We start from the raw sequence: 72,089 nt of genomic DNA on the forward strand, positions 1-72,089 counted from the left end.
TCCAGCAGCGTGGTTTGCTTCCTCCTCAGAGGTTTTCTGCAGCTCTCCAGTCTGTGAGGTGCACCTGAATCCCTCCTTGCCCACACTTGGAGCTGCTCTGGTGTAGTTTGAGCCCTCCTACTTTCTTGCAGATTTTTTAACAGGAACATTTCACATTGATTACCTCCCCTGTCAAAGTTGTCTGTTGAAATCTGCACTGGTTTTCTTTTCCATTTCCTGCCCATTGCCATGGTGTCTGTCCAAGTGACAGTCACCAACCCTCAGCACAACACTTTCCAGTTGGCAGGTCAGCAGTGGTGTCCAAGTCACTGGCCCCTCTCCTCCGGGCTTTCAGCTGATGTCCTTTCTCTTATGCCAGAGCCAACTCTTTCCGGCGCATCCCCAGATTTGGACTAGTTGTTGGTACTTGCTCTCCATTTTTTTCCTGCCTTGAAGAGTAAACATAAAGGAGCGTAATTCTAGAGGAATTTTATGCGATGAAGGAATTCATCAGATGCAAGAAACAGGCTGGAGACTCAGGGACGGTTTACTGGACATCCATGACAGGTTGCTGTGAGATGAGGTTGAGTCCCCCCCCCCCCCCCCGAACATCTGAGTCCCCCCCTCATAAACACTCATGCCAGTAATATCAGACACAATGTGACCTTCACACAGTCTAAACACAGCTGTGCATCAGGATAACACTGGCGTCGTAAGCGTCAGCTTCTTTATCAGGAAGTATTCTAATGACTTGCCAGTCCACAGGTGTAAGAAAGGAAGGTGTCACTCCTTAAAAACATGAGAAACATGAGACTTTTTTGGCACTATGACTCATGACTAACGAAGATGGTGGCCCACCGTATGATAGATAGGCAGGAAAAACTCTTGAAACTAGTTTCCCGTAATTCAACTTGAAATCAATCAACTACATTTGCAAGTTTATAATGATTTCATTTCCCCTTCTAAATGTGCCATCTCACATTATCCCGATGGACAACGAATGCTTGGTTGATGACATCACGGTGGAATTATCAGCATTCATTTCTCAGGCTTCGCCACGCAGCTGCTACATTTACGATTGTTTTCACAGGTGCAGCCAAAGTCCGTCACTTCCAAACCGACCGACTGTATGGGAAAACCACTGAAGTGTCACTTAAAAGATGTAACAAGGCTGCAGGTTATAAATACAAGACTTTCAGTAGAAGTCCTGTATTTTTCTGCTTACTCACAAGTGGGAAATAAACTCGAGACAGCAAAACAGTGGAACGTGTTTATCTGTTATTTTGCCTAATACTTTATCTCAATGGTAAACTTCAAAACGTCTCCAAAGAAACACTCGGTTGTGCCGATCCTGAATTTATTTGTCCATGATCACCGCTGCTGCCTCCATGAAAACATTTTCCCAGATTCAACAACAGTTTATCACCAAGCAGAACCAAAGCTACTGCACAAGTTGTCTTTCTTTTACTTGTCTTGTTTCACTGCTTTACCGTACGTGACTTTGGTTGGTGTTCTTTCATCCGTATTTGGGGGTCAGTGTTGTAGAGTAAACAAGTTTTCATCTAAGACGATGTAGAGGGGAAAAAAAAAGAAAAGACAAAAACCGTTTTAGTAGAATTAAGTGTACTTGCAGCTGTCAGCAACAGTGAGTACAGTGTATTTCTCTGTCGTGATGTCATCCAGAGATGATGAAAGAGGACACTTAGTCCGTGACCTTCTCTACTCCTCAGTCATCGCCGGTGACACAAGCCTCCACCTCAGGGTCACACCAAAGCTCCTTCTCGCTCCGTTCTCCCGCTGTGATAGGAGGAAGGCTGGAGCGCCAGCCAACACTTAACAGTGTGCGTGATGTTGCTTGGATGACACCTCTTAATCGCCAAAACTCCGAAATTCCGTTAAATATCCCGCAAGCGGTGACGTGTTGATAGGGAAGGTGAAGGTTTTCTCTCAGTATCTGCTCTCCACAAGCAAATCAGTTCGAGTTTTAGTGGCTGTAAGGGACATGGTTTCCTCTGCTGAGTCTCTGTACTCTGTGACTGCCCTCTGTCTTCATCACCTCCCTTTATGCCCCAAGTAGCAAATCCCACACGTGGCACTTGAAGTCAGAGGCAAAGTTTTCTGGTCGATAAATGAGACCCCCCCCCCCCCCCCCAAAAAAAAACCCTGCTGAAATACTGCAACTAACAACTTGCCCAACACTTGGAACTGGTGCACAGGTGTCATCCGAATTATGAGAACATGTTGGGAACAGGTAACATCTTGTGGCCACAAATTTATCAAATTTTGGGAATTAACATCTCAGGGCTGGTGATAAGTTCATTGCGGCCCCAGGCTTCCTTAAGGCCATAATGAAAGGCATCTCAGGTCCTCTGGGTTGAACTTGAAGTTGGGTTTTTGTCCTTCAGCTGAATCCATCCGTGAAGGGAATCTTTGGACGTCATGACTAAAATGGTCATTATTCAGTCTTATCACCAAAGTAAAACAATTCAGCTTCACCACATGATTTGTATTTAGGTGAAGGGTTCTTTTTTCCATTAATGATGCATTTCAGGCTGCAACAGATCTTTCTGGAGCGCTCTGCAGAAGGGTGTCTGAGCCTGCCCCAGCAGGGAGTCCTGAGTCCCCCGGGAGAAGGAGGAGTTGGGGTGTGGCAGTGATTGGATGATCGGGATGTAAAGAGGGAGGAGAGGGAGCGGCTGGACCAGAGGGGAAAGGAGAGAATGAGCCTGGCTCACTCTCACCGTGGAACCCCAGTTCATCTTCTATTAAAAGTATGTGAACGTCACTCGAGTCATCGCGGTGCCTTCGGAACCGGAACTTGGTTCTCCCCGAGTAGTGCATCTCCTTCCACCACAGCTGTAGTGAAAAAATACGGTTTCATTCAACGCGGTTTCATTATCAGCTGCTACTGCATTCACATCTTCACAATAACACAAAGAGCGCTTTAATTTCATGCAAAGTACAAAATCAAAGTTTCACACTGGCATTTGCAGTCGTTTAGGACTGTTGTGACTGATGCAGCTGCACATCAAACCAAGACCGTGTGACCTTTTTTGGCTGTAGTTGTCATGGAGACTCACGTATCAAGTCACGAACGGTAGACCTATTTTACAACATCCTCAGCAGCCCTGCTGTAACTTGTAACTGAATGACTTCTCGCCCCTCTCACCCTGAGCCGTTTCCTGCACTCTGACAACATCCTGCATGTTTCATGTCGACAGACTGAGGGAACGTCTTGAACTGGAAGTCCCACTGATAACCAGCCTCCTGTTTTTCTACGTATTGGGTCTGCGGGAACGATAACAGTCAGACGCTGCCACTTCCTTGTGCTCCTCTCGCTGACTGTGTCAATTACATGAAGAGCTGCAAAATCCTGAAATGAATTCATCTTCAGAACTGACAAAGTTTTTGCATCGCTGCCGTCTGTGTTGGGGTGGAGCGAGTCGTAATGATAGGATTCAGAAGATGTAAACATGTAATCAGCGTTAACTGTGGATGGTGTAGTTTGAGTTTAACCCTCGTGTATTTAAACTCTTAATGACTGATGGTACGATGATACGGAGGCCAGACCCAGGGACTGGAGGATTAGCAACAGGCTGACTCACTGCGTCGGCTCTGCTGCAAGCTAGATCGTTTTAAGACTGCAAAATCTGCGGATTATCACAGGGATTAATCCTGACAGCTCATCATCGGATCTCAAAAGTCAATTCCTGTTGAATTAAGTAAAACAAGGTTATTTTAACAATATCTTTAAAAGTATTTTAGTTGCCGGTGACAAGGAACATTCAGGCACAGAGCTCACCGGACAGCAGCGGGACATGTGTGCTGTCCTGTGTTCATGCAAGAACGACGCCTCGTCGTTTTCTGTCAACAGCAAAAGCCAAGAAGCTGTTTTCATTCAGTGTCTGTGTCTGCAGCACGAATCAGGCGGTGGGGATGTGGGATGCACCTCCCTCCCATGAACGCAGCTTTGGCGAATTCTGCCACCTTGACAAATGTCAGCAGCAGAAAGCCCCCTCCCCTCCCCCGGCTCTGGCTGTTGTTTGGTTGAAGTGAGAGTGGATGAAGTTCAGACTGACGTAGTTGAAGACCCACACGAGCAACAACTGAATTACGTGCAAAATAGAAAATAGAATTCAAATGAATCTGAAAAAGGAGGTGGCGACTGTGCTCAATTATTGCTAAACAACTCTGATTACCAATCATAAGGAAGTCAAGTCACATCACTTTTATTTATAAAGACAATTTATCTCGTGACATTTTGCAAATGGAGTATGAACTGCACTCTCAAAATTAATTTGTTTTACTTACATTTTAAAGAGACCCAACAATTCCTGTGACAGCAAATGAAGCAAAGAAAATCAACGAAGACAGTGGCATGTTTTTTTGTCCGAATTCTCATTCTCATTCAGGTTCGTCGTCGCGCTCGAATGCTGGCGCTCGTGGAGAAACACGCCAGGAGCAGCAGCGCTATGGGCGGTGGTGATGGCATCTTCTGTCCTCGGCACCTGGCACACAACCACAACATCCGAGGTCCCTCACATCCACCTCCCTGTTGGAAGCTGATTTTGCTAGCTCGTGCAACTGCTGTTGCTCGTTAGCTGCGAATCAGCTTAACTTTCCAGCCGAAAAGTGGCAACCTCAAAATGGCTCTGACGCCCCTTAGGGTCCTCTAGTTTAGACCAGCGTAGAAAAGCTGAACCCTTGTTGACCCTGCCACTGGCTCAGAGATCCTCGTCGTTTCTTAGTCCAACTCGCTAGTATGTAAATATTATAAACCTTTTTTTTTTTTAACAATTATGTCTCCACTATCAAAAGTTTTCAGGTAAATTTAGACTTATATCCCACCGGTTTTCAATTTTTATTTTCAACTGCTTGTTTTTTCAAAATAATTGTCTCTTTCAACTTCGATCAATTTTACACTTATTAAACACAGGCTATTGGAAAGAGTGACAATGATTTCAGTCCAAACTGACAAATTTGGTTTGGTCTGGTATGTAACCGGTCAGACATCCCTTCTAATTCCCCAGCCCTCATTTTACTTGATTAATTTTCCTGTCGTCTCCGACTAAAGAACGTCTCCTGTGGATCGTATTAATTCGGTGTCACAGGGAGAACCCCCTGCAACGTCTCCACTTAAATTGTGAAGGCTTCCTCATCAACTTCCTACCCCTGTCCCCTTTAATTTGGCTGAGGGCTCCAGAAGATGGAATTCAACAGTAAATGAAGATTTTTTTTTAATTTTGGGGGGGCGGGGGTGGGGGGGTGTAACATCAGCAGTCAAAGAACTGTGGCAGCTCCTCAGACTAGGTGACTTTCGACCACATGGCAAAGGAGAGACCTTTTCAAAAATCATCATGAAAACCATGTTGGCTGTGAGCAGGGGTGGCGGGGGACAGTCTGTATTATGTATGAACTCCCACATATTCCCATAATAGAGACCACACAATGGCACACTGGCCAATTCTCTTCCCCGCTGTTAAAATGAAGCCCTATTCAGTTTTATGTAGGCCATCTGTAAGTCTACTCAAACCTAAAAATAAAGACTGAGTGGAATAGACCGTGTTCATTTATTGCGCTGTAGATGGCGCCAGGCTGAATAGGATCTCTGAAAAGAGAGCAGAGCCAGAAGAAACACAGAGACCAGCACTGCAACTGACTCAGATCCTTTATTCAGACACACTCGGGTCTGTAAGGCTGAAGTCCACACCTTCAAAAAAAAAAAAAATTTAAAAAAGGGCCCTGTACAGCACATTATGATCGCCCATTTGAAGCCCAAAATATGTCACTGATCTGATTATTTTGCTTGATGTCACTGAGACAAGCCGTCACTGCAGCCTGGAGGGTGTCGTCCTGTAGCACCGCTGTACGTGAGCTCCTTCCAATTGGCTCCACTTATGTTACAAGCCTGTGTCGACCCTGTCGCTCCGCGACGGTGAGAGCCAAGTTAGCGATTCCAGTGTTAGCCAATGGGAAAAGCTGTGTTCCACTGGCAACAGCGTTCCTGGCAGGTTACCACTGAACACCAGGGCGTTCCTGTACACGACCTCCCAGCATGACTCCACTTGAAGGCTGCACTTGATGCCTTTCATGATGTAACTGAAAAGGAGCCCAATCAGCTGAGATGTAGGGCGTAGCCTCTCAGCTAAACTGCTGACGTTTTTATTTCCTTAAGTTTTTACATGCAAATGATGTGAAACAGCTGTCTAAATTTCTAAGATCAATTAACCCATCAAAATATTCGAGATCATTTTTACCTCAAATTTCCTCGAGCAGGACTTGGCCTGATGCAAACCTCCAAACGTGGGCCCCATCTTCGTGGTTTATGTGGCCTGAAATACTGAAACATACAAATCCTTCAGACACGCCCTTAAAACAAGCTTAAGGGACGAACAGGCGAGTGACCCCAATCACGGGCCCTCTCCCACACTGTGGCCTGCCTGCTGACATGCTGCCTCACAGCTTCATTCATCTACTAAATACTCGTCTTTTCTGAATCACTGCCCCCTCAAGGTTATGAACAATAACAATGAATAAAAGATACACAACAGAAAGTTCAACAATCCACCAGCTCTGTTCAGAACATGGAGGACTGTCTGCAGATGTGCTGTAGTTCTCACACGTGCAGCACACGGTATTTGATTTGCAGCCCACCTTTGGGGAGCAGGGTTGTCATTTTCTCGGCTGCAGCCTCGGGTGAGTCAGGACACCATTCAGCCCCCTGAACGGCTAATGACTCCCCATTAACAGAGACAAGGCCTTGTAGAAATATTTTGCTTTTCCTGAAATTGGTTTTACTTTGTCTGTGAACTCGAATCTGGATTTGTATTTGTGTGTGTGTGTGTGCGTGTGTGTGTGCGTGCGTGCGTGCGTGTGTGTGTGTGTGTGCGTGTGTGCCTTTGTACAAAAACAAACAAAGGCCGTATTTCACTTTGTCAGATAATGGGGTCACTTTAGGAAAAGTCCTAAAATATCAAGTTTGAAAAAGATAATTACTGTTTTTTTTCCCTTCTTCCTGCCATTAAACATGGCGGTGGTGATTTTTTACCCTTAACACAGCAGCAGGGATGTGTTTGTGTTTTGTGTTGTCTCGCTAATGTGTTTTATCTGGCTGCTAACACCTTGCCAAGGGACTCCAGGTGCAAATCAGCTACAACTGGAACATTTACAGAAATGTTGATTGATGTGCATCGTCCCTGTTCAACTCAACTCAACTCAACTCCATTTGGTATCAAGGGCACCTGTGTGAGCACATAGGAGACGCCATCCGATTCAAAATGCATATTCATGATGTCATTTTAATTTACAGCCCATGGATGTGGAATTTGGGTCAAAATTCAAATTTAAATGCAATAAGTCAGTTTGCCTGATCAAAAGAACAGCTTGAATGGGTGATCTTGGACTGTATTCATATGAAAAGCTGTCTGAAGTTTATTTTTCCAAGAATTAAGCTTCACTAAAGTGGACAATATTCAATTAAAAGAGAAAAAGCACAAAACGGCCAGAAAAAGATATTTCACTGACATTTACATTCCTTCACTCTCGTTTTGAGACAATGTTGAAAGAAAATGTCGTATGATAATTTGCTCACGAAAATGGTCATGGGTTAAGACATTGAATTTTCAGGGTTTAAATGCTTCAAAATGCACAGTATTTGTACTGGATAAGCATTATTTTAGTCCGAATTAAAATGAAAACGTTATTTTGCACCAATTAATTAAATGTCGATGCAGACAGCATCTTAACATTCTCAAACCACTGACCTGCATCAAATTAGACATTGTTAGATCGGCATTGGTAAAACTGCCTACCTAGTTCATTGCATTGAGCTTTTTTGTTCCATTATACTCTGAGGCACTGAATTTAAATGAAAAGCCCAAACAGCGCCCCCAAGCGTTTACATTTGCATTTTCATTTTGAACATGGAATGGGATTGGCTGCTGCGAGAAATAATTCCTCAAATGAGCTTGACAACAACTAGAGCTGGCTGACAGACGCTTGTGACAGAGTCAAGAATTAATTTCGAAGCGTTTTCGCTATTTCTTAACCAGACATGAACAAAAAAACAAGAAAATCCTAATTCCAAGCTTCCAGTCGTTTTGGAAAAAAAAGTGTCTTTTTCATCTCATAACACCCAGGTTCAGTGTGAGAGAGCTGATCACCAAAATTTACCAAAAAAAAAAAAACCTTTAAAACTTTACTGACATGCCAGTTATCCACATGGAAAAAAAATGCATCTGGTGTGAAAAGACCTTTTCGCACAGCTGAGATACTGCATCAACCAATCGCGTCCCATCACGGCAACAGAAAGGAACCCGTAGTTGCTCCGCCTCCTCTGACAGGAATGCAGCACGAAGCTGCTGCCTCGTGAAAAAAACACCCAAATTTGCTTTTAACTGAAGGGTACACATAATAATATTTGATCCTTCTATGAATATATTTTGATTATATTATATATATATATATATATATATATATATATATATATATATATATATATATATATATATATATATATACATATATAAATCATATCTAGATAATAACACTTTCCAACAGCCTCCAACTCCAGGACTGGCCTCCAAATAAAGACATGCAGTTGGAGGAGATTCTCCATAATCAACAACGCAACTCCACACAGTCTGCAGGGCAAGAGAACCCTGCATGGACTGTTGCTGTGTTTGGTTCCTTCTGAAGCTCCTTTTCAAAGTAAATCAGTGAAAAGTTCATCAAGTATGTTTAAAAGAATTTTAAACCTGACACGACGTGACTGTGTTCTCTGTTGGCCACAAGGACCTCATGATGTATTGCTGCCGGTTTTAAAGACACGTGCGCATGATTTAATTAATGTTTCATGTGTGCATTTCACAAACCACTTTTATTAAAAAAGCTAAACATTCACGTCACCTCCTGGGCTCTGTAGCCTGTGGGCATATCAACTGAACAACAACCTGATCCAAGTGGATCAGAATACTTGGCTTTTTCTGACGTGGATGTGGACAAACAACGCTGAAAAGTTTCTCAAATCTGGGTTTCAAAGAATATTTGCCACTGAACAAGACCTTCCTGCACGTGGGACCAGTAGGTGCTGCGGTTTTTGAAGGAGGCCGTATTCAAAGTGGCATGAACGCATTTCTCTTAACTTTCCGCTTGAATGAAACCACAGTTGTGTTTCTCTTCTTTGATACACATCCCATCGCGGGCTTCCATCAGGGGAAACACGTCTCAATGGGGGAACAGTATCTGACACGACGGCGGATCAGACGGGGGATTGGAAACCATCGCCAGTGTTGTTTGTTCTCATCTGTGTCACAAAATGCAGATTATTCTGCCGTGCTTTCAATTCACTGCTTGATTTTGCCACAAGCGCCCGTGAGCCAGATCAGGTCGATGTCAGGCCGTGCAGCCGTGCTTCCTCAGGTCAGCTGAGCAGCCGTGACCGGATGCTGCGGCCCTGCCTGTCCTGTCAGATGTTGAGGCAGGCGCTTGGATCTCGCTCACCTGGTAAGGTCCCACCTTGATGAGCCGGGTTTGATGGTCTGCAATTCAATTTACAAATTGTCTCAAACTGAGCGACTTGAAAGTGGAAACAAAATTTCAAGTCTTTGTAGACTTTTCATGCAAGTTAGTCCCTTCGAGAGCAAAACAATAAACTGGATAGTTCTGCTCGTTTAATGTTAATGTTTTCGATTTTCATACAGGTCAAGAGTTTGTAAATGATGAGGCAAATGTCGTTTCATTAAAATGTACAAAATCTAAATCGATTACATTTTAATTTATATTTTGATTTCAATGATGCTGTACAAAGCTAGATAACATTTTGATTTTAAAATTTGAATTCACGGAGGCCCCGAGGCCGACCCAGGACACGCTGGAGGGATTATATCTCTCAGCTGGCCTGGGAATGCCTGGGGATCCCCCCAGAAGAGCTGGTGGACGTGACTGGGGAGAGGACAGACTGGGCTTCCTTGCTGAGGCTGCTGCCCCCACGACCCGGACCAACCAGATAAGAGGAGGAGGAGGACGACGACTACGACAATGAATTTGAATTTACATTGCAGGTGGCACGGTGGTGCAGTGGTCAGCACTGTGGCCTCACAGCAAGAAGGTTCCAGGTTCCAGTCCCGGCTCCATCACAGGATCTTTCTGTGTGGAGTCTCCATGTTCTCCCTGTTCCTGTGTGGGTTCTCTCTGGTACTCCAGCTTCCTCCACAGTCCAAAGACATCAAGAGGGGACGAGGCTGATTGATACTCTAAATTGACTGTAGGTGTGACTGTGAGTGTGAATGGTTGTCTATCGCTACTAGAGGTGGGTTAAAAAGGTCTATATATCGATATACATTTGTAGGAAAGATTATTGATACATGAATCCCAGCGTCAATCTTTTAAAATGCATTCGATTTTACCCGTTTATTTTTTTGTTTTTGTTTGCCCCTTTAGTCTGGCGTGATTTAGTGCTAAGTGCAACGTTACTGCAGTCAGATTATCAGATCTCGCGAGATCCAGGCCATGTGCCCCCGATCAGAGAAAACAAGATGGCGGAAGGGCAACTTTAAACTCCGGCAAATTTAAGTGCCGATGTCTGGCAGCACTTCGGCTTTAAGAAGCAAGAAAACTGCGCCCAACTTGACAAAACTAATGCTGTGCGCAAAATGTGCAAAGTAGAAGTAAAGTACGATGGAAATACTACTAATCTCTGGAGCCATGTGACGAGGCGTCACCAGAGGACACTCAACAACCAGGAAACTACAAGTAACTGCAACAACCCTCGCTGGAGAAAGCATTTGGGACGAAGTTTCCATCCACGCCTCCACGTGCAGAGAACATCACTTCGGCTCTGGCAATTTTTATCTGCAAGGATCTCAGACCATCCTGTGTGGTAGAAAATGTAGGCTTCAGACCCCTCGTCCAGACACTGGAACCACGCTATGTGCTGCTGACACGGAAACAACTGAGTCAAGTCACAATCTCAAGATGTACAGAGATGTTAAAAACAACGTCGCAACTGCAATGAAATCAGCAGAGAGAGTTGCCATCGCTGGTGACAGCTGGACAAGCGGAGCTATGGACTCCTACTTGACCATCACCTCTCAGTCCACTGACCGTCACTGGTCCCTCATGTCCCACGTTTTACAAACGCGGGCGATTGAAGCTCGCCACACCGCGAGTCATCCTGCTGAGCTGCTGACAGTTTGTGGAAGTCTAAGTTGCCCTTTTTTTTTGAATGACGGTCATTTATTTAAATAAAAAGTGCATGATGTTGTATAACTATTGTTTAATGATCAGTTCTCAATGTAAATATTAATATTTAATTGTGCAGCAGGTTAGAGGGTTACTTTTAAAATTGAATTTACAGCATTAGTCCTTTGAGAATCTCTTCCATTACCAAAGCAAAATTGGTACTGTAACTAAAATATCGTATCGTATATTGGATCAAATCATATCGAAATCGTATCGTATTGGGAGGTCAGTGGTGATACCCAGCTCTAGTCTCTATGTGTTGGCCCTGTGATGGACTGGTGACCTGTCCAGGGTGAACCCCGCCTCTCACCTGAAGGCTGCTGGGATAGGCCCCACCCCCTTAACAGGATAAGAGGTAGAAAATGGATGGATGGATGGAATTTACATTGCAATATTGTCAACTTTGGAGCGCTTGAACTTAAAATTCTGTGTCTTTTTCCATCAATATTTTTATTTTCAAATCATTTTTCAATTTATTTTAACATTGCCCAAAAAAAAGGGTGGGTGGCCATTGTGCTTTTCATTCTAATAAAGTCCACTTCAGTGCAGGTTAACCTTTAGAAAATTTAATTTCAAACAGTGTTTTCATTTTCCTATTAATATTGTCGGAGGCCATCCATACAAGATGTTAAAATGATAATGCAAACTGAATGTTTCCATTTTAATTTTAATTTTGACCCCAACAACATATGCATGGGTTGAAAATAAAAATGACATTATGGATTCACATTTAATTTTATTTTAATGAAGTCCCCTGTGGGCTGAAACAGGTAGCTACATATGGAAAGGTTCCAGGCTTTGGTTCCAACAATGCAGAGAAAAATGCAAGCTTCTACCAGAGACATGCAGTCAGGGGAGGCCTCACCTGACATCATGGAAAGAAAAAAATTAAATGGTTAAATTTTTCAAGTGGTTTAAGTTATTTTACATTTATCTCTACCAGTTTTAGATTATTTTTGACTCAAAATTGCCGAATTTGCCCATGTAGCCTTGAAATACTGAGCGTTGCGGACTCCAGACGTGTGGTGAGGCAGCAGCCTCACCATGTATTGGGCACTTCCTGGCTGTCTCCCTGTACAAAGTTATTAAAATGTTCAAACATTTTAAGTCTATGAATTAAAGTTCCATAGTTTTTAGCTGATATGTGCCTTTCATGTGCCAAGAAGTCATAAAACGGCTGGGGAGAGGCGCTCCGTGAGGCACGCAGTTCTCCAGCCTCACTGTAGGGGGCACTCGTGATCCCAGGGATGCTGACGCAAACGCAATCACACGAGAGTACACGTGATAGTAAGCTAGCTCATGAGCAAGTGCGCTACATCAGTTTGTGTGTTTTTCCCAGTGTGCCCATGGAGGAGGATTACATCTCCAAACTCAGACAATTTTCTAAATTGGACTTTCAATTGAAGCAGGATGTAATAATTAAAGGCAGACCACCGCCGGAGCTACGTAGCTTGACTCAGACGACGGGACAGACCCGCTCTTTTCGAACGGAGTCGTACACACAAAAGGAACGGCTGTGTGGACGTCCGGCAAGAAACCGCCTTTTCTGCTTTTCTTGCCTGCTTTTCTCAACTTCTGAGAATGTCTGGACTCGGATAGTGAGAGCATATCTCAGGTTAACTTAGTCTGTGTTAGTCGTGTATGTCTCAAACTCAAGTTTTCAGTGGGTCTCAAATTGCTAATCAGACCATAAAATGTAGCTGATAAACAGAAGAGGATGGAAGACCCCGATGGAAGCCCCCTACACCTGAAGCCCCCTAACTTTGACTGTTGCCCTCTGAACAGGTTGTCTAGTAAGAAATCACTCGGCTCCCTAAAGCCTCACAGACGAATTCTGAAGAAAATAAAAACACAAGAAGAAACAGGACCTCTGGGAGGACAGGACATGTTGATGCTGTTTACAATGATTGGTAAAAGTATTCCATTTCCATTTTCTTCCGCTTATTCCTGTTAAGGGTCGCCGGGAGGGTGGAGCCTATCCCAGCTGCTTTCGGACAAGAGGCGGGGTTCACCCTGGACAGGTCACCAGTCCATCACAGGGCCAACACATAGAGACAGACAACCATTCACACTCACAGTCACACCTACGGTCAATTTAGAGCATCAATCAGCCTCGTCCTCTCTTGATGTCTTTGGACTGTGGAGGAAGCTGGAGTACCAGAGAGAACCCACACAGGAACAGGGAGAACATGGAGACTCCACACAGAAAGATCCTGTGATGGAGCCGGGACTGGAACCTGGAACCTTCTTGCTGTGAGGCCACAGTGCTGACCACTGCACCGCCGATGGTAAAAGTATAACTTTGATTTTTTTTTTTAAATAAACCAAAACATTGTTGAGAGCGATGCATTACCTGAAATGCAGAGAATTCACAAATCTCAAGATGTCAACGTGAAAGAAACAGAAGTCTTGTCTGCATAACCCTGTAGGGTTAGAGAGAGAGGTAGAACATGAAATGGTTTGGGTTGATTTGACGGATCCGTTAACAGAGTCTTATTATTGAATGTGTCAGTCGTTCCGGGGGGTCATTAAGGATTCAGTTGTTGTGCTTTTGTCTGTGTGATGTCCCCATTCAGTCTTCAGCATCATGTTACAGCGACTGTAATGTAACAACATGAATCCCAAACACATGGGATGTGAGTGAGCTGCCGCCAGAGCAGAGGCAGATGTTCTCCCTGCCCGGCCTCGGGAGGCCAAGCGGCTCTCGTGTGTACACATATATTGTTACTGTACACAGACACACTCCTCCCCCAACAATATAACTGCACAAGCTCCCAGGAGCCGGTTCACAGATGGGGGAGATTTACAACACACAGTCGCTTAACAGACCTCTGCCCCAGTAGAATTACTACCAAGGTACTGCAAAGTAGTAGAAGCACTGCTGTGGCTCTGTTCTGTAGCGCAGGCAACCTCAGACAACGAATCTCAAAAGGGAAAAGGTAGCTATGGTAAAGACTTCGTCACCCAGGTCCTCTGCTTGGTGTTGGAGTTCCCCGTCAGAGGCTGCTGGAAGGAGTGAGGTGCCTGTCAGTGGCCTAAGAAGGGACCTGCTAACAGAGCACTTTGTTAGTAAGGAGAAGAATTCGAGGGTAAGTTCTCACTGGGTGTCTGTCAGTGACGGCTGGGATCAATGGGCTTGCGGAGCTAAGCCCTCCCTACTTTATGCAATAAAGATGAGAGAGTTACTGTCTAAATAACATACAAAAGATTGTTTTAGGTTTAAAGTTTAGTTATAGTGAATTCTAAAGAGTCTTCCATTCAGTCCGCAGGCCCATCGGTTCTGACCAGTCAGCACAAGCTGATGTTGGGTCAGTGACTGACAGGTGTTGTTTCACGCCCCCGTGATTTACTTGTCATTTGGGCTGATTTCATTCAGCCCAACATCGCTGATTTGAGACCAATGACAAGATGGGACAGAAGAAGAAGAAGAAGAAGAAGAACGGTGGGTGCTAACATGAATGAGGTGGATCATCTTCTTAATACGTTTTCTTCCATGTCCTATGAGGGAAAATTGGGAGTTAAGAGACTGGGGCCAGGGCGGCACGGCGGTGCAGTGGTCCGCACTGTCTCCTCACAGCAAGAAGGTTCTGGGTTCCAGTCCCGGCTCCATCACAGGATCTTTCTGGGTGAGTCTCCATGTTCTCCCTGTTCCTGTGTGGGTTCTCTCTGGTACTCCAGCTTCCTCCCACAGTCCAAAGACATCAAGAGGGGACGAGGCTGATTGATACTTTAAATTGACCGTAGGTGTGACTGTGAGTGTGAATGGTTGTTCGTCTCTATGTTGGTCCTGTGATGGACTGGTGACCTGTCCAGGGTGAACCCCGCCTCTCACCTGAAGGCTGCTGGGATACGCCCCCCCCCCCCCCCCCCGTAACAGGAATAAGTGGAAATGGATGGATGGATGGATGGAGACTGGGGCCACATCGTTTTAATGTTATTCAAATTACTCAAACGAATAAACGACAAAGTCGTAAGTTCTGTGTGAGCTTCTGTTCAAATAAGGTAGGTCTCAGCTTATAAACTGTCTAAAGGACAGAAGCCATCCTGTCTGGCCTCTGTCGTGCCAGTTGTGCTGTTCACTGTTTTATTCAGGGTCCTGTGTGTGCGTGCGCGTGTACGCAAGAGAGAGAGTGAATGAGGACGTTACTTTTACTTTATTCTATGGCTATAATTTATTTGTTAGCCCACGTAGTCAATTTCACCACTTGCCGTCACTGAGTTTATGTGCAGTAACGTTCTCTCATAGGCAGGCTGTCATAAATATTGCATGTAGATGTGTATTGTTTTGTTCTATATTAAAATAAATTAACCTAGTTGATGGATATAAAGTATCCCATCATTAAAACATCAGAAGGTTGCATACAGAGCCGGTAATCATTTCTCTGGAAAAAAATACTAGCAATGTAATCAGCAGAACACAGAGTCTGCTGAGATGTGTTGAAATGCGGTCCCTCCACCTAGACTCCACCTTGGTCTGACCAATCAGCCTCCCCCGAACGGACATGTCTGGAGCGAGGCACCCAGGTGGCATCCTGTCCAGACACCAGAACCACCTCAAGTGGCTCCTTTCAATGCAAAGGAACAGCGAATCTCATTTCCCATCACATAGCTGCAGGCTCAGAGAAGCTATTCCTGTTGGAATAAACAACATCATGAAACAACACCATTTTACTTGAAAGAGCTTGCAACAAGTACCTGCCTGCTACAACACACAACACTGGATAACAGCATTGACACTCTGCAGCCAGTTATCTGAAGCTCATGCTAACATCAACTAGCAGTAGCATTATTTCACAAAAAGCAGCTGTGCTCCGTCAAGCATAGATCAAAACACAGGCTGGATGGCGCCGAAGCACTTCAGAACAACTCAGAAGCAAATGACAGGGAGATCACATGTTTCTGAAGTGCTGTATTGTAGACAACTGCACATGGTTTCCAACCCAGGAAACAGTACAGAAGGCCAGGAGACGCCTACTACACGACAGGACTCCATCCAGCAGAAGCAATTTGACCCCAGATCACCTTTGTGCCCTACTGGACCTCTGCCAGAGAACAACCTTCTTCCAGTACCAGTCCAGGCAGAAACACTGTTGTGCCATGGCAACACCTGTGTCTCCGTAAGCGGCCAAACTGTACATGGAAGAAGTTGAGAGAAGGGCAATGAGCACTTCCCATCCCAGGTTCAGATATGTAGGTGACACCTGGAGTCAAACTATAACCCAGGATGTTGTAGCTTTCACAGAACACGTCAACACCGTGGACCACAGCATCAAGTCCTCAAAGGAGGACGTCAGAAGAGATAGCTTGCCCTATTTGGACTGTGCTGTTCGCACTGAAGAGGACAGGAGCCTCAGAAGAGATTCCCGGCAGACCAAGAAGAACAGAAACAAAGGACCAAAACTGTTATTCCTTATGTAGCAGGAGCGCCAGGGACACTTAGCAGGATCTTCAACAAACACCACACCCTAGTTCACATAAAACCAAGCAACACCCTGAGGCAGAGCCTCGTCTGCCCTAAGGACGAAACACCCAGACGCAAACAAAGCAATGTAGTTTCTGCATCTGCAGGATGAAGTACATTCCTTTGAGGACAGAGAGGTTCACATCTTGGCCAGAGAAGACAGATGGTTTGAAAGAAGAGTTTAAGCAGCCGTGTATGTCAAACTGGAGTGACCTTCTCTCCCCCTCCTCCCACCAACCATATGGAAGCGGGGGTTATTTTAAAAAAGCCTCAAATTAAGTTTTAGACCAATGTTTTTGATCAGAACACTGTGTTAACTATTTACAGAACAGTCCCAGATTGAGCTGCTACTGCCTCTGACTTGACGCTGACCTCCTCCTAATGTACACCAGCTGACTGCTGGTTCAGTTCTTTCGCCGATTAAACTCCAAATGACTTATTGTCTTGAGTACATAAGAGTTTAAGATTAAATAAAAATAAAGTAGAATGAAAAGAGTGTGTGTGTGTGTGTGTGTGTGTGTGTGTGTGTGTGTGTGTGTGTGTGTGTGTGTGCGTGCACATCTCACCTGTTGTGTGTTGGAGAGCCTATTAGAACTTGTGTTTGTTTTCAGTTCATCTAATCTTACTGGTGCAGCGGTAGCACTGTAGCCTCACTGCACAAAGTTCTGGGTCTGAACCTGACACCGCGCTGGGGACTTAGTGGAGTTTGCCTGATCTTCACATGCAGGTTTCCTCTGGGTGATCAGGCTTCCTTCCACGGAGCAAAAACCTCTTGCTGGGATGTCAGCTGGTGTACTTTCCAGCCTTGCTGTTACACTCCCAAAGGGTCTACCTAATGGATGGATGGAAAAGACAAAATACTAAGAACACTGAGAACTCCAAAGCTGGCGAGGAAGATGCAAGCACTGGGCAAAAATAATAGCTGGCTTCAGAAGTACTATTTAAAATTGCTATAAAAAGGCTATAAACAGATTTGAAACAAGGCAAACATCCCCTATTTTAAGAGCAGAGCAGTTTCTGTCTCTTGCTTTGCAGTACTCTGACACGGACCTTCAGTTCAACATGGAGGTGGGTTTCATTCCTCGACCCCTCTCTCATAGAATTGTTTTACATGTGCAGCACACAGATGTGCTGGAATCCTGCAGAGGAGTTTTTCCTGTTTTACAATCCATTTTACTGCTCCATATGGTTGCAGCTTCGCTCTGTCTCTGTTTTTGGTTGCTTGAAGCTTCCTCAACAAAAACATGCCTACACCAAACATAATAGTTCTGCTCGTTTGGTACGTAATAACCTGGTGAACCAAAGCTGTTCTAGTGGACCTTCTGTTGGCGCAGGTCCATTTTGTCCATTTAGCACCAAATCGTAGCAGGAGTCATCTCACTCTTCATGTAGGGCACGTTTACGAGTCTTTTGAGGATCATTTACACAGACCAAGCATAGACCAGACAGAGAAGTATGAGAGCAGTTACAATTCGGGAAAAATGTTCTCTCTCCAGGTTTGAACTCAATAAATGGCAGTCACATTCAGCTGATGTGCTAGCTTCTTCTGTCTTGCTTACCTGTTAGCTATCACTCTGACGAGTGTTAGGGAAATACAGTACAACTAGCATGAGACTTACATGTTTGTACATGATGTCTTCACAAATAAACATCACTTTTGTGATTTTTTTTTCAAGTGCAAAGGCAATTGTTATGAATGCAAAGCTTGCATTACCTATAAAGAAACTACACAGCGGACACACGACTTCAGCGTCACACAGCTGCATTGTACTTAGCACCATGTTTGTAGTCTTGTTTAGCCAATTGTAAGCAGCTACACATCCTGGAAACGCTTAACATTCCTCTTCTCTGGTATTTACTGACACATTAACCATAGGACAAAACACATTACCACTCACTTTTCATGTGTTAATGCAAAAACCCAGTGACTTGGAGATGAAGGAGCCAAACATTTATAACTAATTACCCCCAGGTTTTAGCACTCTGCACCCCTCAGTTCCACGTGTGATCAGACAACACTCCCCGCCTTTATACACTGCTGATGATAGGGCATTGATTACAGCGTCATCAGGAATGCACCAGAACATAGACCTGAATGGACCACACACACATACAACACATTTAATAGTCAGGATGGAAATTAGCGACTTCGGAGGTGTGAAGCAGACAATCGAGTGGAAGTGTGTGACGAAAAAAACACACACCATTAACTAATAGATCTCCATGTCAACTCCATTCACCTGTCAACCTACATAACCTGCCTCATCCCATCCTGAACCAAACTTTCAATAAATCTCTTTATACGGTCTCAGCTTTGGTCTGCATCTACATTCGGGTCCTTAAAATTAAACTTTAGTCGTGTGACTTTGTGGATTTGGGCATTCCTGTCTCAATCTCTGAGGTAACAAGTCCAGAAAAGACCAAGGCTTAATGGCACTAAAGTTCATAACAAGACAAGGATAAGGCAGGGTCTGATAGTAACACCCACCTACTAATAGAAGCCTGACCCTAACCTAACCTTGACCAAACCTCAATTCAGATTTTAAACTCTAACTTTCACCAGGAACTCAGAAATTACATTGTGCCACATTACTTTAACTGGTCTTTGGCTCCCATGAGGACGAGGGTTCCTGAAAGGGTTAGTGTTTATACCAGACAAGGTCTCCAATTGGTAAGAAAACCATGTACACACAGATACACAAAAGTCAAAGAGCATGTACTTGGGTTGTGTTTCATCTCATACATTCCTTCCTTTGTGAGCTGTAGTTTGAGGTTCCCTCCTGCAAGTTTGACATTCCTTCCTTTTTTATGTGTCTTTCCTTTGTTAATTAGCCTGAGTGTTTTTATTGCTTGGCTAATTAGCACAGCTTTACAGTGAGGCTGTTTCCCATGCCACAGTGCAATGCTAGTAACTAGCCTGGGGGTCAGTTGTTCTGTATGTCACATGGTCTGATAGATGAGTCTGTGCTCCATTTGTCAAGTAATTCCATTATCAGGCTTGACTCCCACAGCTGGAAAGATCAGGTAGAGATGGTCAAGTGTTGCCAAAGAAAAGAGAGGGCAATTGTTCTGAATCCAATTGTTCTGTCTGACCAAACTCATAGGAGGCTTGAAAGAGAAGCAATATTTTTCCATATCAAACAGACTTGTAACTCATTTTTTTCTTTCGTACATTGACATTTCTGTATTAATGGACTCCTCTCAGACACCCCTCCAGCCTTCTATCTTTAACTGCTTTGGTCACGGGTGTTGCAGCTCCAGCAGGGAACCCAAAATGTCCCTTCCTATGGCCGCATCAACCAGCTCTGACTGGGGGATCCTTAAGTGAAATAGAGTTCCTCCTCCTGGTGGTCATTCAGCCCTGTGGCCTCCTTGCAGCCGGACATGGATAGAGCACCTCCCTGGTAAGGCGCCCAGGTGACATCCTAACCACATACCGGAACCACCTCAACTGGCTCCTTTCGGCGTAAAAGAGTAGCAAAACTCATATTCCAACACTTAACACAGAGCTTGTCTGAGCTGCTGTCTTTTTAATGAAATAAACAAAACAACTGTTTTTTACGCAAGACATTTTACTTGGAGGAATTTGCAACAAAAGCCTGACTGCCAGAACCTCCTAACAATGGATAAGAGTGTTAACACGCTGCAGCAAATTATCTGAGGCTCGCGTAATGTCAACTAGCAGTAATTCCTGATGAGCAGCTGTGCTCCGTCCAGCATAGATCAAGTCCCTCATGAATGACTGAACATCTTACCTTCCCAAGTGAGATGCCAGTAGCCCTTCTGAGGAAACCCTTTTCTGCAGCTTTGTATTCGTGACCTTGTTCTTTAGATCACGTCATGATCACAAGTGAGAGTAGGAGCGAAGACTGACCAACAGATTCAGGGCTTTGCCTTCGGGCTCAGCTCTCTTCATCAGAACGGTGCAGTAGAGCAAATACAAACTATTCCCACAGTCTCCAGACCATCTCACATCAATTAGGTTCCATATCTCCTCACTGGAGAACAGGACCCAAGGATACTTCACATGGGGAAAGAAAACATTCCCAACTTAAAGTGGACACTGAAACTGTTTTCCTGTGGAGAACCATGGCCTCAGATTTCAAGGTATTGATCTTCATCTCAGCTGCGTCACACTCAGTCTCAAATGGATCTAGTCTTCTCTGATATGGAGACCAAAAATGAAGAATATTGCAGTATTTATGTTTTGAGAGAGCCCAGCACTGTGGGTCACGTGTTATAAGCCCATATATGTATGATAAAGTGGCATTGTTGAGCATCATGTTCCTTTGTTCCAATGTCAATGGGTTTTCACTGAAATGCCTGCCATAAAAGCAGCACGGTGGTGCAGTGGTTTGCATTGTGGCCTCACAACAAGAAGGTTCCGGGTTCCAGATCTTTCTGTGTGGAGTCTCCATGTTCTCCCTGGGTTCTCTCCGGTACTCCGGCTTCCTCCCACAGTCCAAAGACATCAAGAGGGGACGAGGCTGATTGATACTCTAAATTGACTTTAGGTGTGGCTGTGAGTGTGAATGGTTGTCTGTCTATATATGATGGACTTGCAACCCATCCAGAGGGAACCCTGCCTCTCAAAAGGGTGAAAGCCACTGGAATAGGCTTCTGCACCCCCCCCCCCCAACCCTTAACAGGATAAGCGGAAGAAAATGGATGGATGGAATGACCTGCCATAAGTCTCATGGTTTTGTTCTTCTGCAACTGTGTCACTGAGGAGCAACCAGAGGTGGTAGCTAACACTGCCAGGTAAATTGGACTAGCATCTGGCATCTGGCATCTGGCACTTTCAATCTTGGACATGCACGCATGCAATGAACGGTCTATATTATCAACAGTATACGTGGAGGAATGAAAGCTTGTCACCTCCGCCAGTGACTTCCAAGACTTTTGTCATCTCTGGTGCTGTTTTGAGAACGGCTTTTGTTTCTTCTCAGTGCAGGGACCATGTGCATGATATAGAAAATGATGTATCAAGAAAAAAAGCACAAAGGCATCTCATCAACTTACACAGGGGATCGATCAGCTTTTATAAACTGAGTGTGTGCTGTAGGAAAGGGGTATTAGATAGCAGATTATCTAAATATGTGACTATCTGTGAGACTGTTTTTCCAGATGCAGAATATACAGCCTCTCCTTTGTTCTCTCTCACACATTTGAGGAGGAGTAGAGATAACAGGGGATTCTTAGGGAAAGTTCAGTGAGTTAGGGTTATGATTTATATGACATTAGTCCAGGTTACCTTCATTGCTCAATAATAATAGCATATTTCAGTGCAGTTTTAAAAGCAATAAGTAATTCCAGCACACACTCTTCAAATAAACCACAAATAAATTTGGCTTCATCTGCTGTTCAAAAGCTGAATGAGGAGGGATGTGGAGCGCACAGCTGTTTCTACACCTTGATTCTCACAATACTGAAATGTTCTGCAAATGTTTCTAGTCATGCAGTATTTACATTGAATCGGTTTGCAGACATTGACACACTCATGTCTCCCATGTCAAGTTAAAGTGCACTTAATGTCCAAAAGAATGATTTTTTTTCCCAGTTGAGTCTCATCAGTCCTCCACAGTGTTACAAAATTCCAGTCTGCTCTTCCCATAAGGTTCTGTAAATCCTCCGACTGCAAATCCAAACTCATACAAGAGAGTGAGAGTTAATGTTTGGCTTGGCATTTTATGTGTCAAGGAGAACATTAGCCATGAGCTAGAATAACAGTGTGTATCATAGTTTTTTAGTAAAATACAGGCCGGCTCCTCTTTAGGGGAGGAGGAGACAGAGAGAGACTCTGGCAGAGAGACAGAGGAAGTTGGAAACACATCCTGAGCTGTCAGCCTACTGGCTGCAAGGCAGTGTGGAGTCAGGGTCAAAAGTATACCTCTGCCATGAATGAATATTTCCCCCTGGTGAAAGAAACCCCCACTCTCCACATCAGCCTCAAGTTTACATGAGAAATGATTGCATCTGGGTGATGTTAAATGATCAGTAGACTTTGAAAATAGTCAGATGAGGTCCTGTAACGTCTGAGAGAGAGCAGCAGGTTGTGTCCAGGCTGTGAACAGTCTACGACACAGAGCAGAAACAGAGATGGATTATTAGAAGGGTTATTTCACTTGCCTTCCAAGGGCTCACCCTTGTCTTCCCACACATGTTTCCAGCACCACCCCTCCACTGCGTCCCTCCTGCACATGTAGGTAGTAACTGCAATATAAGACGACGAGGAGAACTGTACAAATGTTGCAAGCAGAGACAACAAGGTCAATAATACCTGATCCCTTATTAATGCTGGATTAACCAATGATAGCCAAGAGTGATGCTTATTTTTTCAAGAGTTTTCAATCTGAAATGAGTTCAGCAGCGTTTTTAAAGGTCTTTGTTTCAGTTCCAGCTATAACTTTATACATCGCATTAAAAGAAATCATAAAAAAATGCACGCAAGTGAAATAACTATGTAACATAAAATTGAATGAGTTACTTTCCTGTCAAATAGCAGGGAATCAGAGAAGTGTGCCTCCCAAATATAACCGCTAATGGGAACTTGTTGCACATGGATGTCATTCAGAGGACATACTGCACTGAGACCTCCAGTTGTTGGTCTGGATTACGAGCCTTTTTGCAGCCAGATCGTTTATATTTTCAGGAAGCTGGGTAGCAGCTTTGGTGTCAGTCTCAGGTTGCATTTATCTGACCACATAGAACAGAGGCAACGTCTGTGAAAGCAGGTCTCCTCAACGGTATCATAGATGCTGCTGGCTCTTTGTCAAGACAAAGATGTAATGAGATCTTTTCTGTCGTGAGTCAGCCCCTGAGAGTTTCCCCTGTGTGGGGGCAGCCACAGGTCAGCCCTTTCCCTGTGATTTATGTTCTTCTTTATCAGGCATAATGAGTGCTCTCACAATTAGGTGAAGACAAGCTATCAGAGGCCAGCACCATGTCAGCGTTGACCCTCGAAGACACAGCTGCCTCTTAACGACAACCACAGTGTTTCTGATTTTAATGGCCGGAAATCGTAGCTTTGCCTGCCGCAGTCGTGGCTCATTAAACCACCTCACGAGAGCAGCTCGCACCTTGACACCGCGCAGAGCATTGGCTCGCTTTTCTACCACATCTTGGTGTGAACTTTGAGGTTTTTTTAGTAGGACAGTAAATTTTTGACTGTCTTACTACCTGCAGAGTGCTTGGAGGTTTCAGTGATGGTGTTTGAAAGACTGGGGGAGATGAATTACACAGTGGAAAGTCCATCCATCCATCCATTTTCTTCCGCTTATCCTGTTAAGGGTCACAGGGGGCTGGAGCCTAGGGCCAACACATATAGACAGACAACCATTCACACTCACAGTCACACCTACGGTCAATTTAGAGTATCAATCAGCCTCGTCCCCTCTTGATGTCTTTGGACTGTGGGAGGAAGCCGGAGTACCAGAGAGAACCCACGCAGGAACAGGGAGAACATGCAGACTCCACACAGAAAGATCCCGTGCCCGAGCCGGGACTCGAACCCGGAACCTTCTTGCTGTGAGGTGCCCATTTTACAATTTCAGATTTTGAAAAAAGGCAGTCCCCTCTCCCGCCAAGCTGCAGCCACCTTTGAAGGCCACTCCTATTCCAGCATCGGGGGTCCTGGTTGGCACAACCCCTGCTCCGGCGTCAGGTGATGCAGCATCCAGCTCTGCAGTGGAGGTCAGGGCACCGAGGAGACGATGGAGGTGAGGAAGCTGATCCTTGGTACCCCAAGTTGGGGTGTCAAGAGTTTGTGGTTCCCGGTCTCCAACCTGGGGAGAGCAGTCTCCTGTCCTGGCATTGAGGTTCTATCTGGGCACCACCCCTGTTCCAGCGCCAAGGGTCCTGGTGGGTGCCACTCCTTTCCCAGCATCGAGGGTCCCGGCGGGCACCACTCCTGTTCCCTTTGTCCAGCTGGAGGCTGGCCAGGCTCCTGATCCTTGTGTCCAGCCGGCCAAGTGCCCGGCTCCTTATTCCACCGTCCAGCCAGCAGTCCAGCCCACCTCTGTCCTGGGACTCCAGTCGGCAAACAGCTGCCCTCTTGGTCTTCATGGGGCTGCCGCCTCCCTCTGGGTCATCAGTGGGCGGTCAGCCCCCCTCCAGTCCCGCAAACGGCATTGACTCCCTGCCCAGCTTCCGGAGAGGACCCACAAGCGCAGCTACCCCCCCAGCCCTTCCTCAAGAGAAGACCCAAAAATGGTGTCGCTCTCCTGCCCAGGCTCCGGGCCGACCACAAGAATCCCTATGCCGCTCTGCCCAGCCCTGGGCCACCCCCTGAGCCTCCATGCCCCTCCGCCCTGCCCCTGAGCTGCCCTACTGAGTCTTGTCTCCCTGCACTGGGTGGGCTCACACTCGCTATTGTAGAACAGCTCAAAGCAGATGCATGATGTGGAGCTGTGCTTCTAACTCAGAGAGAACAACTAAACACGAGACACTGAGCCAGAGGAACTCATCACTAGCTGCTAAGTTAACTAGCAGCTGAGCTACATAACTAAATTTCATTTCGACAAAATAGACAAATGTTGTTGTTTTTTTGATGAAGTGATTTATCCAATTTAATTTTTTAAAATAATCTGTGACAAAGTAACATAAAAACACCCAATGCATAAGTGTAGCCCTGTCTTAATTACTTCATTTAGATCAATAAATACATATGCAAATAAATATAATTCTCATTAATGGTAAAAACTTTTCATAGTGAGGAAAGATGCTGGCCAGATTAAAAAAAAACAAAAAACTTTGCCAGTGTGTATAATATTCAGTGGCATTGAACGTTTTATGTTCATAAGGCCGGTGGATGCAGAGTTTACCGAAGTGTAAGGAGTTTATTACAGACTGCCGAAGGTAAATACCTCTGGGTTCATGTTTTCTGACTCTTCATCATGAAGTAGCATGTACAAATCTGATGCTAATCGTGATTAGCGGATTAGTACGTTAGCTCTGTTAGCACATGTTCACTGTAGTAGAAGCTCATGTTACTTTGACCTACGTCTATGTTTATTAGTTGACGCTTGACATGAATTTGACATGACATGAGTTTCATGGTATGTGACAGAAAAATCTGTCATATTCGCTAGACAGAGGCCCAGGAAAAACTCCTGGAACTCTTGAGATGATTAGCCATCTCCCGCTCGAGTATCACTTCATTCGGACTGTCGTCTGTAGCTAGTCATGGTTCCCTCATCACCTCTCCCTTCCTTAAACCGCGCCAAGTGTTGACCTTTGTTTCCATGTTCCAACTGAAGGATTTTGTGAGTAACAAACAGTGCAGGTGCATTTTATTTGTAGCTTGCAGCAGTAAGTGAAGCGACCTCTTGTTTTAGGTCTCACTGCTCCCAAGCAACGACTCAGGCCTGTAACACGTTTGTTTACTTGAAGGACACTTTTATTTTGGTTGCAGTGTGAGTGTGTGTGAGTGTGTGGGCCCAGTAGGATACATTTAAGGACAGAAAGAAAAACGGTGATTGTGGTGTAATGCTCTTATACCTTGTTATTTTTTTACAGTTTTAAATGTTTGTTTCAATAACTAAATTCATGGCGTGGATTTAAAGTATTGTGTGAGTGTGACGTTTACATTTCATTCAGGTACGAATTGAGGAAAAAAACCTGGTTTAGTGGTTAAATCATTGTGAGATTAAGAAAGTAGTGACTTATACGCTATTCTTGCTAAGTGGAGGCCCTGCCGTATATTGGTAATTCATAATAAATTCTAAAAGAGGGTTTGAGACTGGTAATGTAAGTTAGTTACACAGGTAAACGGTAAGTCACAGGTAAAAGTACCTAGGGCCCCGCCCATAGGACTACAAGCCCAGGAACACCAGGGTCAGAAATTAACTTTTGTCTACCAGCCACTCATTTGTTTTAGCGGGAACTTTATCCTGGCAGTGTACTATAACTTCATGCGAAAAATTAGAAGCTAGATCTACATTTTAAGGACAATAGTGACACTCTTTCTGTCACACACACACACACACACACTGCAAAATGAACTTATTTGTCTACCTTTAAATGACTAGTAATTGGTGAGGTTTTACCAGATTTGGAACTGGCATGTTCAATTTGATGTCCAAAACAATAAATCAATTTTCATGTAAAAAAAAAAAAAACACCACATAGAAAAGCCTTTGATTTTTTTTAAAAATCTTTTTAAGAGGAAAAAGCATTGAATCATGAACAAAAGAAACCTGAAAATCAAAAAGTCTGTTCATGGTTCCTCTGCTTGTTGCTGCATGTTCTGGAGTGTGAGACAGTTGGAGGAATAGTATGATGTGGGTCACAGTTACTGGGTCGATTGCGAGTGAGGATTTGCGGTGTGGATTTCTTCGTGATCTGGTGACAGATTGTTTGATGGTTATGTCAGCGCAGTTCATCATCCACAGAGAATGAGGGATCCCTTGAAACACCTTTGTCTCCAGTGAATAATCCTTGTAATTACACTGTTGAGCATCCAATGGGGAAATTACAAAGAATACTAAATTAAGTCATCAGGTGTGGGACAGCTCAAGTTGTCTCCTGACCTGAGGTAGTTCAAGACATTAGAGCTCCAGCTACTCCAGTCCCAGGACCAATGGTGTTTCAGGATTCCCCTTCAGTGGTTCCACCTTTGCCCGCAGCCTCCAGGCCACCCTAACCTCGCCCCGACCCAGTGCACTCTGCCCTCCAAGCTTTTTGCATGATTGCGTTGGCTTCTGTTCCTCTCTTCTCTGGTCATCAACGCGTACCTTTTAAGCTTCATTTGAATCTGTTGGAGATGATTCTTCCCACCGAACTGAAGAAACTCATGATCCCACTTCGCTTCTTAGCCTGGGGCAGTAGACGTTCTTCCAGAGAAGCAGCGATCAATTGGTCAACCGCTAACTCCTCCAAGGTCATGTAGGCCCATATATTGTCGGCACGACCAAACCTGCTGCACAGCATTTTGAATATGGCCTTGTCGATATTTCTGAAATTATCTGGTGTTACTTGGAACTCGAGGCCCTCAACTTTGGCCCATACGCTCTCGTACAGACGTTGAGTAAGGTCTTTGAACACTTGCAAATCAGTGCTCACCTTTGCCCTTTTAAAAGCCAGAGTAACAAGTTTTTGAATGAAGACTCTGATGGCTGCCTTCCTCACTCCTGCCGTCTTCCTCGCATCCCCCTGTGGTTTTTCCTTCAAAACATGTTGGGTTCGAGTATCTGGCTGGGCTTGTATCTGGAAATGCAAGAAATCACTGTCTGTCTTTCTATTTGTGATATTATATCTCATCACATGGCTCAAACTCAGTATGTGCATTGCTAAAGGCAGAAGGAGATGTGCTGAGCTCTCACACATGATCCCACTGTTCAAACAACAGGCATTATGGATAAATGCTGAATTGAATATCCCGCAATGACACTTTGTCCTTAGCAGGGTGTTAACACAGTAACGATGGAACAAGGCACATTTTTCATCACAGAATAAGGTCATACTCACCTGACAGAGCGGCTTGATTTTGTGTCTTCGAGGGCAGAAATGCTTGAATAGTGGCTTGACCTTTACCCATCTGGAAGGAACCTCAACAGCACCAGCTATGAATGGATGCTTCAGGAGGTCGGAGAACGTCAACTGCCTCTTTGGGTCGTTGGTCAGGAGACCTAGCAAGAAACTCTGTCAGGGAGACATCACATATTCACTTTGAATCAGACAGAATGGTTTACTTGTCCTGAAGTACTTCGTTGTACATATTTGCTGGCTTAAGGCAACTTGTTTTTTTGTAATGCACGCTAGCACGTTGCAGCACAGAAAGCAGCTGAGGACAAAGTATGAGAACATGGTAGTTGTGTACCTTGCAGATGTCGCTCATGGTATCTGGAATCTTGGCTGGATCCTTAACTTTGCCATCATCAACACGAGATGCATGGGGGGCTCTGTCAAAGTGGTCCAGCCTGGAAATTAATTCCTCGAATGTAGGATATTCCCCAGTGATGAGGAAATTAAGGAGGAAGCCCAGGTTTACTAAGTCATCGCGTGGGTCCAATGACTGCCTCTTCTTTACCTTAGGGGATTTGGGAAAAAATCCCCACATCGGTTGGGCAAATTTAACTACCCTCGCACACCTAAGACAGAATCACATTTGATTAATACTGGTATATAACAATTCGCACAGCCATATACTCCTTGTACTTACCCAAAGTCACACAGTGTGACCAGTCCACTGTCCCCCAACATTACGTTTCGTGAAAACAGGTCTTGATGAATTATATGTCTTTTATGTAGATAATACAATGCTGACACAAGCTGGGAGGCGATACCGGCAACCTTAGTAAAAGAAGAAGAAACAAAGTGATGATGGTGTAAAATCCCATTGTCCGGCATGGCTGTGAGCTATCAATGAGTACCTGTTTTTCTGGGAGGGTCTTAGCCTTGTGGATGACCTTATGTAGATCTCGGCCCTCGACAAACTCCATCACAATAACAGTCTGTTGAAATATGTAACAGTTAAGAGAGGTAATCAGATGATTCATCAAAGGAGGTTTCAAAAAGGCTTCATGTAATCTTACCTGATGTTTGGTCTCAAAACTTTCAATAAATTTCACAATGTTGGGATGCTCAAGAGATTTTGTGATTTTGATTTCCCTCTTTTGACGTATAAGCTCGTAGGGATCGCATAACTTATCCATGAACTTGAGAGCCACAACCTGATGGAAATACAAGAGGGGACACATTGAAGTTAAGTATATACTAAGTATATACAGTAAGTCTGTTCAACCATATTGTAACCAGAATTACTTACTCTGCCAGTGGCTTTTTCTATTCCCTTGTGGACTTCACCAAAAAAGCCCATTCCCAACCGTTCACAAACTTCGTAGCGGTCCATATTAACGACAGGTACCAGCTGACAAGAACTAGAAGTCCACTTTATGTGTAACAAAGTGTGCTATTGTTCCTTTTGTAACAAAGCCTCGGCAAAATATTGACACGAAGAAGGGATGTTGATATTGATTATACTGATGTCATCTTTTGGGTGTAAGCAAGTAACCGCTGACGTCACTTATTTGGGCAGTATCAGACTGGTGTCTGTCATCATCACTGACACGAGAGTCCTGACTGTGGTCTGTCATCATCACTGACACGAGAGTCCTGACTGTGGTCTGTCATCATCACTGACATCGCAATCCTGACAGATGACCGTCATCCATGACATCGCAATCCTGACAGATGACCGTCATCCATGACATCGCAATCCTGACAGATGACCGTCATCCATGACATCACAATCCTGACAGATGACCATCCTCCATGACATGACAATCCTGAAATGAAGAAAGTGTCAATCATTAAGTCTTCATGATGTGTTCAAATATAAATTCTAGAAAAATGAAATGCAGGCACACAAAAACAATGCAGGCCAGCTGTGTATGTCCCAATTCATCCATCCATTCTGAATGCCACTTATCTGTTGAGGGTCGGGGGGGGGGGGCAGGATCCTATAGCTGATATCAGGCGAGAAATGTTAAAATAATTGAAATAAATGTTGGCGCTACCTGTAAAGTGCGAACCAAACTACCACCAGGAGATCTGCTCTCGCCCCAGTGCACCTTTCTTGTTGTTTTTATGATGTGCAACATTAATAATTCTTTTGTCTTCTCTCTTTCACTTTGTTCCTCGTAGGCCAGAAATGTATCGCTGCAAGCAGCGAGCCCATGAGAGTAAAACTATAATAGGTTTGAGTTATCGTATGAAACTCCACAGTAACGCAGCAAACTGCCCCTTCACCTGTGCTGTACCTAATTGTACCTGTGCGTTTAGAAAATTTGCAGCTTTCAAGTCTCATCTGTACAGAGATCATAAAGGGTACATAAATTACTACAAATTAACATACTGGTACAACGGTGACTTGTCACGTTGAATTTTGTCAGGGTACATTTACAAATCTGAAGGAGCTGCTTAATGATCTGAAAGGCCATAAAACAGAGGGCAGGAAAGTAACGTGTACATTCTGGGCTTGTGAGAAAACATTTGGTATAAAATCCACATTTGCAGCTCACATCCTTAGAACACACACACACGCACGCACACACACACACGCACGCACACACACAAGTTTTGCAGGAGAAATACATGAGGTGGCGTTTCAACACCCAGGCCAAGAAACAGTTGGAAACCCTGTCCCAACTTGGTAGTCAGCCTGCACCTCTCTCACCGAGTACAATGAACAGCCAGACACACAACTTGATGATGTTGTGGATGAAGACCATCCATCCATCCATCGTCTTCCGCTTATTCCTGTTAAGGGTTTCAGGGGTGGAGCCTATCCCAGCATCTACGGGTGGGAGACGGGGTTCCCTCTGGACAGGTCACCAGTCCATCACAGGACCAACACATAGAGACAGACAACCATTCACACTCACAGTCACACCTACAGTCAATTTAGAGTATCAATCAGCCTCGTCCCCTCTTGGTGTCTTTGGACTGTGGGAGGAAGCTGGAGTACCAGAGAGAACCCACACAGGAACAGGGAGAACATGGAGACTCCACACAGAAAGATCCTGTGATGGAGCCGGGACTGGAACCCAGAACCTTCTTGCTGTGAGGCCACAGTGCTGACCACTGCACCACCGTGCCGCCTTGGATGAAGACCTCTTTTTAATTAACTTGTCTTTGTTTTACTTGAAGTTGCAGGCTGAATTGTTTTCCCAGCATCAGTAATTCAGACTACTATGGAGGAAGTCCAGGATATCTGTGATTCTGCATGGCTGCATATCTTTGCCACACTCATAGAGAAATGGCCTGCACTTGGGGTGCCTGACACAGATTTCACAAATGTAACTGAAGAGCTCACAAAACATGACATATTGGAAAAAAAAAAGGCAACAACATTTTGCGTGCAGATCAGTGTTGCAAGTCAGTGTTCAAAAACCACTTCCACTATGGTGAACCTCTGCCTTTATATTTAGGTACAAATGAGTCAGGGAAAGAATGCTTTGCACAGTATGAGCCAATAAAAGAAACTATTACTTGTCATGGTCTCACTCTTGTGTCCAGTTTTTTTGATCTCTCTGCCTAGTCGGAGTGCTCGGAGGCGGGGTGATCCCCTCAACAGCAGGGCTCACCCACACTCACCTATTGCCGATTTGTCTGATTAGTTCGGCAACTTAAGCCTCCTCCAAAGCCTCCTCCCTGCCAGAGTGTTACGTTTGCTGCATGAACGCATCCTGCTCTTTAGCCGATTCCCTGTCTTCCTACATTTGTATGCTAAGTATTCCTCTCCTGTTTTCCGTTGATACTTTGTTGGCCAGTTTGAGTTCCCTCCTGGTCCCTCGTGTTAGCTTCCTCTCAAGTGTTTTCTGTTGTGACGTTGTTACCAGTCAGACTGCACTCCTGGACACTTTCAGTTTCTCTCTCTTTTTGTCTCATTTGTGATTTCGTTTTTGATTTGTCCCTTTGTTCCCTTTACGTGAACTTTTGTGGTCTCCTGCCTCAGACATTGTCACCCTTTTTACCTCTGCATCTGAGGCCAGACCTCTCCTTGCTCGAATCGTGACAGAATACTCCGGCCAAAATGGACCCGGCAGAGTTGAAGAACCTGAAGAGCCGTCAGCAGCAATGGTGAATCAACACGAGTCCTCACTGTTTCAAGTCGTGGAACATCTACAACAGCTAACTACCAGTGTGGCCCAGCTAAATGGAAAACTGGCATCCATCAAAGACCGTCTGGTTCCCATCACCAGTTCTCCTGCACAACATCAAGCAGCCCATAGCTCTCCAGCCATACTCTGTCCCAAACAAGGAGAGGTCTGGACCCAGATGGCAGGGGGGAAGGTTTGGAGGAGGCTTAAGTAGCCGGACTAATCAGACAAATCGGCAACAGGTGAGTGTGGTTGAGCCCTGCTGTTGAGGGGGTCGCCCCGCCTCCGAGCACTCTGACGAGGCAGAGGGAGAGAGGGGATCAAAAAACTGGTCACAAGAGTGAGACCATGACACTACTTCTCTCTTCCGATCTGAGGATTTCAGAAAACGCAATGAAAAGTGCGTTCCACGCCTCTCATCCCGTGATGTGTTGGACGATTAGTGAGATGGACAGAAGCCTTAACATGTATCGTACAAATGCATTGGGTTTTAACTTCTGTATTTTAGCAGAATACAAGAAAATGTTGTAAACTAGATTACACGCTGTTTTCTAAAAAACAAAACAGCAAGTTACTGTAATTTATATTCAGCAAAATCTTATAAAATAGTAACAGTAATATGTTGTAATAGGATTTGGTTATAAACTGACATTTTAATGTAAATAAGTGGCAACTATTTCGCCAGCTATTTACTGTAAATTCTACAGCCAATTCTTTCCAGTGTAGGTGTCCGATATAAGCCTGAATTGGACAACAAGTGAACAGGAAAATGTGTGAAATTTTAGCATGATGGCGCCAGCAGTCTCATTGTTGGCTTTCAGTTGATGAGCTAATATGCTCCAAGAAAAAAATAGCAAGAATTTCACAGGTACAACGACAAAATATCTACAAGTACCTTAGAAATATGCATCCCAACACGGTAGATGCAGTAGTAATGAAATCAAACCATAAAAGTAAATTATCAGCAAGGCCAAACAGGATATGATGTCATTGAGCTAATATCAAGCAGCTGTAACGTTAGCTCGCTACTACCTTAAATTACGCCTGTAATCCAAGGTTTGTCCCTCGAAAAGAAAAGCAATGTACAAAAAGTTTTCTATCCATGATTATTCCATCAACATACACATTTAAATTGATGTTCTGGAGTTTTATTTCAATAACCTGGAATATGCTGTGGAGTGTGTAAAATGGTATTTAAATGGCAGGCTAATGGGATCCTATCCACTTGCGCTAGCATTAGCATTGCAGATAGCGTCGACAGAAGGACAAGGGTCGAAAACTGTCGCCAGTCACAGCTAGCACCCGGAGTGAGCCAGGGTGAGGCCAAATGTCCAAAAAAGTGAGCCTCAACTTTAAATTGCTCTCAAGGAATGAAGAGAACATTCTGCTTCTTTTTTCTTCTCCACGTACAACAGCCATTTTTTTCAATAACTAACACAAATTATAATCCCTGAACAAACATTTGTTTCTGCCACAAGAACCAGCTATCTGCTTTAATCACCATTGTTTCTTTTCTCATTGTGAAATAGAATTTATTCAGAATCTGTTTCCCCTTGAAATGATTAAGTAATGTTTCCATTTCAAATTGAATCCTCGACAGTAGAAGTTAAATATTAATCTCGCAAAATAAAGACGAGAGAGACAATCTAAATACTGCGGGGCGGCTAAAAGGCATGATGATTTGTTTGAAATCTGCACAAAGAATTTCAATGACTATAAACTGCACCACCTAATCCTACCTAATGTTGGCCAAAACTTCAAGTAAAATTAAATTTAAGAACCTATTAGTGACTGCAAAGACTTGAACTCTTGAACACACAATTGTCGAAAAGAAACGCCAAAAAAACACTTGTGTATTTGTTCAGGGGATCTTTTCACAGCAGCTCTGTTACACTCCACAGTAAATGGAATATGAGCTTTTCCCTCTGCGCCAGCATAAAAGTCGTGGAGTTTGTTTTTCATTACCATGGATTTTTAAAAGGGTTTATGTTCATATCCTTACAGATATGTTTAAAGATGCATATGTAACGTTTACATGAAAACAGCCTTAAAGTGAAGCTAAAGATAAAATGAAATACAAGAGAATAAGACAAGAACAACTGGAGGCATTTGAAGGTAAATCCTTGTGCTATCAACAAGCTCTATGCAACAGACACAGTAAATACTTCTTAGTCTTCTGTACTGTTGAAAATAAAATATATTTTAATAAATGAATAAAGAGTGAGACAAAATTGATAAACAATACAATAATACAGCTTCACAGCACATCGAAGGAAGCTACTAGTGACTGAATTAAATTAAAAGTCAAAACCCAAAGGTTGTTTTTTTTTTGTGGAAGGTGACTCTAAAGTTAGTGCATTCATTGAGTCGTAGAAGACTTCACATTTTCATGTTGTTGACTTTTAAATGAATGCCTTTTGAAAAGCTCTCTTCTGCACATGAGCCAGTTGTCTGGCAGGGTTCTCCATGCGCAGCATTGCAAACGTACACCAAACAAACACCTATGCTCGCATTTTCTTAGCCTCAGAGCACAATTGCTAAGTTGGCCTAATTGAGATATCTGCCCAACTGTACTCTCCTAAGGCTCTCTGGGCCTCACTGGCTCTATGTGGTCAAAATATGACGAAGGCAACGATGCTATGAGGCTAACGATTTAAAGAAGGTAGCAGATACTTACAAGTGAGTTGTCCACCAAAGTTGCCATTTGTCATCAAACAGCTCCAATCTCAGGTTGTCATGGAAAACCGACAAATAAAGCAATTCTAAGAGAAAAGGGGAATGATGAATTTTAATTTTTTGACCGAATGACAGCCGGGCATAAAATGGACGTCTATCAGTTGTGAGGCCACCTGGTACACCAGATTATCATATACTGCAGTAATCCATGTTGTGAGGAAAAACTGCAGCAAGCTTGCAGCACTTATCATGTTGACCCTAACCAGCTCTTAAAGTCTCCACTTGAAACCAACACTTGCAACGGTCTTGAGCTGGAGGCATCATGCCTCCATGTGCCTCTGGCTGTCTCAGTCTTGTTAATTTGATATCTCAAGAATTCAATGAGAAAATGTCTTCAAGTTCAACACCAGTGTCCACTGGGACTTAAGGATGAGCTGAGAAGAAGTTAGTAGTAAAGACAGGTCATCAGTTCACCATCACCTCACCGGTGCCTCAAACGGAATCTCCTCAATTCTCTTAAATTCAGTATCTCAACTTTGGTGGTCAAAGGTCACCGTGACAGGCTCAAGTTGTGGAGGCTTACAACTGTAATTTGATGTTTCTAGTTCAGGTACTGTTGCTTATCTAGATGTCTGCCTGTGAGAAACCTTCTGGGTGTGCGCTTAACACGAGCTTCAGGCCATGCGACAGCAGCAAAACCAGACCACCAGCTGTGCGGGTCTCTAATTATTATCAGCATTTCATATCAACAAACAACAATTATTCAGGCTGATGGGAAGATGTCAACCTTACTTACATGTTGGTTTGTTTGTTCGTACCATGTTGAAAACTTCATCTCCAATAACGTTGATGCACAGGCGCATTGCACTCCATCTCTTCACGAGGGAAGTGTACAGGACATTAAACGACAGACGGAAAAATAAGAATTTATAAAAATGGCAGGCAAAACGTGCGATCTGTGCAACCCCATGAGATCACATTATGACTGGGGATGAGCAATAACGTCATTATCTGTCTCTCAGTCTAACAGTAAAATTATCTGTAGGGACCGGAAAGTGGGTGTGGCTTGACATGGAAGCGTGTTAGAAATTAGACTGACAAAAAAGAGATGCATCAGATTAAGTTTTAGACCAATGTTTTTGATCAAAAGACTTAAAAAAAACTGAAGTTGAGGCTTCTCCTTCCACTGACTGCCTTGGAATGTAAGTAACCTTTGGACAAACCAAGATTCTGAACCTTTTCTATCACAACCATACTAACCCTCCCGTCTACGACCAGTGCTAAGAAACTAGTGGTCAGTTTGGTTCTGTGGGTCCACTGCACACCCAGTGTGAGTGGGTGAGTGAAGAGTTTCCCTGGAGGGGATGGCAAACTAGCGTGTTCCTCAAAAGGTTGGTGCATTCCTTCACTGATGAGCGACACTAGAATCCATGGGTTTAGCCTCTCAGTCTGCCTTTAATGCAGTGGTATGAGGTTGGCGTCAAGTATCTGATGGTGCGTGTCTACACCAAGCAAGTTTCACCTGATCAATTTGGCAAATTGTTGCACCTGTACTGGAAAAGTACTTTTAAACAAGAAGTCATCTTTGGAGTCAGTTTCAGCAGTTTGGGCGATGTGCTCCCCTACCCTTCAGCCCGCCCCCTGTCCTCACCTCTCTGTCCCCTCACATTCATTGTATTTGGCTGAAAAGACTTCAGGTGAAGGCGGTATGGTGGTGCTGTGGTCAGCACTGTGGCCTCACAGCAAGACGGTTCCAGGTTCCAGTCCCAGCTCCATCAGGGATCTTTCTGTGTGAGTCTGCATGTTCTCCCTGTTCCTGTGTGGGTTCTCTCTGGTACTCCAGCTTCCTCCACAGTCCAAAGACATCAAGAGGGGACGAGGCTGATTGATACTCTAAATTGACTGTAGGTGTGACTGTGAGTGTGAATGGTTGTCTGTCTCTATGTGTTGGTCCTGTGATGGACTGGTGACCTGTCCAGGGTGAACCCTCCCTCTCACCTGAAGACTGCTGGGATATTACACATGTCTAATAAACATGTTAAATGTGTATATTTAACATATGTTGACTTGAACAAACTTTCTATTATTTTAATAAATAAATTCATATTTTAACCCACAATGGTTTGTGTACATGTTGTCACATTACGACCACAAACAAATGTATTTTATTGGAATTTTATGTGAAAGACAAACACAAAGTGGCACACAGAAAAAAGAAAAAGTGAAAAGAAAATTATATCCATCCATCCATCCATTGTCTCTCACTTATCTTGTTAAGGGTCGCGGGGGGTGGAGCCTATCCCAGCGGCTTTCAGGCGAGAGGCGGGGTTCACCCTGGACAGGTCACCAGTCCATCACAGTCATTATGAAAAGTGTGGAGTGCAAAAGTATTCAGCCCCCCCCGCGTCAACAGCTTTTTGCTATCATTATAGCTGCAAGTCTTTTGGGGTTTGTCTCTACCAGCTTTGCACATCTGGAGACTGAAATTCTTGCCCATTCTTCTTTTCAAAGCAGCTGAAGCTCAGTCAGTTTAGATGGAGAGCGTTTGTGAACGGCAGTTTTCAGACCTTGCCACAGATTCTGGATTGGATTTAGGTCTGGACTTTGACTGGGCCGTTCTAACACATGAGTATGTTTTGTTTTAAACCATTCCATTGTAGACTCGGTTTTATGTTTACCAGCCTCAAGTCTTTTGCAGACTCCAACAGTTTTTCCTTCCAAGATCCCGCCCTGTATTCGGCTCCATCCATCTTCCCATCAACTCTGACTAGCTTCCCTGTCCCTGCTGAGGAGAAGCAACCCCAGAGCATGACGCTGCCACCACCATGTTTGACAGCGGGGATGGTGTGTTCAGTGTGATACGCAGTGTTAGTTTTCTTTTTGTTCCATAAATTTTGCATTTATGCCAAAAATTTCTATTTTGGTCTCATCTGACCGGCGTATCTTCTTCCAGATTTACTATCCTGCCCACTTTGAAGCAGCTTAGGATGACGTAGATCAAACCGACACAATCAGTTGGAGCTTTAAACATAGAAGCCTCTCTTCCAGATGATTTATTTGTGTGTGGTACAGAGAAGTATGGTTGAGTTATACGTCGGATTTGGTAATTAGAGTGAATTGAACAAAAAATTGTTTAAGATAAGGGGGATAGTCAAAATAAATACATTTAAATATAAACTGTAGCCAGTCTTTCTGAGAGTCTGGTACATGCAACAATGATGAGTATCATATGGACGTTCAAGTATAAATCGACATATTTTGTGATACACCTTTATAAGTGGGCTGAGAACACATTTAGCTGCAGACATACACTCAACACCACAGTAATCAATCATTGGAGGGCTGAGGTGATTGACAGTTTTCTTTCAGATTATCTGGAGGCGGCATGGCTCAGGGGTGGAGCGGCCGTCTAGCAACCAAAGGGTCGCTGGTTCGATCCTCGACCCTGGTGACTATGTCAAAGTGTCCTTGAGCAAGATACTGAACCCATGATTGCGCCTGATGAGTAGGTTGCCGCCTTGCATGGCAGCCTCCACCATCAGTGTGTGTGTGTGTGTGTGTGAATGGGTGAATGAGAGGACACTGTAAAGCGCTTTGAGTGCCGCTAAGGTAGAAAAGCGCTCTATAAAATTGAGTCCATTTACCACACTACGAGTGAAGCAGTTTCTGGGCCTACATAACATATTTAGTTGCCAGTTAACCACACGTACTGTGATCAATGTGTGTTCTGAGATGAAGTGGGATCTAACCAGAATCTTTTTCTATTCTATTCGATCTATTTGAATTTGTCCACTTGCTGCAGAAGTACCGTCTTTACAGACTACAACACACCGAGCTGAGGTTGTCTTCGACTTGCTTTTGGTGCCAAAGATCATCGTGACAGATTTTTTTTTTTTATTAAGAATTAATTTATTTTGCTGGAGCCAATCCTCAAGCCTAGTGAAGTCAGACTGGAGAGTGGTTTGAACTCCTGTTAGAACAGTGTTCCGTGACATGTTCAAAGCCTGGGAAATCTTTTTATAGCCCAACCTGCTTGAAACTTCTCCACAAATTTCTCCCTGACCTGTCTGATCTGTTCCTTGACTTCATGATGCTGTTTGCTCCCCAGTGTGCTCTCAACAAAGCGGAGGTGTCTCAGAGCAGTGGATTTGTACTGAGATCAGATCTCACACAGGTGGACTCTATTTAGTCATCAGGTCAGCATTCGATCAGGCAGCATCTGAAGGTTGCACTCAGAGAAAAGGGGCAGAACACTTTTGCACACTGCACTTTTCAGGTTTTATTTTGAAAAAAAAATTATAATTGGCGGTGCAGTGGTGCAGTGGTCAGCACTGTGGCCTCACAGCAAGACGGTTCCAGGTTCCAGTCCCGGCTCCATCAGGGGATCTTTCTGTGTGGAGTCTCCATGTTCTCCCTGTTCCTGTGTGGGTTCTCTCTGGTACTCCAGCTTCCTCCACAGTCCAAAGACATCAAGAGGGGACGAGGCTGATTGATACTCTAAATTGACTGTAGGTGTGACTGTGAGTGAATGGTTGTCTGTCTCTATGTGTTGGCCCTGTGATGGACTGGTGACCTGTCCAGGGTGAACCCTCCCTCTCACCTGAAGGCTGCTGGGATAGGCTCCACCCCCCCCCCCCCCCCCCCCCCCCCCCCGTGGCCATTAACAGGATAAGAGGAAGAAAATGGATGGATAGAATTTTCTTTTTACTTTTTACTGTGTGCCACTTTGTGTTGGTCTTTCACCAAAAATTCCAACAAAACACATTTATGTTTGAGGTTGTAAGGTGACAACATGTGGAAAAGTTCAAGGGGTATGTATACTTTTCAAGCCACACTATTATCATGTTTCACGTCCTTCAAATTGTCTACTTTGACATTTGAAAATTTAACATTTTGAATTGTATTCAGTGAGGTCTGAGGGTCCAGATGACTCACCCATGCTCCCATTCCTCATTTGCTCTTGTTTTATTCAGGAGCAGAAGGTTATTTAACCAAGATAAATAACCTTTGTTATATAACCTAGATATTTAGGATCCTTTTATTAAAGAGATTATTTATTGATGATATTCAGCTACACAGCATCATCAGGAAAATACGTGCAAGGGACATATATGAAGTTAATAATGTTAAATTAAGACTTGGCCTTTATGAAAAAAAATCTGTGCAAAGCCAGTCTGAGTCCAACAAAACATTTGGCAGCTACAGAACCAGGGCCTGTTATCACAAAACATTTAATGTACCACTAAATGACACTTAAACTTCCTAGCAGAGAGTTTCATTGTAAAACATAGGCGCGCCGCTGCCGAGAGCAACTTTCACTCAGGAAGTGGCAGAATTCTTAATTAAAGACTGTACCGTTGCTGTGGGTGATGTCCTGTGTCAGGAACTAACTGTAGTACGCCCAGAGAGACCAGCTGGTCCACTGACACATGAGCATGTGCAGATGTAGTATAAGTAAGTTTGTGTGTATCTTTACATATCTACTTAGATGAATACATTATCTTCGTCTATGCTGCAGATCCCTCAAAAACACAAAGAGAGCACGTTGCGCAGCAGCTGTGACTGAGGGCAACTGTATCCTGTCGGGGTCTACATAAGTTGCAGGACAGCCTTGAAAAATACTCCAAACACATTCACAAAATTAATCCTTTCAAGCAAAATTAATGTTATTTTTACAGTTTGATTTATTGATCAATGAAATAATCTGATGCAAAGAGCCGCTGTTTTTGAGCAGACCAAGCCCAGTGTTTCATGAGAGTCGGTGTGGGTTCTCGGCGGCTGGTTTCATCGAGTAGTGATGTCAAGTTGTCACATCAAAAAAAAAGACGCTAATGTCAAGTGTCATTGAATGAACAGAATAAAGTGAAATGGCACGTTATTATAGAGTCAACATGAATACGATGCAGATCTGTACTCACTACAATGATTGTGTTTACATTCACACCATATTTCTTTTAAGGTCTGATTCCTGGCTGAGGTACTACTCCAAACATGGTGTTCAGATGTGTGCCACAGCAGTTGGAATATTCCTGTTCACATGTTACTTGGCATATTCCGAATCAACTATTCTTTGCACGTGGGGAAAGCCATGAGCACATCCCATGTGTCGCTAGGCAACCTCGTGAAACTTGAGGTTTATGTTAGTTGTATTTAACTCATTCCTCAACAAAAATACAGAGACATCATAATAAAAATACCTAAGTCTCAAATGCAGTGATGTAATTACTTTAACACTTCTCAATGGAGGGCAGCACGCTGGTGAAGTGGTCCTCACTGTCTCCTCACAGCAAGAAGGTTCCAGGTTCCAGTCCCGGCTCCATCACAGGATCTTTCTGTGTGAGTCTCCATGTTCTCTCTGTTCCTGCGTGGGTTCTCTCTGGTACTCCAGCTTCCTCCACAGTCCAAAGACATCAAGAGGGGACGAGGCTGATTGATACTCTAAATTGACTGTAGGTGTGACTGTGAGAGTGAATGGTTGTCTGTCTCTATGTGTTGGCCCTGTGATGGACTGGTGACCTGTCCAGGGGGAACCCTGCCTTTTGCCCAAAGGCTGCTGGGGTTAGCCAACCCATAAGCTGAGGCTACAAAATTCCCATCTTCACCTGAGGTTAGAAAATGTTTGCTTGGAAATTGAACATCTGCAGGAGTATGTTTATGTGGGATCCAATGTATAGATACTCTGTTTTTTTTAGTGTATTTACATGACCCAATATTCTGTGTAATACGGGTGTCTTATTTGGATTTTTAGGAACCAGAATGTGATCCTAAGTGAGTTATCGTAGGTTTTTACGTGACATGTTACAATCGGAATATCATCATATTCAGTTGACTTCCTGGACTCTTGTTTGTATGTAAATGTAGTCTTTGTTGGCAAGCTGAAGTTTGCATTGATCACATCCCAACAGCGCCGTAGCAAAGCCTCACAGAGCAGCAGGCATGGCTCAAGCTCGTTCATAGATTTAGAACGAACATTGCATGACACTTACAGAATCGCAGCCATATCAGTGTTCTCTGGGGAGCTGCTTTCCAGTCTTTGTCATTGATCTATTGAGGAGTAATATTTAGTGTTTGGGGTGGACATGAGAAAAATGACATTACATGGATTTGGGTAATGTCTCCTGGCTGGGTCTCTGTGTCGTCCCGTGACTCACTGCCTCCTTGATCTCATATTTCTTCCACTCCAAGCCTGTATTAACCACGATGCAGGAACTGCTCTTTAGGGATCATCTCAAGCTTAACCAGGGCCATCAATTACAGGCGAGTCACACACAGCAGATATTTGGTCATAATTCACTGAAGCAGCCATGCAGGCCAGCTCCTACTGCAGCATTTAGCCAGCTAATAATGATTTAATACACAGGCTTCAACAAAGATAAACAGTAACCTCATTTTTTCATTTTAGGGAAGCTACTAATGACATCATCGAGCACATGGTAAAGAGGCAGGCCATCTCTGCATCGGGAAGTAAGTGAGTGCATATTTCTTCCATATGGCAGGATGAACCCCCGGGGCTGCAGCTCTGCCCCCGGAAACAAGACGAGCAGTGAAAACTTCCACGGGAGGCAACTTTGACCATTCCAAAGAAGCGTGGATGGGCTCCAACTGATGATCAGCAAAGTCATGATGAGCTTTGTTTTCATTTCTGGTCAACAAAGGCAGCTGATCATCGCACACCGATGGTGCACTTGACAGTAAACCTCATGCCCCTGCAAAGACACACACACACAACACATGCCCACTTTCATTATTTTTAAAATGTTCCTCACTTCTTTTCAACGTCCAGTTCACACCAGAGACTTTGTCTTGAGGTGATATGTGGGGGGCGGCTTTCTTCTCTCCCAATTGAGAGATTGTCAATTATTCTCCACAGTTTGATTAAACCTAAAAGTTTAATGGCGTCTCTCACAGTTTCTTCAAGAATGTTGGTATGAGAGAGAGTAGGGAGTCCAGAAGGACGGCCTAACTCTGAGCACTGGTGAGCCGTTCAGGAGGAGTCTGCTCTGGATTTGGAGGAACAGGCACTGGTGGTGCACTAGGAGTATCTGGGGGATGTGGCAACTTGAGCGGCATCTCCTGCAATGATGCACCCTATTTTTTGCCCCACCTCCCCCTGACATGTGTAGATAGCCAGCCGTGTTCCACAGAGGGTAAGAGTTAGTGGGGTCAGGGTTGGGGTCACGACTATAAACTATAGCGTCCAAAACTTGCTGGTCATAACAAAACTAGACGTGGTCCTGATGAGTCCTTGAAAGCAACTGCTTTTCGTTGTCTGATAACTTGGCCTGACCCAAATGCTTTGGAGAGTTGAAGCTTCATTTGTTGCCATGGCAATCAGTATTCAGTGGTGTTGTTTTTATTTTTTCATTACGCTTCATCATTCATCCCAAATAAAGAAGTAGTAGCGGTACAACGATGCGCATATTTTTCATGATTCAAAGCATTGATGATCACTACTTATTCTTCAACCTCAGAGTCTTATGAGTTTCAGCTGCCATCTTCTGTCACCCGTCATGCTGTGAATCTGCCAGACACAGGACCTCTCTGCAGGACACGACACAGGCAGGCTGTTGAAGAGGGCAGATGTCTGAAGGAACTACCAAATTAGCAGAGATGACTTCAAAGAAGTGGATTATGTCTGCCAAAGGAATCACGAATCCGCTACAAGTTTGGCTATCACCTGAAAACAGTAAGTCAGGGTTGAGCTTTCACCATGACAAGGGAGCCAGCATCAAGTCAGCGCCAGCAGAACCTCAATCTGAGACTTTTCTCCTCGTTCATTTAGTCTTCTGACAAAAACATTGGCCTGAATCTTAATTTTCAAATGAATGACAAATGTAGCAAGGTCTGAAAAATCTGTATTAATTTCTTGAAACCAATTTCACCAAAACCACACACTTCCCCTTTGAGCCACACCCACTTCTGGGATAACCCCGCCCCCCTGGATTTGGATACAGATAATATAAATGGTTGTACAAGTGCAGACAGAGATGATAATGTACTCCCTCATTGCTGGTGGAGCTATCGTTCCTCCACATGGTCCTGCAGCCTTTACCCAGCTGTACCTGCCTGGATCCCCATGTGGCACCAACCCTCCTTCTGAGGAAACCAGTCTCAGCCACTTTTATTCCCAGTCTCATTCTTTTTGTTATGACCCACATTTCATGACCGTAGGTGAGAGGAGAAACCAAGACTGTCAGGTAGATCGAGAGCTTTGCCTCCTGGCTCTGCTCTCTTTCCGTGAGTAAAGCGAGCACAAAACTGTTCCCCCCAGTCTGATCTCATATTTTATTTTTCAAATCTCTTTCCTTCATTTGTTTGAATGTTTGTCCTTGCTTGGCACTTTAAGGCCACCTAACACTGTACACATGAAAAAAAGTGAAGAATACAGCCAAGAGGCACACAACCTGTTACCCAAAATATATTTCTGTCCAAATAGCCGGAGAGATTTATGACATCAAACATTCATAAACACGGTTGATGTCCGGCCTGGTCGATGCCTGACGCTCTACCTTCACTCACAGCCCTGGTTAATCCTGCCATGTTGGAGTGTTTGCCTCGCTAACATGATATAGCTCACGTGCACTCCAGCCTTCACTCTGCTCTGCATGAGCCTGAGTGGCATATTAAGTTATAAACACACCAACACATGGAATACGCCATTTTCCATTTCTAATCCTCTGTGTTCCTAAAAAACCGTCCCACCTTTCAACAGGATTAAAAAAAGAACAACGAAGCGGATGGCAAATCAGGCAGGGTCTATTAGAAGAGAGCAAGGGGCATATATATTACACCTGGAAGCAGCCAGCAGCTGAAAAAAGAACAGACAGGGATGTCGGGGATAACACTTTCTGAAATATTACTCTAAGTGGAATTAATTCCTGCCTGCTGAGCGGCTGGATATCCCAGGTGTTACAGTGAAAATACCATCTGGTTCATTAATTGGAAGTTATTCCAGAGTATTACTGATACCCCTTAGGAGTGCAGTCCACTCTCTCAGCACGCATATTGGATTTCATGAATAAGGCACCACCACACCTCACCCTGGGGAGCAGCCCAACTATGTTTTTTTTTTAATTTTTATTTTTTTATGTGTGGACATTGATTATCAGCAGTTCAAGGAAGTTTATGCTTCAGCCAGAAGAATTTTCAGGTAGAGGAGAACATGAAACCTCCAAATGAAAACACAACAAAGCTTCTGTTTTGTTTTTTTGTTTTTGGGAATGTTTGTATCAACAAAGATTTGTCCCCAATTTTTAAAAATGAGGTTTAACTTTAAGTAAAATTGGTCAATCGTAAATTATCTTAGATTTTATACCTCCATGCCTGCAAAAGCTGTAGACCGGTGGCGTTATGTTTTGGTGTCGTCTGTGTCCCATTCTCAACACAACATCTAAGGAAGGCCTTGTGGACATTTCTGAATGCTATGTTATATACAGTATATCATAATTAAGAACCTCCACTGGGCTGGAAGGGTGGGTGGTCCAAGGTCACTGTGGCAGGCGCATTGCAGAGGCATACAAACGCAACATTAAGAAGCTTGAGGAAGACACCCGCCAAGGCCACTTGATTAAAGGGACAGAAACAAGTAGGGGATGCTAGTAAGAGCTTGTACTCCTTTACTTTTACTTTAATAAGTAGGTTGACTCATTCATTTTAAGTACTTTTACCAGTCTGTTCTCTACAATATTATCTGTACATTCTACTTTGTGTATTACTTCTGCTCCACTACGAATAATAGCCGCTCATTTAAATTTTGAAAGTGCCTGCTCTTAAAAAATACACAAGTTTTTAAAAAATACCTCTGAAGTTGATAACGGATTGCTGTACTGTGACAAATCCTTCAAATGCTGATGTAAGATAACTTTGCACAGCAAGGAATGAAACAAAAGCTTATGTCAGTGTGCTTTCTTATGTGCTTGAAGGCAGCGATACAATGTGTGTGTGGTAAACACGTTAAATAGCTCTTTAACAAGAATGGGATATACGGACGGACAGACAACCAAAAACCAGAATACTGCCTGCGTACGGCCTTCACCGTATCTCTACACCACCAGCATACTGCCTCTAGATCCCGCCTCTTTTAGGAGGAGTAGAACAACGTGTGCAGTTGATGGAAGGGAGGTTTTCACGTGGCCTTTGTCAGTTTGTCACAACTCTGTGCTCCTTACATGCCAGTCCTTTCCTGGGCGTTGAGTTGTGGGCCGATCAACTGGGATGTTTCTGCGAGACACTGTCTGCCTGTATTACAGGGTAGGTAAGTACTGATGGCTCCAGCAGGTCCAGTACTAGTTTACAAGAACCTGAGCTTGTGACAGTTGCTATGGGAACAGGTCTCCAGGTGGCCCCAGAACTCCTGTCTTCAGTGTAAGGACCATGAGTGTGAGAGTTTGAAGGGGTTTGGTGTTCCTGGACACAGGTAAGAGGGGCCATCGGTGTGCACCTATTGCTTTGGCATGCTGGTGAAAAATCAAATCAAGGATTTTTCTGGCATCTCCAGACAGACACTCCCAGGAGCCTCCCATGTAAGAGGCGTGCGGTGAGTTGAATACAAGACTGCAGTCCTGCTCTGAGCGGGACTTCCGCGTCATTTGTGCATCCCAAGCTCCTGGCACGCTCCAATAAAGTTTGCGTTGCAGTCAGATCTGAGCTGTTTTGCAGGGCCTTGGAGTACAAAGAAAAGCCTGGGAGCATTTATGTAGCTGGATGTATCCATAGACTGGATGACCTCCATTTGCACAGCTCCTGTTCAGTTAAACATAATCGCTCCCTGCCTGCCTACGTCTGGTGAGTCTGGTTGTGACAAACCAGGGGCCAAACACATCAAGCGCCACACATGTAAAGGCTCGGTTCAGATGAAGGAAGAGCCGGGTGCTCAGATGAAATTAGTGGGTTGTGACAAGGCCCAGTGAAAATGAGTGTGACAGGAAGCGTTTTTGAGGAGGGAAAGTCTTCATGCTGAGACTGTGTACCACAATGTTCCCTGATAGGCAGCCAGCCTGTCAGTCACAGGGTCCACACAGAGCTGGAGAGTGCAGGATGCCTCCGTCATCACACAGAAGATGGACATGTTTGCTTGTTGCTGGGTGCAGACACAACTGTGCTGCGTCCAGGATTCCCTGCTCTCACTGCTGTCTGTACTCTGTTTAGGATTTATTCCTCCATCATCCCGCTTCTGTTTGGAAAGTAACAAATAAGCAGATCGCTGAAGCTCAACGTGCTTAGACACGGCTGAATGAAGCTCAGGGTTTTGTTTTGTTTTTTTAACATCGGATTGCAGGTCTGGTTACACATTGATAGAACTTTGTCAAAAACAGCAGTAAGCGCTGCATCATCCTCAGATCCAGGCAAATTATCAGTTTATTTAAACATTAATAAACAAAACCCATCCATCATCTGGCCTGCTAATGAATAACACTCCCCCTTTTATTGCTATTTCTACATGTGTACACGCGTGGACACACACACACTCACACACAGCCTCTCATTCTATTTTAGTTTATCTGAAACAATTATATACTCAGGAAAATAAGTGATAGAGCATAATTTGTTAGACTTTAATTTGTTATACGCAAGTCACACCCACTTCTACTTCATGTTTCTTTCATGTCCAGGTTCCACACAGCTTGTAGGCTAATATATATATATATATATATATATATATATATATATATATATATATATATATATATATATATATGCACCTTTGAGTCATATTTAAATGCAATATTACATTAATACATTTATGTATTTAAATATATATATATATACATATATATTTAAATACATAAATGTATTAATGTAATATTGCATTTAAATATGACTCAAAGGTGCACACATTGTTGCATGGTGCGATGTCATTTTTGTCTCAAATCGAAGGTCCTCTCCCCCTTGATCCTCTAGCTGCCTGCCCCCTGAATCCACTATGAAAGACGACACAGGGCTCACAAACGGCAAACAAACACAGAGTGCACAGGATGTGCACATAAACATAACAAACCAGGTTCCAGCCAATCACCGACAAGATGGTTGAGGATGGGGGGGGGGGGGGGGGGTAGTGCGGAATAAGCAGTTGATTGAGTAGCATAGGAGCTATGGCACCTGTAAGCCATTTTTCAATGTAACAGTTTGTTATTCCTAGCTAACTCTGTAGGTCCTAGCTAGCACTAGCATCGGTTCCAGATCAGCTGTGATTTATAGCCTAATATGGTAAAGATACCGTATAAACCCTCACCGAACAGCTGGAGTTTGCTCACTCATCCTAGCGACGTTAGCGCAGCACAGGTCCAATTCCCATGTCGATGCACGTTCATGACATATACAGTAACACGTGCGGGGGGGGGGGGGGGGGGGGGGTTGTTTGGTGTTTATAATGAACGTTCTCAAAATTAAAGGGTAAAACACAAAGATAAAGGATTAAATATTCGTTGAATGATACAAACAGTGACAGTTACGCAATGACATTTTTTTTTGCGTGTTACCCATCGGTTATATTCATCTAATATGTTCAATCTTGTTTTCTTCCAAAAGTAATGTGCCAAATATGTTGTGAAGTCGGCACATAACTATAAAAGACACACACACACACACACACACACACACACACACACACATCAGACTAGTCATGATAAAGTGCTGGCAGGTTCTTCAGTTAAAGCAGCTGATTTTAAATTTAAAACATAAACTGCTGAAAAAAATCAAAATCAAAAATCAAAAATAATTCCACATGACAATCATCAATGTTTTTATGGCAAATCTGATGTGTTTGTATCCCACATAATTGAATAGAAGTAGGGCGGTGTTAACGTTGACTTTCAAATTGTGATGAATCATCATTTGATCAGATGCACACGCAGCATGGCTCTGGACTGGGACCAAAATGGTCACACGTGCAAACTTTTTCGTGAGTGTTCAAGTTAAAAATTTTGCCTTGTGGCGTTCATGCAAGTGCGTGATCATTACAAATTTGGTGACACAGACATTTCTGATGAAAGAAGTACATTTTTCCTTCTCTGGTGCTGCGTTTCTCTCCCCCTCCTAAACTTTCCTCTGTCTGGGCACAGCTGAATGGACAGGAAGCATTTCAGCCGCACTGTGTTGTTCCTGCCCAGCTTTGATAATGTGATCAGATTCTGCTGATTTGGTCATCGTCTCTGGTCATTGCATGGTTCTACTGTGTCCTTTTCTGCCAGTCTTTGCAATTGGGATTTTTTTGTACGGTGTTTTATTTTGAAAATTGGCCAGATTCCTGGGACTTCCTGTCTGGTGTTAAATTGCTCTGTGCAGATTGATACACAGTCGGTAAAACATAGACTCGACAAATATTCTTCTCAAAGCAGAGCACTGTGGTGCTCCAGGGATGTCCCATAGCGCTTCTGGGGAAAAGGGCAGCTTTGACTGTGATCAGGTCCAGCTCTGCCCTTTCACGGGTATCTTACACTGTGCAGGGTCACATGGTCATCAAGTAAAATATTTTGCAAAGTCCACTTTCGTGCCACTGTCAAAGTTTCAGTGGGGTGGGTTAATCAAGACAATCATTAGCATACGAGGTCATCGATTAATCCTGTGTTTTTACCCCATAAACGGTTGTGACTCAGTCATGTGCCCACTGACAACCCTAACACAACCCAGCTGGGAGCGCTGGTAGAGTTTCCCCACAGAACTACTTTGACTCTGCTGTCATCGGCCTGCTCTCTTAAACCTACGTTCCTCTGCTGTGTAAATTCCAGTTCACGTAGATCAGCATCAGAATCTTGGCCGGAGGTAATCCTCGGCTCGTCCTCTTAAATCGGTCATGGTTTATGGTTTATGGTCATGGTTATAATCAGCAGTTGCTTTTTTAATTATCAGCAAACTCTTTTGTTCAACTAGGTTAAAATGGAGGGTCCGAGGGACTGCAGGTTACTGTGCCCAGCATTCCAGTAAGGACGTCGTTTTTCTAGTTCCATAATAATTCAAACCAAATGTTATGTACAAACTCAGTTTTATTAATGCAGGCGAAGGCCATTTTGGACAAAAAGTGTATTTGATAACTTTCGATGGTTTGCTTCTGTGTAACATTACCAACATTCATTGCAGCTAAGCTAACCAGCAGTCAGCTGTTTCCTGGGAGCCTCAAGCTGCCTAAAACCCAGAGAGCAGAGGAGAGTATCGATGTCTGACTCTCAGACGCATTGACATTCAACAAATCTGCCTAAAAGTTTGCGGCTGCTTTTTGACAATGAATAAAAAATTTAAAAACAAAGAATGCTTTCAAAACAGTCTAATGAAAGTATGTAAACTGAATTGACATTCATAGTAAGTTTTGTCATTGTCACGGTCAGTGGGCGGGGAAATAAGACCCAAATGCAGATAGCAGGCAAGGAGTGTTCAACAAAAGGGTATTTAATGGTAAGAGGACAAAGTAATAAAGGAACTCAAAGTACCAACTGAAGAGAAAATACAAAGTAGCAAACACAACCAAAACTTACACTGGAGGGAGGAGGAGCTGGGAACACAAGGGCGAAAACATGAGACTGACAACAATCAAATCACTAACAATCAGTCAAAGGGAAACACAGAGGTTAAATAGGTTGGGGAAACGAGACACAGGTGGTGCAATCAGTGCAGGTGAGCCACATGAGGTAACCACAGGAAGGAGCACAGGAAGACAGGACACGACCTACAAAGTAAAACAGGAACACGAGACAGGGATCGTGACAGTCATTCTTATAATAGTTTTGTGTCACAGTCATTCACATCATGTGCATGCAGCCACATCATCCACGGTACCTGCTCCTGCTAATGTTAGCAACAGTCGACAAAAGACAGTAAGGAGCTCCGACTCCAGTTCTGTCCAATATGGACTCAGTTGACTGAGGAAGAGTCGAGGCCCCAGCGTGTGCCATGTGGTGAAGTTATCAGCAGTGAATCTATGAAACCACCGCACCTCAAACGGCACCTTTAAACCAAACACCTGTGGCTGAAAGACAAACTGAAGCAGTCCAGGTCCACCATTCAAATATATGCTACACCAGTTGCTCTACAGTAGGTGATAAAGGAAAAGACTGTTCAGCGTGAAATCACCAATGAGGCCGTAGCCCCTGAACAAGCTGTAACACTCCAACGCCTGTTTTGTCCAGACGATAAACACAAACTTCTTCGCTGCTCGCTTCCACATAACAACAAGAGTCAGTGCTTTCCTCTGATCGAATGTGAGATACATTCTAATGTGTGTGATTCTAAAACATTCTGGTGCATCTCGATTGCATCGCAACCATGTTGCATTTCAGCTTTGCCTGGCCAGCGCCCTGTCGCCCAGCCTGGGCCAGACACTGCAGAGAGAGCAGCATCGACCGTGTCCTGCACGTAGCGGGGCTTTAAACCAGACATCAACAGAGGTTTGAGCTGTCTGCTGATTTCACGTTTCTCCATCACGCTGGATGGAACACTTCACCCAGTGATTTATCTGTAACATAACTGTGTTTCATCTGTGATCGGTACGTCGATACAAACTTCACCAGTTGTCAACAAGTGGGTCTTTTCATTGTAACCTCAGAGTTCATCAGACTCACACGTACAGTTGAAAACAATTTCAAACTGGAGTGCTAAAGTTTCTCTGAGGTAGTTCTTGGTTAAAATAGCTTGAGAAACACTGACATAGTGTGTTTTAATGACAATGGAGAATTTTAATGCCTTTTGCGTTTCTTCTGATGCAAATTTCAGATGCGGTTCATGTGCGTCCATGTACAGATTTGAAAACCAGCTATGGGCATAAATCTGAGTTGATGTGTTGTCATGATAAGCTGAATGTATTTGTCTGCAATGATACATGCTTTGGATGTGTTTAATGCCTCTGGGTTACTCTCATGCCGAGCAGGATCCCTGCCAATGGCGCTCCAGTGCTGCTATTCAGTGTCTAAAAACTGTGTCCAATCAGGTCAATGGAGCTGCTCACATGCTCCTTGCCTCTGTTTGCCTCAGGGTGATTCTGCATGTTGACCTCTGGATTTTAAAAGTCGCTAGCGTGTGTTGCTGTTGGGTCAAATGTTAACTTGACTTGGGTGTTTTTAGCTTCATCTGTAAGCTCCCCCACCCTGCATATACAAATTGAGTCCTGTTTAATTATGCCATAAGATTTCCCATTTTCCTGTGGTCATAACTGATGATTCTAGGCAGTTTTCACCACCTGTATGTGCAACCTATCAACTTGAACATGACAGGCATGTTTTTGTGTTTGTGTTTCATCACAGCCGCTGCAGTTGTGCTTGCTCATGGGATTATTCTGCTCTATGTTGCTCATGATTTTATTATCACACTGCAACATGATGTGTTGCTGACAAATCAGTGGCATGACACTGGGCTTCAGTATCATAACCCAATAACGCCTCCACAGGGCACTCCTTTCAGCAAACCTATGGAAATCAATGCAACCAAAATTGTCCAAACCAACTGCAGAATGCATTTTGTTGCTGGTCTCAGGGGCAGACAGGAAACGCCACAAGGTGGGGAAAGCAGAAACATTTGTGGTCTTGACTTTAGAGACAACTAGATTCATTTCTCTTAACCATCTTATGTTGTTTGGTGCCTCCAGTTTAGTCAGCTGGTTGTTTCATGAGGATGCATTGATAAGTACAGCTGCGTATCGTCTGCCTAACAGTGAAAATTAATGGCGTGTGACCCATTGGAAGCAGGTATATCGTGAAGAGGACTGGTCCAAGCACAGACCCTTGTGGAACACCGTAACTGACTGTAGTGGTTTCAGAGGGATGATCATTAACTAGTACCAACTGAGATAGACCTAGTAAATATGACCTAAACCAGTTTAGTACAGTTCCTTAAATGCCAATGACAGGTTCCAGTCTCTGTAGAAGGATGTGGTGGTCAATGGTATCAAAGCTGCACTGAGATCTAATAGGACCAGCACAGAGACCAGTCCCTCACCTGGTACCAGTAGGAGGTCATTGGTGACTTTAGCCCTTTTTAGACACAGAATGTGCCAAATTTGCAGCCCAGTAGAGGCAGGAATTCTTGTCTGTGTGAAATGGAGGTGTAATATTCCTCTTTCCAAAAGCCGCCACTTGTGTTAGCGTAAACATGTGACATGACGTGCAGCACGTAGTTGTGCGTGAACAGTGACATACAACATATACGTCTGGAGAACATTTAGCCCTGTGACAGTCTGGCAAACCTGTAGTGTTCCACTCCAACCTCCTCCCGTCCAACTTTTCATACGTTTTTCTACTTGCTGGTGACGTTCCGTCATCCAGCGATAGCCACGTCGACCAAGCTCTTCCGCGACCTCTTCATACAAGCCATCCTTCACAGTCGCGTGAGGTGGTTATCCACGGTCCTCTCAGCAGTGACGCTAGCAGCTCCCTGATCTCAGCGGCTCCTCGGGTGCTCCTCTTGCTGAAGTGACGATGCGTTGGAAGAAGTCTGTAAGTTTCAAAAAAGCAGTTCGCCACTCTGGCTGCCAGCGGCGTCAGTGTTGATGCCGGGGAACCAGCGAGGGTAATGCTGGCGAGTTTGCGTCAATGCGTAGCAAAATGTCCCCTAATTTCAGCTACTCTCACTGTTGCCTGCTTTGAAAATAACTTTGTTTTTTCTATCAATAATCTTTTTCTTAATGGCATTCAATTATGGAAGCAGTATATTGATGACATCTCCATGATTTATGATGGTAATGTTGAAAGTTCGTTGCACGTTTTAGGTGTCCTAACAACTGTCATGAACCCTTAAAATTTACTAATCACGAATCACCACTCATGAATCAAATCAGTTTCGTTTACCTTTTCATTAAATATTAGGGAAGATTACTGGTGTCAGGCATGTATAGAAACTGATACATGCTTGTTCTTGCAGGGTGAATCATTCCATCCTATCTGCCTGAAAAAGAGCTTTCTCATTAGCCGTCGTACCAAGGGAATATGTGCCAAACAAACAGATGATGAAAAGCAAGCTGATGGGCTGGAGTATGGATTCAGGATGAGAGGGTGTAGTGACACTTGGATAAAATCTGCTAGATTTAATTACAGCGTTTGTGATGTGAGGGAAAAAAATCAAGTCCCTTAAAAATAATGGCCCCAAAATGCTTTTTAGCATACTCAGCCTTTGGAAAAGATTAAAAAAAAAAAAAAAACCTCATAGAAACACTGGTACATTGTTAGCTCAGAACATCCATCTATTTTCTTCTGCTTATTCCTGTTCAGGGTCGCGGGGGGTGGAGCCTATCCCAGCAGCCTTCAGCCGAGAGGTGGGGTTCACCCTGGACAGGTCACCAGTCCATCACAGGGCCAACACATAGAGACAGACAACCATTGGCTCTCCCAGCCACACCAAATCACAGCAAAAGTTCTCTCATGACTCTTTACTGGTAGAGCAGGTCCAGCACCACTCCTTCAATGAACCTCCACCCAAAAATTCTCCATCAGCAAGCACATCCTGCAACAGCGGTGATGAAAACCTTCCTGTTAACAGGCAGGAACGTCAAGCAGATCCAGGATCAGTGGGGACGGAGGTCTGCTTTGACTGGAAGCAGCTCTGGGAGACATTCCTGCAGTCAGCTGATCAATTCCAGGCTCCCTCAGAACCAGTAAGATCTGAGGCTGCGTGCTGGGTGATGGAACCACACGTTGTAGTGTCCTTTTATTTTGACCAGTCCAAGACTCACCTGTGGAATATTGTTTTATCATCACCTCGCCTCACCTGTTAGATTTCTTTATTTCCTTGGCAAAACTTGTGCGCTTCTACTGATTTTTAACACATTTGTTAAAAAAAAGACAAAAAATTGTGATGAAGAAAGTTTTTCAGAAGTAATAGACTTTTTATTTCATCTGAAAATGGAAGAAAAAAGTTTTCCTTTTTTGTTGATTGTAGCAGAAGATGTTGCAACCTTCTGAGTGACAAATACTTTATTTTTTCCCTGAGAGAGCGGGAGGATGCAGAAGTCGCTGAGTGGAAGAGATTGGATGGCATGCGAAGTATTTCATGAAGAGATAACATATCTCTGTGACATCAGTCAACACAGAAATATTTTTTCCTCTTGACAGACTGCAATGAAGATTAAATGAAGCAGCACTTGAATCTTCACCTACAGTAGAGACCTTGACCACTGAGCTGGATAAACAACTCTGCATGTCGCTGTTCAAAGTAGCTTAAGTGGATTGCTGGGAGCTGCGGATTTTTCTTTCACCAAGGATTAGGATGTGATCAGAGCCACTGAGACCCGCCTCAAAAACAGCCCTCTCAGTCATTGTTGCACACACAGAGTGGAGGTGTGAATGAACAACACAGAGTTGTAACTTTTGTGACAACTCGTCTCGGAGTCCCACGGCGAGACGCCGCCTTTGGCAGTGACATACATGAATGGGACATTCCTCTCCATCTTCCTCACGATACAGCGAAAGACAAACTCTCCTGGGTTGTAAAATCAACTCAATCCCATTGGAAGACAGAAAATAAACACAGAAAAAGACCGTGAACATGTAACGCTTGAGGTGGTGTGACACCTTTTCAAAAGACCTGTCGGTACCATGGGAACAACGCCAGTCCAGAGTCAGTTAAGAGCCTTTGTACTGATGTTCGGATTTCCTGGTTCAGTGATAGAAAGCTGTGAGTGGCCGCCGACGCGTTCCAGCACAAGGACCTGCATTATGCTGTAAAGATTAAATAAAGGTAAAAGGATTGTGTTAACTCACACAAATAAGACGAAAATGAGCGAAAACAAAATGTCAGCTGATCAGTTGACGATAAAAGTCCAGAGTGAGAGACTCGGGCCAGCATTTGATCAAATATGAAAGTGGCTAGTAGATTAAATACTGGGCAAACGTAACATTTATCTATCAGTGGCTGGTAGTTGTTCATAGTTTTAAAGTAAGAAAAAGTAAAAACTTTAAATACTGCCTGATGTTTGCCTGACCGCCAGTAAACTTGACCTTTGACCCGAAAAATATTTTCAGTTGATTCTTGAGTACCAGTTGTCATGGTCCTTGTGGTGAGTTCCTGTTTTATTTTGTAGTCGGTGTCCTGTCTTCCTGTGCTCCTGCTGTGATGACCTCGTGATTACTGCACCACCTGTGTCTCGTTTCCCTCTGTATTGAACCTCTGAGTCTCCCGCTGTCTGCGGTCGCTTCATTGACTCTGTTGCTGATGCTCATTCTTGTCCTGCTCCCTGCTCCTCCGTGTTCCCAAGTGACTTTGCTGTTCAGTCTAGTTTTATACTTCACTTTGATCCGTCCTGAGGGGTTTTACTACAAAGCGAGTTCAACACAGCCAGGCTTTCTTTCAATAAGCCGGCTTGACAAACCCTAAACTCACAGTCAGAGATAGTTGGTATCACGACGGTGGATGAGCTCTTTCTTTGTCAATCGAGGCTTTCAGCTTCAGGCTCTGTGCACGTCTCCATTAAAAGGGGCGTTTAACGCGTCGTGTGACTCGTTTGAAATGGAGAGATCGCCTGACTTTAGTCAAGTAGAACAAGTGACTACAATGGAGGGTTATGAACAATATCAAACAATTATGACAGCAAAAAGCAACACAGTCGCTGCAAAACTCTCAATTCAATTCGATTCTCTCACTCACACACACACACACACACACACACACACACACACACACACACTTCTTCAAAGTTGATGCACCAGATTTAAACATGAAACTCAAGAAGTACATTCAGGTCTGACTCTGTCCCATAAGAAAGGATAAGTGGAAACACTTTAGTGTTTAGAAAAATCAAAGTGAAATCAATTTTATAGATTGAATATCTGTGATAAATACCAATAGACAATTGTTTTTTTTTTGTTTCTTTTAACAATTAGAAATACAGTTTAATACATTTCTAGAAAATCCCATCCCACAAGTAACCCCAATACAACCTTTACAATATGACATAGCAAAACAGTGGTCACTCTAATAAAAAAACGAATGAATCTTCTCATTGGTGTTCCAACAGCTGTGGTAGCAGCAGTGCTAAAAGGACTTGGCAGCAAATCAGGACCAAGCACGAAAACATCCTGTGCCTTCATCATTCTTTCAGAGTGTGGATGATATGCTGTTAAATGTAAATTAAAGAATGTTAAAACTCCCTGAAGCAAACAGGAAAAGATGGGGGGGGGGCAGTTCCCCCCCCAACCGCACAGCGTCAGAGGAGCTGGCCGTCTGTCACGCTGAGGGTCGACCGACCATGGAGGGGATTGAAGGCGGTGTTTCGTCTGACCCTGGTGCTGGCAGCTCCCAGCAGTTTGTTTGTCCTGGGCATGTGGAAGTGGTTTGGTGTTGAAGTACTAAACGCATATTTGTCCATCAGGTGTGAAAAGTCTTCATCTAAATTACGGTCGATAGAGATTCTACGGTTTTGCCGGAGCCGCCGGCACAAAGCCTTGTTGACCCCCACTCAGAGATAAATGTCAAAGCAAGGCGTCCTGCCCTCCTACCAATAGTTGCTGAATCCACTTCATGCAGTTCTCTTAAATTATTTCAGGAGGAGATCAAGGAGGAGACACTCGGGGACGGCTGTCAGGGTAAACTTATCTTTAATCCTGTGTTGACTATGTGGACCCAGATATGCCTCGGTATCAGTGACACGCCGTCTGCACGTAGGTTGAACTGCTCCAGGTGACCTCTAAACTTTAAAATAATTAAATAGCTTCACTTGCTAGTTTATTTTACAGGAAGAGGAAAATATGCCAGAGTCCTGTCAGCCTGTGGCCTCCACCTCCGGGCCTTCAAGAAGGCAAAGGGTTTGGGGTTTTATATTTTCTAGTCGTCCTCCGTCCAGATTTTAAAGCGAGCCTTACCAAGAGCACGCCATGTGAGGTGAATCACGAACACTCCACACCAGCACGACTGAGAGGTTCAGCCCACTGATCTCTGTTGCTTGATGAACCCTCCAATGCCTTATCAACTAATATTATTTGTACAGGTTGGAGCAGACAGCGTGAGGGAGGAACCTGGAGCAGGACAACATTAAAAAAAAAGAACTGGAAATCAAAAAGCTGAAATTGGAAATTGAGCAACTGGAGAAGGTGTTGCAGTAAATGGTACCTAGAATTTTATTGGTTAAGCATGAATGGCACTGTTTTACTTATAACGCTCCCAGCAAAGGCAGACCTAACTAAAAATCACATGCTGCTCCCCAGTTTGTGTCAATAACGTCTTCCCTCAGCTGAGAAGTCTGTTCATAGAGAAGGACAAGAAAAGATGGCGGATCACTCCGGTCTCTAAATAGTCTCTCCCTCTGAGGAGAACCTTGCACAATAATTGCATCGAGGTCCTTTGGATTATTCAAAAATGGTGATGCCATTTTCAAAAGAGGTGGTTAGTGGCAGCACTTTTTAATGCCGATTTTAGCCGAAACTCGCAACGTAACCTGCTCCAGATCAGGTTAAGTTTGCCGCATCAGTTACCATGGTGATCTAGCCAGGTTAAAAGAGAGCCCCCTTTGTGACATTGACAAACCTGGCTTTAGTCTCACCTCGCTAACCCACTAATCTCACTTCGTACTACACCTCTCAGGATGCACACAGAACCTAAAAACATGACGCTTCGAGCCCGCGGTTGTTGCTGGCATGAAGGCAGAACTGGGCAGCAGGCATGAATGACTAGAATTAGCAAAGTTACATGCACACATTACCAGAGGTGTTACAGGTTAAGAAGTGGGTACTGTGTCTCTGCAAACCTGCTTATTTTCTAAGGTAGGATCATGTGATAGGGCAGCACCTGCATCGTCAACCACTGTGCTGCTCTGCCTCTGGATAGTTAACCAGCCTGCCATTTTGATGACCTTGTGGCTTCTCATCGTCTTAGAGCTGAACCCAATCCTGGTCTCACTGAGGTGAATTAAGGCATCCAAGTCTAAAAGGCAGAGTCACAGTCTGAAAATAGCTGAGCTCACCTTGCTTGAGGATTTGCTAAAAGGAGAGATTTTTTCCTGAGAGGGACGACTTGAGTTTTATTGGAGGCAAACTGCCACTGAAGCTGGGCCATTAGAGCAGGATGTGGCAGATCCAACGGATCTGCTACAATCTTTGTGTGATTTGATTTTCCCAGGTCTACGAAAATGATGCCACTGTAATAAAAGCGAATAAAACTAAAACTGATGTCCTCTTTGTTCCGACTTAGTTGTTTTCCAGATTTTTTTTTTTCAAGTTAAACCCTTTTAACGCCAGATAAACTGGACAAAGGTCAGGTTCACTCTCACCTCACATGACCTGCATTTCTGCGGGGAAATCACAGATTCCTTCACCGTCAAAAAAGTACTGCAAATTTTTTTTCCTCAAACAGATGGAATGAATTCCCTCCTCGCCCTCTGACCCCACATGTGGATTTACCTTGGCAATGGAATGTTGCAAGTGAGGTGAACTTGAAAAGTGCCACCCACGTTCATCTTTCAAACAGGTATTTTGAGCTCGCAAATGTATTTTTCATAAATTCTGCATCATTTCTTCGTGGCTCAAGATTGCAGGAAGAACCAGTTACATATGTCAAGCGTGAAGCTGACAGCGCCCCATAGCCACCAAAACAAGTAAAACTATCCCGAGCTGTCCATTGACAAATTCTCAAGGCCATCATCTGCTATAATCCACAGCTTCGTCATCCAGCCCAGGACCTGAGACTGCAACAAAGTGGTTGCATTCTGGGACCAGTTTTTGAAACAGCGTGGGTAACTAATGAGACTTGCAAAGTTGCCAACCAATTTTTTAATTGGGAAAAATTATGAAGGCAGGAGTCTGCCGGCGTAGGCCCACTTATGTGTCAGGAGGAGAATCAAGGATTAATTGTCATCTATGCTCCCACTGTGGCTCACGATTGTCCTGGTCGGTGAAATGAATGTCAATGTCAATTTGTCAGTTTTATTTGTACGGCGCCAAATCACAACAAAAGTTCTCTCCTGACTCTTTCCAAGTAGAGCAGGTCCAGCACCACTCCTTCAATGAACCTCCACCCAACAATTCTCCATCAGCAAGCACATCCTGCAACAGCAGCAATTAAAAACCTTCCTTTTAACAGGCAGGAACGTGGAGCAGATCCAGGATCAATTTTCCCATTTACATATTCAATAAAAACTATTTACTGTTTCGATAGTACTCTTTGTTTTTAAATATTTTTGACTCATTTCATTTTCAAAAACATTATTTTTGGGATTCCTTCACATACCACTAGAGGGAGCTTGTGCACTGCACCCTAGTCTACAGCCCTGTTTCATCCAGGAAAACTGGTTGATTTGTTGTTTTGATTAACTTTTTTGGTTGTCCCTCCCCTTTTCTTTAGCGGAGCAGGTAGCCAGCTTATGGTGGAGGCTACGCTCGTAATGGGGCTCCTGTCATGAACTGCACTGCAAAGAGCTCTTGGACACCCTACATGCACCATTTGCAGTAACATGTCGTTTGCCATGAGCACATCTGGTCCCTAAGTGATTCCACCTCTGGAAAACTCCCTTGAGTTGGCAGCCTCCCTGCTGCTGGCGTCGGCCCACTTCTCTTTCCCTTTTGTAAGTCTAGGAAATTGTCGGAAGTGTTTTTTTTAAAGAAGAATTATTGTTATTAATGAATCATTGGGGTTAGTGTGGCTCAGAGGTAAAGAGGCTGTCCAGCAACCGAAGGGTCGCTGGTTCAATCCTCACTTCCCCTGGTGACCATGTCCAAGTGTCCTTGAGCAAGATACTGAACCCTTAATTGCTCCTGATGGCCCTGAGACGGACTGGTAACCCGTCCAGGGTGAAGACCACCTCTCACCCGATGTCAGCTGGAATAGGCTCCAGACCCCCCCCCCCCCCCCAACCCTTAACACACAAGTGGTATAGAAAGCGGATGGATGGATGGATGGATGGATGATTGTAATACAACATTTCTCTATCTTTTAAAAGCCTGGACTATTCACCTCGCACCATAACCACTTTCCCGCCTCAGATTCTTCCAGTAACCAAAAACGGATGAAAATGACATGTGTCTGTCTTAAATCAGATACTTGGGGTACGTAGCCTGGTGTGATTGAGGCATTAGTCTGCGTTTATATCCCTTGGGGCAGAGTTCCCAAGGTGCCATTGTTGGGTTAAGTTCCAGTGGCTCTGGTACCCTCATGAGCGAGTGAGTTGTGTAGGTTAGTAAAATAATCTGCTGGTCTCTTAAGTTGAACACAGCCACAGTTTAGATGTTAGCATCAGGGGGAAACAGGGTTGTCATTTCTCCTCTCATGCTTCTGAAACTACGGAGCATCCTGGACAACATCACCCACCCCCTCCATCAGCTCCTGGTCCAACACAGGAGTACACGCACCAACAGACTCAGACCCCCCCACCTCAAAAACTGAGTGCCACAGAAGGTCCTTTCTCCCAGTGGCAATAAAACTGTACAATACATCTCTGTGATTGCACTGTCGACCATCCACACTCACTGCACTGTCTTCATTCATGTAAATGACCCACTTATTGTACAATCCTCTTCTTTTTTGCACACTGCTCTTTTGCACTTTGTGTCTAGTCTTCTTCTGTCACTCTGTGCTCGATGTGCATCGCCTTGTTTTCTCTTCATTCCCTGTTTGTTGTCGTTGAGTGGAGCACTGTTCCGAACAGAATTTCCCTTGAAGTTGAATAAAGTATTCTGATTCTGTCCATGTATCATCATTTCTGTGCTGTATCAGTTGTGGAAGTCCTAAAAACACTGTAAAACTGAACCACGTTTTGCCTGTGTTTATAACATAATCCCAATGTTAGAAATGCGCTCTCCAGAATGTGGAGAGCGCATTTCTAACATTGGGATTTACAAAGAAGGGACACAGCAAGACACCTTGCTGTGCTATTTGTGTTTCATAGGCAAAATACACTTTTTTCTGTTGAGCAACCCTTCAATATTTTAAATAGATTTTGCTGCTGACATAGAAGTGTATTGCAGAATTCTTTCAAAGAGGATGTATCTACTTGGAACGTGTTGCATTTAAGTAACTTTTGTTCGCTTGTAGCGTTGATCGTTTTACACATAATGATCCCACAAACTGGTGAGTTGACGTTAGCATCAGTTGACGGACGTTGTTTCCTCTGAAAGATGGCATCCTATTATATATTCAGATGAGAGGTTCCTCCACTGTCCCCCTGCAGTGTAGCTTCCTATCTCAGTTACAATGTAGTTTACAGTTAAACTCTCCTCATCACAACTTTGATGAAAGTGATTACTCCACATTTGATTGGATTTTAAACGCATCACTTGATGGCAAGCTTCATTATGTTGCGTTACAGGAGGGAGTCAATGATATCAATTTATTTTTGCACAATCACTGGAAAGTTGTTTAAAATCTCCTTAGCAATAACTACATCCTCCCATAATGCTTTGGAATGAGAAGTGCTGTTGATGGTCATGCGTCGTTTTGCCAGCTAACGAGTCTTTGTGGGGAGCACAATTAACACTCCGTAAGGAGTAATTTAATAGGTTCTGTGAGGGAGCCCAAGAGGGTTTGGACAAAATAGCTGGTAATTTCCTACTGATGTGCTGAAGTCAACAAGTGTTTACAGAAGCCTGTGCTCTCTATGATGGTGCACTATGGGAAATGTAGGAATGTTTAGGGTCGTTTTAACCAATGGGGACACAGTTTTTTGTAATCAGTGTCTTGTCGTGCTGCTGTGACACTAAAACTGTTGCTCGTCGATTGGTAGTTTGTCCTCAAAAAGTAAGGAGATTTTTGTTTGGTAGATTATTTGCTGTAATTGTGCTTTTTGGCAATAAATCCTATACTGTTGGAAAACCTGCCTATTTCCCTATGAAATGGTGCCACGTTTGCAAGGAACATGCATTTGAGGCACGAGCAGCAGAGCTGAGGATGTGGGTTGCGACCATAAAAAAATTGCCAAATCTTCTCCACCAATGCCAAACAGCTGATTTTACCATTGGCTCTTGTTTGGTGTGTGTTGGATGGTAGAAGTTTGTAGTAACAAGACATGTTGGCAATTTAACAATTCACCCATTTAACTAACAGGAGCCTCAGTAGCCTGTGAAAGAGCCATACACAGCCACAACTGCTGGGCACCTCCTCCTCATGCTGGCCGCCAACCTGGTCACACACCACTGTGTGATGGCATCCTGTTCTTCAACCAGAATTTGTCACAAGACAGCAAACATGGTTGTGTTGATCACTCTGGCACGAACAGCAGGCCCAAGCTGATCCCACCAGTGTTCAGTATGGTTGAGGTCAGGACTGCTGGGAGTCCATGCCATCCTCTCCAGTCCCAAATTCTGGAGGACGTCTCTGATAACCTGCTCTGTGGGGGCGAGCGTTGTCATCTTGGAGGACATAGTTCATTCCCGGACGGTGGAGATGTAGGATTGCCGCTGGCTGCATAATCTCAACAGCAAAATCAGCTGTTTGGCATTGGCAGAAAAGATTTGGCAAATTTTTCATGGGCGCAACCCACATCCTCAGCTCTGCTGCTCATCCCACAAATGCATGTTCCTTACAAACGTGGCACCGTTTCAAGGGAATTCAACAGGCTTTCCAACAGTTTCGGATTTATTGCCAAGAAGCTTTGTTACAGCAAATAATCTACCAAACACAAATTTGCTTGCTCACTGTGCTGTGTTTATTTTCTTATGAATGAATGTCTCTTACCAAGTGAGTTCACTGTCATTTAGCTCATTCCTGCCAAGCCAAGCTTGCTACCTCTGGTTAGCCCTTTGCTAACTTGGACGTGGATAAATAGTTCAATCATGTGGCTTTGATCAGATCAAATAGATCGAATTTTGATGGTGAAACAAGTCAAACAATATTTTCCACCATTTTACAGCCAGTAACAATGAGGTGAGCTACAGTGGATCGAATGCTGAATGTGAAAAATCTGAAATTCCATTCACGTTTACTCTCAATCTTGTCTTCATCTTGTTTTGAAGTCTATTTCTACAAACACTGCACTTAAAGCTGTGTTTATTCTACTATTTATTGTTGCTTTGAGAGATGTCATTTTGAACAGTTATTTTGCCGCAGGCTAATCAACTAGAAGACCTGGTCAGGAGCTCCATTACCACTAGGGGGCAGAACTGCAGCTAGACCACGATTGGCTGATGACTCGTTCATTTCTCATGATAAATTTACGTGGGTTGGATTCCTGACACAGCTGCAGGCTCACCTCTTGAGTCCACGGGCTATGTTCTCATCAGGCTTACACGGTGCTACATCCTGAGTAAAAATCATAGTCATTGGGCGTTCGTGCTCCAGGGTTAACTACAGTGATGCATCAATAAAAGATCATTTTGCAATAATAACTTAAAAAACACTATGAATGTAAAAATAATATTTTTTATTACAGTGGTCTCGTGTGGCCTCACAGTTTCGCATATTTCTTTTAGGGCAATTTTGCATGCTTTTATTTTTTTTTTGTTACAGCACATTGTGTTCTGCATCCTGATTGGCTGTAGACCGTTGTCAATCAATCTCCTCCCTGCTGTGTCTCCTGCACAGTACAGACTGCGTTCAGCTCGCCAAATTTACATAAATCTTCAATCGCTAGCAGTGTGACTCTGAAGTGCTGTACTGTATGTTTGCAAGTTTTCTCCAACAAACCCCACAATGTCGGCCTTCTGCACCGTCAAAGGCAGAGGAAGATGCTAACCATCGCACAAAAAGTTGGACTTCTGGACATGCTGAAGGGGGGTGGAAGTTACACGGCTATAATAATTGGAAAAAAATAAAGCTGACTACTTTGCGGATTTCGCCTACTGCGGGTTATTTTTAGAACGTGACTCCCGCGATTAACGAGGGACCACTGTACTACAAAAGAACTGGCCACAAGCTTCCATCTCTCAGCTTTGCTCCCATAGCGTTGACCAGAGGTCATGGTGATTTTGTGTGCCTCTAGCAAGTCGGTTTGTAATATGGCATTTTCTCTAGCTTTCTTACATTTTCATATAATGGGTCAAATTAATCTTCACTCTAAACCTCATCTCGTCTTTTTTACTGAGAATATGAGTCTTTTTTTCTTTGGAAAGGTCATTCAGAGTAACCTCGATGATTCGTGGCATATCCTCGATAGACAAGATGTGCTAGCAAGGGTTTTTGCTGGGTCCGCTATGGAGAATGTAAGCAATCTTCCCATATTATATACATAAGCTATTGAGTTAAGTTCAACATGGAATGATTATTGTTTTTGTAAGTGTTGTAGTCGGACTGTTTATAGCCCTTTAATCATTGTTTATGTCTGGACTTCAGTGAAAACATGCTCTCAACAGATGACACACTCGACTGACCTTCAGATACACACCTTATTTTCCTCTCAGGAATTCTCCCCTCTATACAACCTGGTGAGTCTCCTGCATGCTCTAGGGATGAGCGACACCTGATCTGGTCCAGGACCATGCCAGATCTTCTTCCCAGCCAAAATGAACACTCCATGTGATGAATAAATAACGGGTGGGCTTTGTGCGCTGGATGCCAGGCAAGCATGTTTTGAGTTAGTTCTCAGCGGGATGAGGCGACACGGGTACTGCCAGGGAAATACAACGGGAAGAGGAATAACATTTATGGGACGAGAACATCCTTGCAGGTTTGGCAGAGCTCTTACGTCAGGACAAAAGAGAGGGGCATCTGTTTGATGTGGAATCAAACTGAGAGGATCACTTCCAGTGAGTAAAAACTGTGCAGGAAGTGTTTACTGGTGGAAGGAAAGATGATTGCTTACAGACATCCACAGGATTCACTCAACAATAGTAATAAAAAGCATGTCTTCATGGTCACCAGTGCTGCTAAGAGAAAACATGTTACCTCCAGATGTGATGATGTTTTCCTTTGAGCGTCTTAGATTCTTGAAAAACTACACTTTAAACTGTTGAGATGCAGGTTATTCAAAACAGCGACACTGAGCAGGGGTTTAATGATGCGATCAGAGCTCCATCCTTTCCATATTCTGTTGCCTCTTTATTCCAGAGCTCAAGATGTTGTTCCCTTCTTTGTTGTGATCTGGGCTGTGTGATCATTAGTCATTGCTCCAAGTCACCAGTAGTCACCCTGTTAGTTTGTGGACCTGTGGATTGATGTGTGTGGTGACTCGGATCTGCTGATGTTGAACAGGTTGAATATTTACCATCGTTGTACAACACGTAAGCATACTCAGGGCAAAGTTCCTTGCATGTAAAAGTGCTTATAAATAAATTGCTTATGCTTAAACAAAATATTTTCATATATATAGATAGATAGATAGATATAGATATAGATATAGATATAGATATAGATATATATCAGCCTTCAGGCGAGAGGCGGGGTTCACCCTGGACAGGTCACCAGTCCATCACAGGACCAACACATAGAGACAGACAACCATTCACACTCACAGTCACACCTACAGTCAATTTAGAGTATCAATCAGCCTCGTCCCCTCTTGATGTCTTTGGACTGTGGGAGGAAGCTGGAGTACCAGAGAGAACCCACACAGGAACAGGGAGAACATGGAGACTCCACACAGAAAGATCCTGTGATGGAGCCGGGACTGGAACCCAGAACCTTCTTGCTGTAATCATACAGTTTTAAGCAGTAGGATAGGCTAGTAATGTGCTTTGTTGTATTACCTAATGTGAAAATGTACATGCTTGAAAAACTGTTACACACTCTTGTATGATGTGGTAGCTGCAGGTCTTCACAGTTGCCACACGACAATAAAAAACTAGAGCAGTAGAGCGAGCGCACAGCTACACCTGCTTTGATTCCTGGCAGGCTGTGTTGTGAACAGAGAGCTCCAGGAAGCCTGCCCTCCAACAAGCAGTTTGAGGAAAAAGGAGATGGAGTTTCAAGCAAATATTTCTGATGTGAGTCCACAGGAACAATTCTTACTTGTCTCTAGATTATATGTACTGTGTTCTGCCAGTCATTTCTTTTGCTAGCAGACATCTAAGCCTGCCAGACTGTGTCTACTTCATGCTAACTCCCTGCTAGCAGGAGTACTCCTGCACGGCTAACGGTTTGTGCTTTGTTGTTTACAGTGATTATGGCAGTAAACAATAGAATGTTTCTTCTTCCTCAATTATCGGTTTCAGATTCAAAGTAGAGACACCAAAGAATGGTTTCATGATTTTTATTGGATGTTATCCAGAAAGAGAGCAGGGGCACACCAAGGAAATAGAAATTTCTTAGCTATGTCTTAGCTGCCTAAATCATCTTCCTAGGGGTTACAGTACATGATTTTGAAGAAAAAAAAATTATGTAATTGCAATCATTTTTAACTAACACTGCAATTGGAACATTTTAGGGAATGGTCATTTTTATAGTGTTATTCTCGTAATCTTTTAGAGTCAAATGTTTTATTCAGTCTGCACACCAGGATGCATAAGCTTGACATCTCTGCAGTATCCACCCATCCATTGTCTACCGCTTATCCTGTTAAGGGTCACACTCACAGTCACACCTACGGTCAGTTTAGAGTATCAATCAGCCTCGTCCCCTCTTGATGTCTTTGGACTGTGGGAGGAAGCCGGAGTACCAGAGAGAACCCACACAGGAACAGGGAGAACATGGAGACTCCACACAGAAAGATCCTGTGATGGAGCCGGGACTTGAACCCAGAACCTTCTTGCTGTGAGGAGACAGTGCTGACCACTGCACCACCGTGCAGCCCCTCTGCAGTATCATTTTTCAAATTTAATCAAATTTTGAATGGTATCTTGATGGTTACCCGTTGAAAAATATGTTATGTTGCGATGTAAACATTGAAGAATGCATTGGCAATTTTGATGAAATGTCTGTTCATTTCACAGCTTCAGTTCTCCCAGTGATGACCTCAAAGTCCTGATAGGGGAACCTGCAGTTTTAGTTTGTCAGCAATTTTATTCAGCTTCCTTGAATTGAGAATGCACTGTTGTTTCTTTTGACCTAATTTAATTACAGCTGTCGGTTGTTTTTTTTCAATTCATCTGCCTTTGTAGGTTGATACAGAAAAAAAAAATTGAGTGTAGTTTTGTCAACTAGAGGAAATCTTCAGCATACTTGGCCCACCAAATATATGTTAATATTAATAATGGTATTTTCAGTTGAGGCTCACAGTTGGAACTTGCCATTCTGCCTTTGCGCACAGTATCCAAGGGGGCCCCAGGCATGCAGTGAGAAGTTGATGTGAGCCATTAACATTTTTGTGAAGTAGAATCTAATCAAGGCATTACCCTTCAGGCACATATTGTTACATTTCAAATACAAACATTTGGCTTTTTTTCCATGGCCCAAGGTGGTTTAAGTGTTTGGATTTTTAGACTGATTACTAATAGGTAATGTCATGATGGCTACGTCCACTTCTTTCATACAGTTTGTATCAAAAAGCTTTCTCCCAAACTCACATTTAACATGTAAGGGTTTGGAACAGAAGACTTGAGGTATTCACATGAAACGCTTTGTTTTGGTTGAGGATGTTCACGTACGTGCAGAAGCCCAGGGTACCCTGACTCACATGGCCTTGCTCCTCATGTGGTGACTCTCATCAGTTCTCAATTCTCACTCCACATTTTCCCACCAACTCAAAACACACTCCCTACGGAGAGAGGCCTTTCTTATATGACTGCAGCCACTTTGTTGAATCTAAATGGCCAGACATAGGTCAGAGTCACTGCAAAGAAGTTTTCCTTTCTAAATAATCAACTCCCTGCAAGGGCTGGGCAATAAATCACTTTTATCGATTAATTTGAATTCATACTTAACGTCGATTTGATTTAATGAAAATCAGTTTTCTTTTCGACATCCTCCACCAACGCTCCCTGTCGGGCTCCCTGAGTTCGGAGTGCGCACCCCCCGCATGCTTGAGATACAAACAACGTGGTGGTGAGTGGTGAAGATTTCATTCTCAAGAAAGGAAAAGTATCTTAGTTATTTGGAATTGGTTCGGGTTTGTGGAATCAGACACAGAATAAACAACACCTCACTGCAAAGGGTGTTAGGGACCCAAGCTGATTTGGGGGTAATTTTACATCCTTTGGTCATTATAATGTCAATCTCTACCTGCTGTATCTTGTTTTGTTTTCAGGACAGTCTATGCTATCCAGATATGCCATCAGTTCACTTGGTACTACTTACGTATATATTAGGAAAAATTTTTTTGGTGCATTTGGGTAGTGCAGCGGTCAGCACTGTGGCCTCACAGCAAGAAGGTTCCAGGTTCCAGTCCCGGCTCCATCACAGGATCTTTCTGTGTGGAGTCTCCATGTTCTCCCTGTTCCTGTGTGGCTTAAATATAAAGAAAGACCAATTTTATAATTTTTCATTCAAACAGAAATCAGAAAAACTTTGACCACGTAAATATAAAAATAAATGACGGCGTGACTGAGAGAGTAAAGTCCACCAGGTTCCTGGGGATCCATATTGATGAGTTGGTAAATTTCAGGGGCTCATATCGATGAGCCAACAAAAAAAAAACTATCAAAATATGTTGGATTATTTTTGAATTTGAGGCATTTCCTTCCTAACGAAGCACTTATAACATTATATCGGCCATTATTTGAGCCTCATCTTAATTATTGTAATATTATTTGGAGTGACACATTTGCCAGCTACTTAGGGAAGTTGTTGATCTTGGGGAAAAAAATCTTGCGAGCTGAATCCTGCTCTAAATGACTAAAATTCTAGATTTTCTGATCCCCTCTTCCATCGTTATGGCCTCCTGAAGATCATTGAACTCAGTGTTTGCCACGGTGCTTGTACCACGTGCCATGTTGTTAATAGGCTTCATGAAAGATGATTGGACCTCATCCCTATCTCCTATCCTTCAAATGCGTATCAGACAAGAAAGAAGCACCTCATTAAGGGGAAAATACAGAAACTCAAATGCACTCGTCTCAGTATTGTTTGTAAAGGCCCTCAGGTTTGGAACAACCTTGATAGAGAACTACAAATGTTTCCATTTTGGAACAACCTTGATAGAGAACTACAAATGTTCCCATTTTGGAACAACCTTGATGGAGAACTACAAATGTTTCCATTTTGGAACAACCTTGATAGAGAACTACAAATGTTTCCATTTTGGAACAATCTTGATAGAGAACTACAAATGTTTCCATTTTGGAACAATCTTGATAGAGAACTACAAATGTTTCCATTTTGGAACAACCTTGATGGAGAACTACAAATGTTTCCATTTTGGAACAACCTTGATAGAGAACTACAAATGTTTCCATTTTGGAACAATCTTGATAGAGAACTACAAATGTTTCCATTTTGGAACAATCTTGATAGAGAACTACAAATGTTTCCATTTTGGAACAACCTTGATAGAGAACTACAAATGTTCCCATTTTGGAACAACCTTGATAGAGAACTACAAATGTTTCCATTTTGGAACAACCTTGATAGAGAACTACAAATGTTTCCATTTTGGAACAATCTTGATAGAGAACTACAAATGTTCCCATTTTGGAACAACCTTGATAGAGAACTACAAATGTTTCCATTTTGGAACAACCTTGATAGAGAACTACAAATGTTCCCATTTTGGAACAACCTTGATAGAGAACTACAAATGTTCCCATTTTGGAACAACCTTGATAGAGAACTACAAATGTCCCCATCCACACCTGTCCTTTAAAGAAGGTTTAACGAGGCATTTATTGTCGGAAAGCTCCCAGTCGTGACATGTCTTGGCCATTTGTGGATTTTCTACATTTCTCATCATCAGAAGGAATCCTTGTATCATTCGTTTTTCAAAATAAAACCAAAACTAGACAAACGAAATAACGACTCATTTTTTTTTTCCAATATTTGTTTCCAGACCCTAAATGGAAAAACGAATAATGAGTCGTTTTTCCGATTTCCGATTTTGTGCACAATTGAAAAATGGACAAAATGGATAACGGTCCAATTTGCACAGTTCGATTTGATGCAAGCCGTGTGACCCGGAAGTGAAGATGAAGGGGGAAAAAAATTACAAAAAAAAAATTGCGAAGTTGAAGAACAAGAACAAATACAAGAGCGAAATGGCTGGACTGGAGGATAACGCTGGCTTACTTTTTCAACTTTTAAAATATCCAGAGCTGATGCGATAATGGTTGCCGCTGTTCTCTCTCGTTTCTGAGTAAAGTTCACTTCCGGGTCACACGGCTTGTGCAAAATCAAACTATGCAAATTGGACAATCGCCCGTTATCCGTTTTGTCCATTGTTCAATTGTGCACAAAATCGGAAATCAGAAAAACGATTCGTTATCCGTTTTTCTGTTTTGGGTCTGGAAACAAATATTGAAAAAAACGAGTCATTATTTCGTTTTTCTACTTTTGGTTTTATTTTGAAAAACAAATAAACGAATGACACACGGAGGTTTCCTCAAGGTTTCCAGCACACAGATCTTTGCATATGGAGTTGGGGGAGTTTCCCTGGAATCTGACAATATCAGCACCATGGTGGTGGGAAGTTCTGTGACTTCACAATTTGCAAAAACGTGTGGCGTGTGCATGGCGAGAATAAAAGCCATTTTGCTGAAATAAACACGTATTCCGCTTGTGATGAAAAATATGATTACATTTAAAAGAAACGTGCATAAATTAAAAAAAATACAATCACTAATATTTACAAGAACACGACTCTATACAATACTATATACATCAAAAGGGATTGTCAAGATTCCCTATGGTCCCTATAGATATTATAGCAATCTAGTATGTAGCAAATATTATGTTGAAAATAGTTACAACTGTATGACTCTTGGATCATCTTGAGTTGGATCCATTCCATGGAAAAACATCTCCCGATCATCAGATAATCCCCTCTTAAAGCCTGAGCCAACGTCCAGGTCACTGGGCCACAGTCTGCAGTGGCGTCTTCATAGATGAGTTGTGCCACTTCAGCTGCAGTTTATTTCTTTGGTGCTATTTTTTCCCCTGACATCGTATGCTGCTCTACCAAGCGGCTTTTCAGTGTCCCACACTGACCTGTAGCGACCTGACCTGAACCTGAACCGATCTGCTGATGCGCATTCACAGTAGCCTCCCCCGCGCATTTTACACATGGAGGCTACTGTAAATGCAGATGTAGAATAGCCTCCGTCTGCAAAATGTGTGCACCTGTGCTACTGTGTTTACCTGGAGAAAGTTTGGAGAAGCAAAACTTTCCTATCATTCAGAAAAAGACACAATGTCATGCTTGGACTGGACTCCCTGCAGGAATTTGCTGTGATCAAAACCGAATTATGGAGGTAGTTTGTAACCTCTTATTTTGCAGT

General features: G+C 43.6%; 1 protein-coding gene across 1 annotated transcript; it reads right to left on the reverse strand.

Annotated features, from left to right (window-relative positions):
- Nucleotides 1-26,816: 26,816 nt before the first annotated feature.
- LOC147244313 (serine/threonine-protein kinase 36-like) lies at nt 26,817-32,310 on the reverse strand. Its single transcript, XM_086188074.1, has 7 exons — nt 32,158-32,310; nt 29,448-29,967; nt 29,053-29,352; nt 28,842-28,972; nt 28,500-28,770; nt 28,148-28,321; nt 26,817-27,886 (listed from the first exon to the last, which is right to left on the reverse strand). The coding sequence occupies exons 2-7, from the start codon at nt 29,529-29,531 to the stop codon at nt 27,425-27,427; spliced, it is 1,422 nt and encodes a 473-aa protein (XP_086044200.1). The 5' UTR covers nt 29,532-29,967; nt 32,158-32,310; the 3' UTR covers nt 26,817-27,424.
- Nucleotides 32,311-72,089: the final 39,779 nt, after the last annotated feature.

The sequence above is a fragment of the Aulostomus chinensis genome, chromosome 19, assembly GCF_037954235.1.
Source record: "Aulostomus chinensis isolate RoL2024-O1b breed Wild chromosome 19, RoL_Achi_v1.0, whole genome shotgun sequence".
Classification (NCBI taxonomy): domain Eukaryota; kingdom Metazoa; phylum Chordata; class Actinopteri; order Syngnathiformes; family Aulostomidae; genus Aulostomus; species Aulostomus chinensis.

Coding starts and splice junctions, on each gene's coding strand:
- LOC147244313 (XM_086188074.1), bottom strand. CDS start 29,531: ATGGACCGCTACGAAGTTTGTGAACGGTTGGGAATGGGCTTTTTTGGT. Junction 29,353..29,447: donor TAGAAAAAGCCACTGGCAGA/GTAAGTAATTCT, acceptor TATTTCCATCAG/GTTGTGGCTCTCAAGTTCAT. Junction 28,771..28,841: donor GTCACACTGTGTGACTTTGG/GTAAGTACAAGG, acceptor ATTCTGTCTTAG/GTGTGCGAGGGTAGTTAAAT.